Source organism: Phaseolus vulgaris, chromosome 5, assembly GCF_051622355.1.
Source record: "Phaseolus vulgaris cultivar YP4 chromosome 5, ASM5162235v1, whole genome shotgun sequence".
Lineage (NCBI taxonomy): Eukaryota > Viridiplantae > Streptophyta > Magnoliopsida > Fabales > Fabaceae > Phaseolus > Phaseolus vulgaris.
The window spans coordinates 10,841,205-10,913,293 of record NC_143502.1 but is presented as its reverse complement, the minus strand read 5'-3'; the positions used below and the strand labels follow the sequence as shown (position 1 = coordinate 10,913,293).

General features: G+C 33.5%; 2 protein-coding genes across 7 annotated transcripts; both read left to right on the top strand.

Annotated features, from left to right (window-relative positions):
- Positions 1 to 43,846: 43,846 nt before the first annotated feature.
- Positions 43,847 to 53,880, top strand: ROS4 (Acyl-CoA N-acyltransferase with RING/FYVE/PHD-type zinc finger protein). Of its 3 annotated transcripts, none has more exons than XM_068643501.2 (9): positions 43,847 to 44,136; positions 45,850 to 48,475; positions 49,983 to 50,106; positions 50,484 to 50,566; positions 51,701 to 51,942; positions 52,085 to 52,171; positions 52,396 to 52,495; positions 52,649 to 52,841; positions 52,917 to 53,880. In XM_068643501.2, the coding sequence occupies exons 2-9, from the start codon at positions 46,022 to 46,024 to the stop codon at positions 53,549 to 53,551; spliced, it is 3,918 nt and encodes a 1,305-aa protein (XP_068499602.2). In that variant the 5' UTR covers positions 43,847 to 44,136; positions 45,850 to 46,021; the 3' UTR covers positions 53,552 to 53,880. The 3 variants fall into 3 exon arrangements, with proteins under 3 accessions (XP_068499602.2, XP_068499603.2, XP_068499604.2); XM_068643502.2 differs by having other exon boundaries at positions 43,847 to 44,247; XM_068643503.2 differs by having other exon boundaries at positions 43,993 to 44,228.
- Positions 53,881 to 56,069: 2,189 nt separating this feature from the next.
- Positions 56,070 to 65,691, top strand: LOC137835141 (uncharacterized). 4 transcript variants are annotated; one of them, XM_068643500.2, is made up of 10 exons: positions 56,070 to 56,177; positions 56,847 to 57,304; positions 57,483 to 57,599; positions 58,942 to 59,024; positions 60,019 to 60,455; positions 61,932 to 62,107; positions 64,181 to 64,266; positions 64,339 to 64,472; positions 64,862 to 65,161; positions 65,356 to 65,691. In XM_068643500.2, exons 2-10 carry the CDS (start codon positions 56,933 to 56,935, stop codon positions 65,544 to 65,546), a joined length of 1,896 nt encoding a protein of 631 aa, XP_068499601.2. In that variant the 5' UTR covers positions 56,070 to 56,177; positions 56,847 to 56,932; the 3' UTR covers positions 65,547 to 65,691. The 4 variants fall into 4 exon arrangements, 3 of the variants coding, with proteins under 3 accessions (XP_068499601.2, XP_090158747.1, XP_068499600.2); XM_090302621.1 differs by having other exon boundaries at positions 56,096 to 56,177; positions 58,947 to 59,024; XR_016521104.1 differs by having other exon boundaries at positions 56,099 to 56,177; positions 60,019 to 60,460.
- The last annotated feature ends 6,398 nt before the right edge of the window (positions 65,692 to 72,089 follow it).

Genomic DNA, 72,089 nt, shown 5'->3' with positions numbered 1-72,089 from the left:
ATAAAATTAACAAATAAATTCTAAAATGAAGTAAATAAATTGCCATATAGAAGTACATAAATATTATAACACTTCACATTCTAGTATTGTATTGTTTCTATGAAGAATTTGTGTGACCTTCATTCCTACAATAAGAGTATTTATCTGATTTATTTCGAATGGGTTCATCTATTTTATTATGTATACGAGTTGTAGTTGGTCTTCCAGACTTCTTATGTCGCATGTGAGGGTCAATGATAAAATTCGATCTCATATAAGTTTATCAATTATCTTCGTTTCAAACTGGATGAAATTGAACTTCGTAAGCCTTGTAAATATATTGCATATTGTATATAGGGTCAATGAATGTCGTTGGTCGTAAATGACATGTCAAACAAACAACGATAACATGAGCACATAAAAGGCGAAGAGCTTGAAACTCCCAACAATCGCATCATCATTCATTTAGCATCACTATGTATGAAATAGGTCGGCGTCGAAGCCGGGGAGTGGGTTGCTCTTAAATGTCAAACTTTGAATTTTCTCTATTATACATTTGCACATGACACATAGCATATTGTCGTTGATTTGTCTGTAGTAAAGCAATAATATCTTCAGGATATTGATGGTCAACTCGAAAAATGCACTTTGTCTTGGTTTCTCATTCAACAAACCAAGATTTGATTCTTTCAAAAGTTGTCTTGAAAAGAGAACAAATGGGTAAGGATCGTGTTCCCTCGGAAACCACCACATTTTTTTCCGATACTTAGGAAACTATTCTTTTTCTATAATTATATTTAAAGGACAGTTAGGATCGCGTGCAGTCTCAAAGTTTGTAGAAACTTCATGCGGAATGCACCTATTTTCGATGGTGAATCCATACTGTCATTTCGAATTAACCTTAACTACATATGACTGTGAATCGAGTTATCTGGTAATATTTACAATTTATAGGAAGTATAAATTATGTTTGTTTACATGATTTGTCATCTCAAATTTGAAAAATGCAAAATAGTAAAATAAAAGACGTCAAATAAATCAACAAAACTTGGAGTGAGATAGAAGAATTTTTGTATGTTACATGACTTCAAAGAAGGAGACAAGCTTATTTCTGAGGCAGAAGTTAACATACCAAATAATAAAATTTGACTTATTCGCATATTAGGATGAATTCTTTTTTACTTAATTGTTTATTGTTACTTATTTTTCTTCAAATTTGTATAAATTTGTTGATATTTGAACAATTTATTTATTTACGTGTATTATTTATGTTTATTTCTTGTTTATGCTAATTTCACTATGTTTAGGTTTTTTTTTTTTGGTATATACAAATTTTGTATTTATTTCTTATTTACATTTATTTTTATTTATATGTATATATATATATTTAATTATATAAATTTTATTCTACTTCTTTATAATTCATGTTGTACATGGTAATTAAATTTATAAACATTTTCATAGGTACGGTTAATTAATTTAAGTATTTATATATTTTTATAAAGCTTATTAATTAATAATTCATATATAAGTAATATATAAAATTTGTTATTTTAAAAGAAATCAAAACTTAATAAATAAGTAATCGTAGTTCATTTCCCGTGCACGGGTTAAAAAAACTAAAACTAGTATAATTACAAAAAAATATGTTTTAACAGAATAAACATAATTAATGCACATCACCTTTTGAAACAATAAACTTCAATTCTAGAAGTAGTTTACAAGTTATGTTTTAACAAAATATATATAGAGCAAATTTCCATAAGAAAAAAAAACACAACCAAATTGAAATCCCAACATAACTTTAAAAAGAGCATTGGATGTTACAAACCTGATAGAAAAATAAGGCAGATTCCCCCTGCATGAGATTCAAATATAATATAAGCAACGGAAAAAATCAAAATATCCTTAATGAAATGAAAATTAGGGTTTAAGTAAAATGTGCACCCAACTCACATCCAATCCAGCAGCGTTATTGCAAAAACTCTAATGTTTTTGGAACAAATCAAGGTTTCGTAGCTGTCCTTTTCTGGTGGCTTCGTTTGTCTTCATCGCGGTGCCTCAACGCTGCTTTCGAGTTCCGATGATGTCTTAGTCATGAGAAGAATAAGAATGGAGGTTCTTAGGTTACTCTTTGTTTAAGTTTCCAAGCTTCTGCGCGCTGCCTCACATTGACCACATAAGAATAAGGGTGTACTGCTGGGTTGGGTGTGGGTTGGGTGCACATTTTACACCTAAACTCTAATTTTCATTTCATTAATGATATTTTGATCTTTTCCTTTACGTATATTGAGTGCAGTCCAAAATGATATGATATGGTGTAAGGAGAATCTTGTTGAACCAAGTGGTGTTCAAGTTTTTGAAGAATCCAAATCCTTTGAAGGATGTTGAAGCCTTGGATGTGCTTGATGTTGCTGTGCTGGTTTAGTATAGTTCTGGGTAGTTTGAATGTTGTAATCCACCCTTTGATTAAATCTAAAGCATAAGCATCTCAATCTTTGTGAAAGTAAAATGTTTTCAAACTAAGTTAAAACAACCGATTGTTTTATCGAAACAACCGATTGTTTATACTTAGGTGTTTTGAGAAAAAGATTGAAAACTGTTTTTAAAATGGTTGAACTGTTAAGAACCAAAACAACCTATTGATTCGAGAAAACAACCGATTGTTTGTTTTGGGACCATAACAGAAAAACTGTTTTATCTTTGACTGAGCTTTAAATGATTTAACTGCTTACGCTTCAGTCATTAAATGCTTTGACCAATCTTTTAATGCAATTTAAGAGTTTGTTAAGATTTGATAACAAACTACATCTTTGAATATATTCAGAAAAACAGATTTGACAATTAATCTTTGACAAGTTTTTGCTAAGAGTTTTTGAGTTTTTCAAAGAGCTGAGATTGCTAAGAGTTTGTGATTGATCAAAGTTGTGGAATAGGATTCTGCTTGTACTGATTTCAGATTATCTTCTGTAACAAGTGTAATCCTTGTACTCTGTTAAACAAGTTTTGTTTCTGTGTTTGCTGAGATTGGTTGTGTGTTCTTGAGGGGATCAAGATCAGCAATCTTAGTGTTGGTGTGTTGGCCAAGGAGAGTGTGTGTCTTGAGGTGTTCAAGGTCATTCTCTTGGTTTTTGTGTAAGTGATCATTTCGTGATTGCTTAGTGGATTTCCACAGGGTTTCTGAGAAGACTGGATGTAGCTCTGGGTTTGGAGTGAACCAGTATAAACATCTGTGTACAATCTCTCTATCCCTATCTCTTTAAATTCAGTTTTGTTATTTGATAACTGGTATAAACAACCGATTGTTTCGGTAAAACAACAGATTGTTTTTCCACTGTTGTGCACTTGCTTTATGTTTTGAAAAACTGATTTCTTAATCAAGGTTTTCTTGAAGTATTTTCATTCAAGGCTTAAAAGTTTATAAAAAATCCTCTTTAAACAATTCACCCCTCCCCCCCTCTAGTTTAAAGCCATATATTCTAACAATTGGCATCAAGAGCTTGGTTCTTGAAAGTTATTCAAGTTGATCAAAAAAAATCTTTTTTCTATGGCTGGAAAACTATCTTTTGAGGAGGGTGCTTCAATCTACAAACCACCTTTATTCTGTGGATTGAATTATAAGTTTTGGGAAGCAAGAATGAAAATCTTTATTGAATCTATTGATCAAAGAATTTGGGATTCAATTGAGAATGGTCCTTACATTCCAAAGTTCAAAAAGGATAATTCTTTCATTGCAAAACCTTTATCTAAATGGACAAATGATGAATGTAAGATGGCTCAGCTTGATCGGTCTGCTCAAAACATTATAGCTTCTGCACTAGATACTAATGAATTTTTCAGGATAAGAAAGTGCAAAACTGCTAAGGATATGTGGGATACACTCAAGGCTGCTCATGAACCAAAGGAAGCAATGACAAAGAGTCAAGCAAGAAGGAAAAGAAGGCAAAATAAGAAAAGCCTCAATCTTTGCTTCATGGCCAGAAGTGAGGATGACTCAAGTAGTGTAAGTTCATCAAACTCTTCAAACTCTGAAAATTATGGTCAATTGCTTCAAGCCTTTCAAGAAACGCATGAAGAAGCCAACCGATTGGCTCTCTTGAACAATCGGTTAAAAGAAAAGAACAGCTGGCTTGAAAACAGAGTAAAGGCACTGGAAGAGGATTTAGAAAATTCAAAAACAGATTTTGAAAATCTGGAAAGCATTTACAAAAACTCCTCTTGCAAGTGTGATACTCTAGTTTGTGAAAATTGTGAAAATCTTGGAAAGAATGTCCACTATCTTGTTAAAACAGTGGATAAGCTTTCTAAAGGCCAATCCAACTTTGAGAGTGTTCTAGCATCTCAAAACTGTGTTTTTGGAAAAGCTGGATTGGGTTTTAATCCACAAAACAAACAAGATAGATTTTCAAAATCATTTTCAAAAATGCCAGAAAAACAATCGATTGGACCATCGAAACAACCGATTGTTACATGCTTCTATTGCATGAAAAGAGGTCATTCTGTGAGGTTCTGTAAAATCAGAAAACATGTTGTTCCTAAAGGTCTTATGAAGTGGATTCCTAAGGGAAATAAAGCTTTAATTGATGAGTATAAACCAGATGGACCCACATTCATAAGGGGACCAAATCTTTGTACTTGAAAATCTCTTTTGTAGGAAATCTTGGAGGAGAGCAAGCAACTATGGTACTTGGATAGTGGATGCTCCAAGCATATGATAGGGGACAAATCAAAGTTCCTGAGTATCTCCTTCAAGCAAGAGGGACATGTCACCTATGGAGACAACAACAAAGGAAGAATTCTCAGGAGAGGATCCATAGGAGATGAGAACATCTTGGTAATCCATGATGTACTTTTTGTTGAAGGCCTAAAGCATAATCTGCTGAGCATTAGCTAACTTTGTGACAAGGGATATCAAGTGATGTTCAAGTCAAACACATGTGAAATCTGTCTACCCAACACCAAAGAAGTAATGTTGGTAGGTAAAAGAGTTAATAATGTGTATCTTCTAGATATCTCTTCACCATGTTCAATTGGATGTCTTCTATCCAAGCAAGATGAATCTTGGCTTTGGCATAGAAGAATTGTTCATATTCACATGAATCATTTGAACAAGCTAATCTCAAAGGATCTTGTGATTGGGCTGCCAAAACTCAAGTTTGAGAGGGATCACATTTGTGAAGCATGCCAAAAAGGGAAACAAGTGAAAAGTTCTTTCAAAATTAAAAATGTTGTTTCTTCTTTGAGACCTCTTGAACTTCTTCACATGGATCTCTTTGGACCCTCAAGAACTATGAGTCTTGGTGGAAATTATTATGCTCTTGTTATTGTTGATGATTTTTCTAGGTACACTTGGACTCTTTTCTTGGAATCAAAGAGTGATGCCTTTGCTGCATTCAAAAAGCTAGCAAGAAGACTACAAAACACAAAGAGCAGCAACATAGGTTCTATAAGGAGTGATCATGGAGGAGAATTTCAGAATGAGAAGTTTAGCAAATTTTGTGAGAAGTTGGGAATTCTGCACAATTTCTCTGCTCCAAGAACACCACAGCAAAATGGAGTGGTAAAGAGGAAGAACAAGTCTCTTGAAGAGCTAGCAAGGACAATGCTTAGTGAATCATCTCTTCCTAAGTACTTTTGGGCAGATGCAGTGAGCACCTCATGTTATGTGATGAATAGGGTACTTATAAGGCTCATTTTGAAGAAAACTCCATATGAACTCTTCAATGGAAGGAAGCCTAACATCAGTCATCTCAAAGTCTTTGGTTGCAGCTGTTTCGTTCTCAACAATGGAAAAGAAAACTTGGAAAAATTTGATGAGAAAGCGGACCTTGGTATCTTCATTGGTTATTCACTCACAAGTCATGCATATAAAGTATACAACAAGAGGTTGATGACTGTAGAAGAATCAGTTCACGTTGTCTTTGATGAGGTAGATCGCAGAATCAATCAAATCCCAAATACCAGTGTTGAGGAAGATGAACAGAGCATCAGTTTGCATAAGCTGGAAATCTGTGCAGAAAAACAACCGGTTGATTCGCAGAAACAACCGATTGAAATTCTGCAACAGAGTGAGCTGCCCAAGGAATGGAGGATTCCTAGAGATCTGTCAGTGGATAACATCATAGGGCAGATAAAGAAAGGTGTCTCCACACGTAGCTCCATCTCAAACTTCTGCAGGCACACAGCTTTTGTCTCTCAAATTGAACCAAAGTCAATTGAGGAAGCTCTCAAGGATGAGAAGTGGGTTGAAGCTATGCATGAAGAGCTGAATCAATTTGCAAGGAATGAGGTATGGTTTCTTGTCCCTAAAACTAATGAAATGAATATTATTGGTTCGAAATGGGTTTTCAGGAACAAGCTAGATGAGGATGGTGTGATCACAAGAAACAAAGCAAGGCTAGTTGCCAAGGGCTACAATCAAGAGGAAGGCATAGATTATGGTGAGACCTTTGCTCCTGTTGCTAGATTGGAGGCTGTGAGGCTGCTGCTGGCTTTTGCATGTATGAGTGGTTTTAAACTCTTCCAAATGGATGTCAAGATTGCTTTCTTAAATGCCTACATCAATGAGGAAGTCTATGTAGATCAACCACCGAGCTTTGAAGATCATAAGTATCCCAACCATGTCTTCAAGTTGAAGAAAGCTTTGTATGGACTGAAACAAGCTCCAAGGCAGTGGTATGAAAGGCTAAGCAACTTTCTACTATCTCATGGATATGAAAGGGGAATGGTAGACAAGACTCTCTTCATCAAAAATTCAAATGCATAAATAATTCTTGTGCAAATCTATGTTGATGATATCATCTTTGGTGCTACACAAGATAGTTTGTGTGAAGAATTGGTGGTTGCAATGAAAGGTGGGTTTGAAATGTCTATGACGGGAGAACTGTCTTTCTTTCTTGGTTTGCAGGTTAAGCAAACAAAGAATGGGATCTTCTTAAGTCAATCAAAGTATTGCAAGGAAATTCTCAAGAAATTTGAAATGGAGAGTTGCAAAGAAGCAAGCACTCCAATGTCATCAAGTTGTTACATGGATGCTGATGCTGCTGGAAAGAGTGTAGATCAAAAAAAATAGAAAGGATTGATTGGATCTTTGCTATATCTAACAGCTAGTAGGCCGGACATCATGTTTGCGGTGTGTCTATGTGCAAGATATCAAGCAAATCCTAAAGAGTCACACTTCAAAGCTGCAAAAAGAATTCTGAAATATCTCAAAGGAACATCATCTGTAGGATTATGGTATCCTTCTCACTCCCCAATTCATTTAATTGGTTAGACTTTGCAGGTTGCAAGCTAGATAGAAAGAGCACAAGTGGCACTTGCCACCTTCTTGGCTCAAGCCTAATCTCATGGCATAGCAAGAAGCAAGCATGTGTTGCTCTCTCTACTGCTGAGGCTGAATATATAGTTGCTAGTAGGTGCTGTGCACAAATCCTGTGGCTCAAACAACAACTTGCAGACTTTGGATTACAAATCAGCAAGGTTCCTTTGATGTGTGATAACACAAGTGCCATCAATCTTACCAAAAATCAGATTCAGCACTCAAGGATCAAACATATTGAGATAAGACATCATTTCATCAGAGATCATGCACAAAATGGGAATTGTGAAGTGAAGTTTGTGGAGACCAAACTGCAGTTAGCTGACATCTTCACAAAGCCTTTACCAAAAGAGAGGTTTTTCTTCTTAAGAAATGAGTTAGGTATCCTTGATCTTAATAATCTCTCCTAAATCTGTTTTTTGATACATGCTAAAGTCTATTTGTGAAGACAAATAGGGGGATAATTAATTGGTTCTTGTATATCTTTATCTGATACTATATAAAATGTTAAAATCTCTGATATGAAAGTGTTTTCTGCTGTTGCTGATAGAAACAACTGATTGTTTCGTGTAAACAACCGATTGTTTATCATGTTCTGTGCTTTGAATGAGTAATAAACTAACTTGCTGCTGTAAGAAGCTTTGGACAGTATAAATGCTATTTTTTTGCAGGAACTGCTTCAGATTCAATCAGAACGAACACAAGCACCAGGGATTTGTCTTCATCAAATAGGGGGAGATTGTTGAACCAAGTGGTGTTCAAGTTTTTGAAGAATCCAAATCCTTTGAAGGATGTTGAAGTCTTGACTGTGCTTGATGTTGTTGTGCTGGTTTAGTATAGTTCTGGGTAGTTTGAATGTTGTAATCCACCCTTTGATTAAATCTAAAGCATAAGCATCTCAATCTTTGTGAAAGTAAAATGTTTTCAAACTAGGTTAAAACAACCGATTGTTTTATCGAAACAACCGATTGTTTATACTTAGGTGTTTTGAGAAAAAGATTGAAAACTGTTTTTAAAATGGTTGAACTGTTAAGAACCAAAACAACCTATTGATTCGAGAAAACAACCGATTGTTTGTTTTGGGACCATAACAGAAAAACTGTTTTATCTTTGACTGAGCTTTAAATGATTTAACTGCTTACGCTCCAGTCATTAAATGTTTTGACCAATCTTTTAATGCAATTTAAGAGTTTGTTAAGATTTGATAACAAACTACATCTTTGAATATATTCAGAAAAACAGATTTGACAATTAATCTTTGACAAGTTTTTGCTAAGAGTTTTTGAGTTTTTCAAAGAGCTGAGATTGCTAAGAGTTTGTGATTGATCAAAGTTGTGGAATAGGATTCTGCTTGTACTGATTTCAGATTATCTTCTGTAACAAGTGTAATCCTTGTACTCTGTTAAACAAGTTTTGTTTCTGTGTTTGCTGAGATTGGTTGTGTGTTCTTGAGGGGATCAAGATCAGCAATCTTAGTGTTGGTGTGTTGGCCAAGGAGAGTGTGTGTCTTGAGGTGTTCAAGGTCATTCTCTTGGTTTTTGTGTAAGTGATCATTTCGTGATTGCTTAGCGGATTTCCTCAGGGTTTCTGAGAAGACTAGATGTAGCTCTGGGTTTGGAGTGAACCAGTATAAACATCTGTGTACAATCTCTCTATCCCTATCTCTTTAAATTCAGTTTTGTTATTTGATAACTGGTATAAACAACTGATTGTTTCGGTAAAACAACCGATTATTTTTCCACTGTTGTGCACTTGCTTTATGTTTTGAAAAACTGATTTCTTAATCAAGGTTTTCTTGAAGTATTTTCATTCAAGGCTTAAAAGTTTATAAAAAATTCTCTTTAAACAATTCACCCCCTCTAGTTTAAAGCCATATATTCTAACAATGAGATAAATAATGTTATGTGAATAGTTTTAGATTCTTTGTTTCAGTACTTCCATAATTTTTCCTGCAATGGAAGGAAAGTTTAAATTATTTATAAGATCGAGAACAATTCAGTAAATCTATATTTATTTATTTGAAATGAAGAAATTGCATTACACATTGATCAAGGTTTGGTGAAATATAAGCAAATTAAACATATGTAGAGGGAAGTTATAAAAATTTACAAATTTTATGAAAGGGTTGAAAATGTTCGTATACCCATAATAACTTATTTATGCAATCCCTAACTTTCGAAAATTATATTTGTCCTAAGTAAAATCTAAATTAGAATGAGTTTTTTAATATTTCGTCTCTAATTAAAATTTATAAACAAACCATCGGTTTACATTTAAATATTAAAGACAAAAATTATATTTTCATGTGTTATATTTCAAAAGATAATATAAATAGATAATTAAAAAATTCATCTGCTTACATTTAAGTGTTAAAGACAAAATTTCTATTTCATGTTGTTATATTTCAAAAGATAAAAGTATCGTATTATTACCTTTAAAGTATTTATAAGAATTATGAGTTATTTGGAAAAATAAATGATAAGATCTGGTTTTCTTTATTTGTAGGTACAATAATATATTTTTAAAAAAACTTTTAAGCATAATTAATATAAAATAAACTGAAATGTTCTTTTAAAAAATAGTCTTTTTATCAAACAAATATATATTTTTAGAAAAGAAATTATGTTTCTTTCACTCATCTCCTTTCTATTATTTGTTAGAATTTTTAAATTTTTACTTTTGTTCTTTTTTTGAAATCAATTTGCTATATTTTTTCTAACATTTATTTTTAAAATATTCAAACACTATTGATCAGTAGTTCTTTAACTTTCTATAGGTTGAGAATCACTGCCTATCTTAGTTATAATAGTTTACATATAAATATGAATATGAGTAGGACAGGGATAGGAATGTGAATAAACTTGTTTTTCTTTTATTGTCTTTGGTGTTTCTCTGTGATGGAAAAAACGCATGCGAAAGCAATATACATAATCATGAATCAATTGCAGAAAAATAAACGACACAAGATTTAACTTGTTTCGGTCGCCAACTGCAACCTACATCCACACATGCAACTATTAGGTTTTCATTTTGTCCTGTTGCATACCAATTACAAGTACAGTGATCTCTTTAAATAGAGATTATAAAAGGGACACAATGATTAAGCTCACTCACTAAACATGGTATCTAGTCAGCCCAACCCAATTGGTCCTGACTTCATATCCAACAATCTCTCACTTGAAGCCACGGAACAATGTTCACCTGCACTTCAACTGTGTACAATGATTAAGCACACTCATTAAACTTGGTGTTTAGTCAGCCTAACCCAATTGGTCTTGACTTCATACCCAACAATCTCCCACTTGAAGTCACGAAACAATGTTCACCTACGCTTCAACTGTGTACATGTACTTCTGTAATTTGTCGACAAAACTCAATGTTTCACCTCTAGTTGCCACCAGCCTTCTTAATCATTTTGAAGACTTCGTTAGAACTCCCCTGAGTTTCAACACGTCAGTCACTGACCCGTTCTTTGTTCCTACCGGCTCTCACTTACAGGAACTGTCGGATCCTGGAACAATCTGAGAACAAACACTCTCCATATTCAACAATAAATTTTCTGAAGAAGTTTTTGTTGGGTCTATTAGTGTCTAAGTTCAAGAGGGGAGGGGTGAATTAAACATATAAAATTTTCGCAAATACAAACAGTTTTCAGTATATCAGAGGAAAAAGAACAGATTGTTTTTAAACGAAACAGATTGATTCTTAAGAACAGTCTAACACAATTTGAACTTGTTCAGATTAAAATTGCAATCAACAGAGAGGTATAACAGAATCAGATTGGTTAAATTTTACCAGTTTGAAGAATACAGATTATGCCAAGAAAACAATCAAGTTCATTCAACACAAGGTTTCAAAGGAAATGAATCTTTGTCAGGATTTAATGAATAAGACTATTTGTCCTTAAATCAGTGAAAACCCCATATACAAATATTGTGTTAGTGATTAGAGAACTTTAACAAATCAGGAAGAACAGTTTTTATTAAACCCAGAATTAACAGATTTGATTTCAAATGAACAGATTTCGTTCTTGACAGAATTAAGCAAAAACCATAAACGAGTGCAGGGATAAGAAGAAAAGTACAGGCAAGCTTTTATACTGGTTCACTCATAAAGAGCTACATCCAGTTTCACCTTACTCCAAGGTGGAATACACTAAAAACAGTATCAATCACTTACAAACACAACAGTTCTTGAACACTACAGGAACAGTACAACCAATGCTGAAAAACCCTATTTCAGCACACCTTGCACTCCAAGAAACCCTATCAAGGAGTGACTAACACTTACACCTTTACAAACCAAAATAAAGGAAAGATAACACCTGAAAAGAAGATGCAAGAACTCAAAACCAGTAGTTCAATTTGCTGCAGAACTGCACCAGCACCTTCACCAAGATCAAAGTTTTCCTAGAACAAGCACACTTGAAAATCCCTTTGGAAAACCTTTCAAACACTCTTTTCAATCCTTCTTCTCACATAGAAAGTGTTTAATCTCTGTCAAAAACGTGATTGCTCAGCATCCTTTCATGTGAGAGAAGCTTTTCTTTATATAGAAAACAGTTTCTAACTTCTTTTCAAAAAACAGTTGAAAAGTTGTTATGAAAACAACAGATTCAGTTTTAAACTAAACAGATTTATTTTAGGAAAACTACCAACTCAGCTAACTGTAATAACTGATTGAGTTGTACCTTTGGTGCCCTAACCAACTTTTCGAAAATCCTTTCAGCACACCAAAAATAAACCTATTCTTTTACAGAGAAACAAATTTATTTTTTGTGCAGTATCCTGATTTTTGGAGAGAACTCTAAAAAACTTTTGGAAAAACTTTTAACCACTTCAAGTGCTTGATCTATGCTTGGCTAGGCATCTAGGATAGGTCATGTAGCAAAAGGCAACCTTGAATACACACAACCCTAGAGTACAAGATCATCTAAGACACATTGCAACCTACAAAGCAAACTAGCTAACATCTACATCAAACACACTAAGGCTAGTTAGAGATGAGCTTCATCCATCTTCAACAATCTCCCCCTGTTTGATGGAGACAAAACCCCTTTGCTTTGCATACTTTGATGATCAAAACCTGCACTGTACTAACTGCCAAAACCTGCACAGCAACCTTTAGAAATAAAAACAGAATATAGCATTGTGTGAGTTTTGTGCTACCTCCCTGCAGCTTGAACCAGAACATCAACTTTTGTGAGTTGTTCTTCTGTTCTTCTCCCCCTTTGGATTCATCAAACAGAATAAAGCATGGGATAAAGACATACCATAGACATTCATAACAGTTCAAACTAAAAGCCAGTATAGAGTTCTATTACAAACCAAAATAAAACTGACTAAAACTAGTGCAGAATAAAGACAAACAGACTAAAACCAAATTGTTCAACAAGATATAAAAGATAAAGACTATGAAATAGGATCACTTGTTGTGGTAGTAAAGCTCCGCTAGCTGCTCCTGAACTCCTTCAATTTGGTCATCCAAGTGTTGAAACCTGGCTTGAGCCATTTCATAATGTGCCTTTTGGTCATATGTGAGTGTGTCCAGCCTGCTTTGAACTTGTCTTTCGAACATGGATAGAGGTTCACCTCTATACACAGGTTCCTCATATCCAACCAGTGCATTTTGGCTTGTAGCAGCAACATCCTCCTTTGCAGAAGAGTGGGTTGGTGACTCATCCATGTGCTGCACACCATCAGCATTTTCTTCTTCTTCATCTGCTAGATCAACCGCTTCATTCTCAGCTCTATTTGCAGCATTCCTTCTAAATACCCAGCTGTCATCCTCCTTTTGGAACCCCATCTTCAAGAGAGTGGAGTTGTCTATTTCACTTGCTGCCTTAATGGTGTCATTTCTCTCATTTGCAGTATCAACTTCAAAATAATCAATTAGCTCAGACACAAAAATTGCATATGGAAAACGATAATCGGGAAGTCTTGTGGATTTGAGCATATGCTCTACCATTGTACTCACCCAATTTACCTTGAGTTGGTTCATTATACAGTATAGCAGAATCAAATCCTCTTCATGAAGAGTAGCATGATTACTTCCTCTTGGAGTAAGCTGCCAAGCAATTATGTAGGCTAGGAGTCTTGGAATTATTGTCAGATTTCCAGCATGAAATCTAGCTACTGGTTCAGCAGGATTTCTAACACAGCTCCTATAAAACTGCATTTTGTTGAACCCTTGAATTCCAGCCGTATTCCCTTTGCTAACCTTCATTCCTGAATACTTGATTCCTCCCACATTGCTTCATATTTCCCTTGTAATTTTCAGGTTCACACCTTTCACATGGGAGACCAGATTTTTGCCATCTTGAACCAGATTGTTGTAGAACACTTTCACCAAATCTGGATAGACATTTCCAGTCATTTCTAAGAAGTTTTTCAGCTTTTGATGCTTGAGCAGAGTTTTTGCTTCAGTCAGATTTTCTTCCCTTAACCATGAGAATTCCAGCACCTTGGGCACATTGACTTTCTTTCTGCTTGTCTTATGGATGAACCTTGTCATAGCTTCAGAATCTCCAGCAAACCAGTTTTCCAAAATGCCTTGGCTGCTGTTAGATTGCTCTTTGGATTTCTTCTTTCTGTGTGAAGAGGATGTCATGCTTGATCTGTTGTTACCTGCACTTAGTCACCTAAAGATAAACCAGCTAGAAGAAGGGTTAGTAACAGTTCACATGATCATTTCAAGATAGAAACTAAACACAGTAATTTGTTTGAACCTAGACAGCTCGTAGCAGAGATGAAAAGGTGTGAAAAACAATTGATTAGTGCCAAGTTTATATAGAGCTTTAAATCAGATTTCAAAAATCACAAATTTTAAAGGAAATCAATTTAATCAGATTTCAAGACTTATGGGTTAAAAAAAATCAAATCAATTAGATATGCTCCAGAGTTTATTCTTGTGGTACAGTAGGTTCAGGTGTTGATTTACGTAAGAATATATTGGAACCAGATTTCAGTTTGATAAATCAAATCTGTTGCACCTACACAATATCCAATCAGTTAGGATACCCACATGCTAATTGTCATAGACCTGCTGGTTAATAACCGTAAAAACAGTCAAAGATAAAGAGAGAGAAAGAGAAAAACAAATCTTTCTCTTTCCTAGTCACAGTTGTGATTCTGAAACAGAGAACAAAACATGTTAAAATATAAAGTAACAGATTGAAATTTTTACTGCAGAGGACAACTTAAGCTAATGATACCCAATTCATTTAGAAGAAAATAAAACTTATCTTTAGCAAGAGGTTTAGTAGATCAGCCAATTGAAATTCAGTGCCAATGAATTTGATATCACAAGTTCCATTAGCTATATGTTCTCTTAGAAAGTGATGTCTAATTTCAATATGTTTAGTTCTTGAATGCATGACAGGATTCTTAGACAGATTTATAGCACTAGTATTATCACAATTTATAGGTATCTTGTTTAATAGAATTCCAAAGTCACTTAGCTGCTGCCTTAGCCATAAGGTTTGAGCACAACAACTTCCAGCAGCTATATATTCTGCCTCTGCTGTAGAGAGAGCAACACAAGCCTGTTTCTTGCAATGCCATGAGATTAGACTTGATCCAAGCATGTGACAAGTCCCACTTGTGCTTTTCCTATCAACCTTGCAACCTACAAAGTCAGAGTCTGAAAAACCAGTTAAGTTTAAAGATACATTGTTAGGATACCATAATCCAATATCCTTAGATCCTTGCAAGTATTTCAGAATTCTCTTTGTTGCATTGTAGTGTGATTCCTTTGGATCAGATTGATATCTAGCACATAAGTACACAGCAAACATAATGTCAGGCCTGCTAGCAATTAATTATAACCTTTGCTGATCAAAAAAAAAAAGCAATTAATTATAACAAAGAACCAATTAAACCCTTGTACTTGGATTGATCCACCGATTTTCTTGCACAATCTTGTTTCAACTGGCAGCTTGTTGAAATATGAGTGTTGATTGCCTTGCATTGATCCATATCAAACCTCTTAAGCAGCTCCTTGCAGTACTTTTCTTGACTTATGAAAATTCCATCCTTGAGTTGTTTCACTTGTAGTCCAAGGAAGAAATCCATTTCTCCTAACATTGACATCTCAAACTCACTCTTCATTGTTTTCACAAAGTCTTCACACATCTCTTCATTTGTGGATCCAAAGATAATATCATCCACATAGACTTGCACAAGTATAATGTCTTCTCTTTTCTTCTTTATGAATGAAGTTTTATCAGAATTGCCACGGTTATATCCTTGAGAGAGCAAAAACTCACTTAGTCTCTCATACCATTGCCTAGGTGCCTGCTTCAATCCATATAATGCCTTCTTAAGCATGTACACATGCTCTAGATTTTTATGATCTTCAAACCCTGGAGGCTGAGATACAAACACCTCTTCATTAATGTAACCATTTAAGAATGCACTCTTGACATCCATTTGAAATAGCTTGAAACCTTGTATGCTGGAAAATGCTAGGAGTAATCTGACAGCTTCAAGACGTGCTATTGGTGCATAGGTTTCACCAAAATCAATTCCCTCTTCTTGGTTATAACCTTTAGCAACCAGCCTTGCTTTATTTCTAGTGATAGCCCCATGTTCATCCATCTTGTTCTTGTACACCCACTTGGTTCCTATGATATTCATCCCATGCTTTCTTGGAACCAAAGTCCACACTTCATTGTATTCAAAATGGTTCAGTTCTTCCTGCATTGTTGTTATCCAATTGCTGTCTTGTAGTGCTTCTTCCAGACTTTTAGGCTCAATCTGTGAAACAAAGGCCACTGTTCTGCAGAAATTATTAAGTGAATTCCTTGTTGAGACTCCTTTCTCAATTTTACCAATTACATTGTCTAGTGTAAGATCCCTGGGTGTCTTCCATTCCTTAGGCAATCCAGCATTCACAGTAGATTCTTTGACAGAATTTTGATTAGTTGCATCAAGCTCACTAGATTGATTCTTTTGCAAAATGGTTCTTAAATCATCCATACCAGGTTCATCCAGAACAGATTTAGGCACAGAAAAATTTGTTTCATCAAATACAACATGTATAGATTCTTCTACTGCAAGCAATCTTTTGGTATACACTCTATAAGCATGACCATTTATAGCATATCCAATATGTATTCCCTCATCTGATTTAGGATCAAATTTCCCCAGATTGTCTTTACCATTATTTAGAACAAAACATTTGCAGCCAAAAACCCTAAGATGACTAATGCTAGGCTTCCTACCTTTATATAATTCATAGGGAGTTTTCTTAAGAATTGGTCTAATCAAGGTTCTGTTAAGCACATAAGAAGCAGTGTATACTGCATCAGCCCAAAAATATTTAGGTAAATCAGATTCATTTAGCATGGTCTTAGCTAACTCTTCTAATGACCTATTCTTTCTTTCAACAACACCATTTTGTTGGGGTGTCCTAGGAGCAGAATAGCTATGTGTGATCCCATGTTTTTCACAATATCTATCAAATTTTGCATTTTGAAATTCTCCCCCATGATCACTACGAATCTGTTTTATTCTATTTTCATTTTCATTAAGCAAAACCTTAGCAAGTTTCTTAAAGGCTTTATATGCATCATTTTTAGAAGCAAGAAACAAGGTCCATGTATATCTTGAAAAGTCATCAACAATCACCAAGGCATAGTAATTTCCAACTAAGCTAGCAGTCCTAGATGGTCCAAACAAGTCCATATGTAAAACATCCAAGGCTTTATTTGTAGAAACCACATCTTTAGATTTAAATGAAGTTCTTATCTGTTTTCTTTTTACACAAGCATCACACAATCTGTTATTCTGAAATTTTATGTTTGGTAAACCAAAAACTAGTTCCTTAGACTTTAGCTTATTCAAGTGATTTGTGTGAATATGAGCTAGCCTCCTATGCCACAGCCAGGACTCATCACTTTTAGATAACAAACACGCATTTTCAGAACAGCTCTTCATAATATCTAAGAGATAGATGTTGTTTACCCTTTTTCCTGTGAAAAGCACCTTACCAGAAATTTCATTTGAAATTGTACAAATGTTGGCTTCGAAATTGACCTTGTATCCCTTGTCACACAGCTGACTAATGCTTAGAAGACTATGCTTTAGCCCTTCAACATACAGTACATTCTCAATAGTGGTTGAGTCTGCAGTACCAACATCTCCTCTTCCAAGAATTCTTCCTCTATTATTATCTCCATATGTGGCGTGCCCTTCAGCTTTAAGTTTCATATTTGTGAATTGGGTGACATCACCAGTCATGTGCTTTGAGCACCCGCTATCCAAGTACCACTGATTTTTCCTGCTGTTTTTCTGCAAAACAAAACAGATTTAACACATATGGTACCCCTTCCAAGTTTAGGGTCCAACATGATTAATACCTTTCCTTAGGAAGCCATTTGGCCAATCCTTTTGGAACAAGGTACCTTTTAGCTTTACATGCTCTAGATATATGTCCAGACTTCATACAATAAAAACAGGTTGCAGAATGCATTGTATTAGAACAACTAAAAGAGGAAAAACCTATTTTGGAAGGAACAAAAAAACTACACAGCTTTTTCACATTACTTTTCATTCCAGGATTGTATCCTAGACCATTTTTATTAAAAACAACATTTTGTGAACCTAATAAAGTTTCAAGATTTTCTCTTCCTTTGGTGAAATTTGAAAGTGTTTTTAACAAATACTCAACCTGTTTTTCCAGCTTTTTACAATTATCACAGGTTTTTATTGATGCATGCAAACATGTTAATTCAAGGCAAACCAATTCAGTTTTAGCTTTGTGCAGTTCTTCTTCAAGAGCTTTGACCTTTGGTTCAAGTACCCTATTTACTCTATTCAATTTATTGCAAATTACAGCTAATCTGTTTGCTTCATCATGTGTTTCCTTAAATGCAATTAACAGCTGATCATAATTTTCAGAATCAGTAGAAAAATCACTTACTGAATCAGAGTTAGATTCTTCATCATTCACCATAAACCACAGATTTGCTTCCTCACTTTCGGTTGAGGAATCACTAGATGAGGATACATCATTTTCTTCCCATGAGATGTATGCTCTTTTGCCTTTGCTTCTTTCACTCTTCTTGCTTGCTGATTTTTCTTTGTTTTGATTGTTTGGACAATCAGCCTTTATATGCTGGTTTACCACATCCAAAACAAGTGTAATTTGAAGAATTTGAATCATTGGATTTAGAATACCTCTTCCTTTGTTGAGTTCTGTCACGGTTTTTCTTTCTAAGAAATCTGCTGAATTTTCTGGTGAGCAAACTCAATGTCTCATCATGTTCAGGATTCTCTTCTTCCTCACTTGTATCATGTTCCATGGTAGTTTTCAAGGCAATTCCTTTGGCTTTCTTCTCCACAGTTTCTTGTTCTTTCAATCTTTTCAGCTCTATTTCATGCTCCATCAGCTTTCCAAAAAGTGCAGCAGTGGACATCTTGGATAAATCTCTGGATTCTGAGATTGTTGTTACCTTAGGCTGTCAGCTCCTATCAAGGCATTTCAAAAACTTTATGTTGAGCTCTTCCTTGTCAAAGACTTTACCAAGGCCAGTGAGGTGATTTACAATATGTGTAAATCGTTTCTGCACATCTGCAATACTTTCTTCTGATTGCATTCTGAACAGTTCGTATTCCTGAATGAGTGAGTGCTTCCTTGCTTGTTTCACATCATCAGTCCCTTCATGAGTTACCTCTAGTACCTCCCACATCTCCTTAGCTGAGTTGCATTGAGAGACTCTAAAGAACTCATCCATATTCAGTGCAGAGGTGATGATGTTCTTGGCTAAGGAGTCATATCGGGCCTTCTTCTTCTCGGTTTCACTCCATTCAGACCAAGGCTTCTTTATTGTTTCTTCTTTTACAACCTGCATAGGTATAAAAGGTCCACTGACCACTGCATCCCAGATCCCCATGTCAATAGACTCCATAAAGATTTTCATCCTGATTTTCCAGAAAGCATAGTTAACACCACCAAACATAGGAGGTCTATTAATAGACGCACCTTCAGCAAAAAGCATTTTAAACTCGGACATCATGCATAAACTTGAGCAAAATACAAGCCCTAGCTCTTGATACCAATTGTTGGGTCTATTAGTGTCTAAGTTCAAGAGGGGAGGGGTGAATTGAACATATAAAATTTTCGCAAATACAAACAATTTTCAGTATATCAGAGGAAAAAGAACAGATTGTTTTTAAACGAAACAGATTGATTCTTCAGAACAGTCTAACACAATTTGAACTTGTTCAGATTAAAATTGCAATCAACAGAGAGGTATAACAGAATCAGATTGGTTAAATTTTACCAGTTTGAAGAATACAGATTATGCCAAGAAAACAATCAAGTTCATTCAACACAAGGTTTCAAAGGAAATGAATCTTTGTCAGGATTTAATGAATAAGACTATTTGTCCTTAAATCAGTGAAAACCTCATATACAAATATTGTGTTAGTGATTAGAGAACTTTAACAAATCAGGAAGAACAGTTTTTATTAAACCCAGAATTAACAGATTTGATTTCAAATGAACAGATTTCGTTCTTGACAGAATTAAGCAAAAACCATAAACGAGTGCAGGGATAAGAAGAAAAGTACAGGCAAGCTTTTATACTGGTTCACTCATAAAGAGCTACATCCAGTTTCACCTTACTCCAAGGTGGAATCCACTAAAAACAGTATCAATCACTTACAAACACAACAGTTCTTGAACACTACAAGAACAGTACAACCAATGCTGAAAAACCCTATTTCAGCACACCTTGCACTCCAAGAAACCCTATCAAAGAGTGACTAACACTTACACCTTTACAAACCAAAATAAAGGAAAGATAACACCTGAAGAGAAGATGCAAGAACTCAAAACCAGAGTTCAATTTGCTGCAGAACTACACCAGCACCTTCACCAAGATTAAAGTTTTCCTAGAACAAGCACACTTGAAAATCCCTTTGAAAAACCTTTCAAACACTCTTTTCAATCCTTCTTCTCACATAGAAAGTGTTTAATCTCTGTCAAAAACGTGATTGCTCAGCATCCTTTCAGGTGAGAGAAGCGTTTCTTTATATAGAAAACAGTTTCTAACTTCTTTTCAAAAAACAGTTGAAAAGTTGTTATGAAAACAACAGATTCAGTTTTAAACTAAGCAAATTTATTTTAGGAAAACTGCCAACTCAGCTAACTGTAATAACTGACTGAATTGTACCTTTGGTGCCCTAACCAACTTTTCGAAAAACTACAGAGAAATAGATTTATTTTTTGTGCAGTATCCTGATTTTTGGAGAGAACTCTAAAAAGCTTTAGGAAAAACTTTTAACCACTTCAAGTGCTTGATCTATGCTTGGTTAGGCATCTAGGATAGGTCATGTAGCAAAAGGCAACCTTGAATACACACAACCCTAGAGTACAAGATCATCTAAGACACATTGCAACCTACAAAGCAAACTAGCTAACATCTACATCAAACACATTAAGGCTAGGTAGAGATGAGCTTCATCCATCTTCAACAGTTTCAACTGCTGGAATACTGGTTTTCCTAACCCACTATCGTCTAGGAACCTCAGGTGAAGCACAACTCGTGCTCCCACTGCCACAAGTACCTCTGACTGGTCTACTTGAACCTTTCCATGCTCGTTCATCCTGAATTTGACCTGTGGCTCTGGGTTTCTCTCTTGTAAAGACAACCCTCTTCTGCCCACGAGATTATGTGAACCGGACTTTGTTTACCTTCTGAACTGGGATGGTCACTCACTCAAACGGTAATTCGACCATATACAGCGAACCTCTCTTTCTTCCGCGGGCCATGACAAGATTTCCCTTAACGACCTTCCACTGTTGATTTCCGAACTTCACTTCATGTCCCTGTTCGTCCAACTGCCTAACAAAAATCAAACTTTTCGTCAAGCTTGGAACAACTCTGACATTCTTCAAAGTCTAGAAACCAACTGGTGCCTTCAACACTATGTCACCTATGTCCGTAACCTTAAGAGTTCTATTGTCCGCTAGTCTTACCTTTCCAAAGTCCCAATAACTATATTCTGCAATGCTTCAGAATCCATGACCCAGGAATCCACACTACTATCCACGCAACAGACTAAAAGGTCATCGTCCGCGAAGTCTTCTGCAATGTTAACTTGTTTATCATTTGGGCATTGATTCCTGAAATGCCCCACATCCTTAGAGTTCCAACATGTTACACTTGAGCAATCCCGAGTCTTTGACTGACTCCTTCCTTTGTTCTTGCTCCCACTATCTCTAATATTTTTCTTACCTCTGATGACATATAGCAATTCACTAGATGATTCCCCAAAACTCCTTCTTCAAATGTCCTCGCCAAGAATGAGATCACGAATCTTCTCAAAACTGAATTCATCGAATCCCGCGTAACCGTTCTGGAACAACTGTCAGGCAAAGATGATAACAGTAGTAAAACTTGAACTTCATCATCGAACTAAATGCCCACTAACATAAGTCTGGTTAAGATCAAATTTGTTTTATTGATGTGCTCATTAATTGAACTGTCATAACTCTGTGCCGCAGCGAAAAACAACCACACCCTGCGCTTAGCACCGCATCGTCACTATTGTACTAGTAGAAAAATGCACGCTCCACCCTGCGTCTTCCGTCACTGCCATCGCACTGCACCTCCGTGTCGTTTCGCTCACCACAAGCACCTGCACCTGTTCGCTGCGAAACGCAATCCGCCGCCGCACTGCCTGGACGCGACCCTACTACGAGCAAGCCACATGCACAACGTCGCTAGCCACCACCACTCCTGTCGCGACCCACACCACTGTACGTCGCATCGCCTACTGCGCGCCTGTCGCGAGTCGCAGGTCTGGGCTGTCACGAATCCTGGGCTATTGTGAAACCCTAGCTTTGGGACGTTGTTGCAACCCCTGTGAAACCCTAGCTTTGGGACATTGTTGCCGCCTCTGCAAAACCCTAGCTTTGGGACGCTACTACAGCCCATGTGAAACCCTAGCTTTGGAACGCTGGTGCTGCCTCTACGAAACCCTAGATTTGGGACGTTGTTGTCGATCCTGCGAAACCCTAGCTTTGGGACGCTGCAGCAGCCGCAATTTTCACGTCTCGTCGATTAATTTTTGTTGATCGGATCTCTAGTCTAGTGTGTAAACAAACCAAGTTCTAATGCCACTTGATGGGAAAAACGCACGATTTAACGTGTTTCAGTCGCCAACTGCAACACACATCCATACGGGCAACTATTAGGTTTTCATTCTGTCCTGTTGCACACCAATTACAAGTACAATGATCTCTTTAAATATAGATTATAAAAGGGACACAATGATTAAGTCCACTCACTAAACCTGGTGTCTAGTCAGCCCAACCCAATTGGTCCTGGCTTCATACCCAACACTCTGATCTTTATATCTAACACAAACACATTTATAAATAAAAGTTATTAAATAAAAATATTTTTTAAAAATAAAAAATAATTAGTTACTATATTAACTACAATAAAAATTATTTTTTAAAAATAAAAAATAATTTATTAATATGTTAACTAAATTAAATATTATTTTAAAAATTAAAACAATTATTGATATTTAAAGTAATTTTTATTATTAATAAAAATTTATAAATTGTTCCTGTCGGTTGACTCAATTGTCTTCGTATGTCTACAACGATCACATGTTCAATTCTCTTTGTCTTCGTTAGTGCCTTTCTTCGATCAAACACTTGAACCTGCAAAGACAAAGGGGCACCCTAGAGGTCATTTGCACTCCGACGCTCAAGTCAATATTGGGGCTAGGAAACACCAAAACTCTTAGCGCGTAAGACTCCCTTACTGGAGTGCAACCTCTGACAAGATGACCACCTGGGTACCAACTTGTGCACCTAATCTCTAGGGCCATCCGTCCTGGGAGTGCCCTAGTTGTTCACGTGCCATGCATGCAGTCTACCCCTGGAACGTAACCCTTACGAGCCTTAGCTCTTCCAGTGGCTCTTTACTTGTGTTGCGCCTGAATGTGCTATTCACACCACACGCATGGGCCCTTCGTGATCTAGGCTTCTCCCTAATGATAATTGGTGTGTTGTCTAGGATCTCATATATGTAAAACACCTATAAAGGAAACCAGTGATAATGGGAGCAATGAAGGAGTATCTACAATGGCTTATGAGTTCTAGAGGAGCTATGCAGTATTGAAGAGAAAAACAACAGATCCCTTTTATTATTTTTGCTAACTGCATTCTCATCATGGCACAAGAAATATGGAAAAAGTTTATTTTGATACTAGTATTTTCTCTCATTTTCACTTTACAACTTCTTTTAATAATAAAATATTATTTTTTTAATAAAATTAATATAAACAAAATTTTAAAATAAAATAATAATATATTTGATTGTCAAAAATATGAAATTAGATATTATCTAAGAGTGTTGTTAACCTCAATAAATATTTATTACACTCTTTCTAATGAAATAAAAGGAAGAAAAACTAAGTACATTATTTCATGTGTGAGGAGGAGAATTTTAAGTTTTCATTTTTTTGTTAAGCATACTTTTGTTCTAACTATAAACATATTTTTATTTTTCAAGTTTTTTTTATATGAGGATTAGTTTGGGAGAGATAAAAATGATGGATTTAAGAGAAAAAAAAGTAGTCAAAGGTAAAGTTATTTTGATTAAGGGAAAGAGAGTGAAAATAAGGAAAAATTTATAAAATAAAATTGAGTGATGTGATAGATGTGATTATAATTTTTTTTTAATTGGTGAAATTGTAAGATAACAATTTTATCCTTGTGATTAAAATTAATTTGAAATGAAATATTATTAGATATTTGTATATGCAATTCACTTGTGAGTAAAATATTTTTTCACTACAGTCACTTAATTGTAAAAAATACGAATTACCTGATGTAACACTCCAAAAATACATCTAACTATTATAATACAAGTTTTACATATTTCTATACAAACTTAGAGTTTTCAAAACATTCCTAATACATGATTAGGACTTATAAAAATACAAATATTTACAAATTCATAGCTCAAAACAAAACTCTAAAGCCTTTTGGGCTCACCTATATGATCATTTGCTCGAGTACATAGTATAGTCATCGCAGTTCATACACAAACAAACACAAGCAAGGGTAAGCTATCGAAATAAAGTTCTGACACACGAAAATATAAGTAAAATAACTAATTTGATTAGTAATTCATAATTAATTTAGTTTCATTTTTACTCAAACACAGTTATACAAAATCCCAATATCAATCACAATAATTCGATTTCCTTTCAATCCACGGTACTTTGATTTCATTTTAATCATACTGACTTGGCATAGATTTATTTGCCTCACAATACCTTGATTTCCTTTAAACCCTCGACACCTTTGATTTCAGGCCAATCATAATGATTGCATATTAATCTAGTATTCTGAAAGACCATTTGATTTTAATCATTAATCAAATTGTGGCCACATAAATCCATTAGTTTCACGGTACCTTGATTTCCTTTCAATCCCCACAATCCTTTTGATTTCATTTCAATCAGTGATAACATATGCATTTAATCTCTTCCGAAAGACTCATTAAGTATGCCCCTACCAGAGATTAACATCTAATCCACTCCAATCGGATCAGGGTAAGTCCAAACATCCATACTGTGTGACTACAATCGGTCACAGTGTGTATGAACTCCCTCTTCAGCTTCTCACCAACTGATACCTTAATCTATGTGACTTAGATCATCAATGAAGTTAGAGGATCTCTATTCATAGGCTTTTCATACTTAATGTACCAAAACACAACATGTCATACACTACCCCGAATGTATGACATCAAGTTCATGCAACTTTCATCAATCACATACAACACATATCACTCACATACAACACGTATCATTCACATACAATGCATATCAATCCCTCATACATACATCATTTAAGATTTCTCAAATCAATTACATGTATATTTCAAATTCATATTCATATAAAATCATAACCAAATTCATTTTAACTAACTTTATAACCTAAGATGCATACATTTACTAGATTAACTTGTTATTTAAATGAATTATCTAAGGTTCTATTAAAAAAAACATAAATGACTTCCCTTACCTGTAATTTCTTATCCCGAGAAAATTTCTTTTCAGGTAGGGGAACCACTCTAAACTAGGGACCTAAAACAAGTTATCCAAACATTACCAAATTTTAGTATGTGGTAAAACAAGTTGAGAGGAACACTTTTCTCAACAATCATTGGATTTCCATAGTACTTTGATTTCGTTTCAATCACATTGACTACACATGAATTCATCGTCTTCTGGAAGACTCATTAAGTATGCCCCTACCAAAGACTAACATCTAATCCATACATCAAGGATCAAGATAAGTTCAAACATCCAATACCGAGTGTTTGTAGTGGGACCCGGTGTGTATGAACTCCCTCGTCAGCTTTTCACCACATGATATTTTAATTTATATGACTTAGATCATTAGTGAAGCTAAAGGATCTCTGTTAAGCATAGGTTTTTCATACTTAATGTACTATCAAACAACAACTCATACATTATCTCAAATGTATGACATCAATTTCATACAATTTTCACCATTCATATATGATACATACCATTCAATCACATAACATTTAAAAATTTATAACATTTAAGAACCTTTCCAACATCAAAACAATATTTAACTTCCAAACTATCAAAATCTAATATTTGTACATGTTCACACAACATAAATCAAACAATTTTATCAAATAACGTCCCTGCAAGAGAAATTGAAATTTGGGATCACGTCCCCTCCACATTCAGATCTTCTAGCATAGGGTACTATTAAAAGTTAAAATTAGCTTCCCTTACCTTAATTGCTTGTTTTCCAAGCAACCTCTGGAATTTTATCCCCACAGTCTATAAAAGCTTCAAGTATAAGGGCCTAATGCAAGTTATCCAAATAGAACAAAATTCAGTTTGTAGTAGAATAAGTTGAGAGGATTACTCTTTTCAACTGACCCCACTAAGATTGATGACTAAATCCTAAAGAAAAACAAAGAATAAAGGATCCTTAGAGCAAAAATGAACTTACTTTGTTTGTAAATCTGATCGGGTAGAAATCTACCCTGACTCCTCAGCTACAACATGACATGATTAAATTTTATAATAGATGAGGTATGAGAGAGAAAATGAAAAGAGAAGGGAGAGAGAATAAAGAGAGAGAAAGCATATTGAGAAAAAAAGAAGAAAATGAATGTGCAGGGCGCTTTTTCTAGATCTTACATGCACAGTTAAAAGTAAGAGGACATTTTTGTATTTTCTTAAATCCATGTGACTTTCTCCTTGTTTCACCTCGTGTGAGCGAGGATGAAAAACAATTCATCCCCTCAAATTTGCACTTGTAATTTGTCGCAAACAAATTAATCAAAATATGTGATGGAGATCCCACATCGACTAGAGATGAGGACAATTCATTGTATATAAGTTAGAGCCTTTCATTGTATATAAGTGGGTGCAAACCTTAACCTTATGAGCCGGTTTTATGGGGTTGAGTTAGACTTAAAGTCTACTTCGTAACAATATAAGTGGTTTTCCGATTGAATAGTCACTCAAATCCAAAGAGTGAATTTGATTGAAAAAAAAAATCAATAAATAAATAAAAAATAATATTAGTATGATAGTAAAGAGAGGGATAAAATAATTTTTAAATACTAGTGAGATGTACAGTATTATTTCTTATTTATATTCATATTTGACTTTATTTTTTCCTTATATTTTTATTCAATTAAACAACTTTATTTTCTCTATATTAATACTCTGCCAATTTATTTCAATCTTACATTTAAAGGAAAAAGAAATTATTAGCATCTTCCTTCTTATCCCATTCCGCTTATACATTTGAATTTATGTTTAAATGGAATAGTAAATTATCAACATTGGTAAAAAAAACTCAATTAATATCAATTAAAAAATTATGTATGTTAATATTAACCAAAAATTTGTGTTTAATATAAGTCAAATCACAGTTGATTGAGGTTGATGAAAACGATCTTAAATAATGTTAGTTAAAAAATAATACTAGTCTTTATTGAAAAAATAAATAAAAAAATTGGTAATAACAACTTAAAAATCTCAGCGTCAGAAAAATATCTACTTACATTAACATTACTAAAAAAAAGAAGTTGGCCCGTCTCAATTTTAACCAAACTAACCACATCCTAACCCAAATGGAATGAGAGAGAAAACTCAAAGAATACAAACATTGATTTAATTAAAAAATATCAAAATTCAAATTCTTCCTATTTAGATATAATTTAAAATTTTCTAAATTTAAATTATCAAACTACTCTTTTAAATTCTAAAATTCCATATTTTCAATTTTTTTTATTTAAATGGTATATTTTATTATAAAGCATTTTAATTTTTATGAAATTAATTGTCCTCCACAAAAAAAAAATTCCGACCCATTATAACATGTTTCTTCCATTTATCAATAGTTTTACGTGAGATTGTGGGTTTTTTTGTTCTAAACTAGTGCTATTTTAAACGAATTTCCTAAAATAGGAAAAATAACATTTTTTTGGGAAATGGATAAATAGTATATACTATTTATTTTACTTAAACTCGCCAACCTAAGTTTCGATTTAAATAAAAACAAAATTCATATATTTCATATACAATTTCAAATTTTAAAATTTTTTCTTACGTCGAATTAAAAAAAATTAAAATTTAAAATTCGTATATGAAATATATGTTTTTATTTTTTTTTATATATAATCATGTATAAAATTAGAAAAAATAAAAAATTTGGACTTCGTATATTTCATATATGATTTCTATTTAAATTCATATGAAATATATGTTTTTAATTTTTAATATATAATAATGTATAAAATAAAAAAATAAAAAAATAGGAAACCAGATAAGTTTAGTTTATTATTTATAACTTTTTTTATATATATAATTAAAGAAAACTAGTTTTTTGTAAAATATTTTTTATTATATATAATTAAACAATGGCTAAATTTTAAAAAAAAATATTATTATATATAATGAAAAAATTAAATACAACTTTTTGGTTTTTAATACATTAAAAATATTTTGAATTCTTAATAAACCAGAAATAAATAGAAAACTCTAACCGAAAAATTAAAATAGAGAACGTTAATAAAAAAGAACATGCTTGAAAAGAACATGGAAATCTGGCATTAAGTGAAAGCACACAAACATGACAACCTAATTTAAAAATTATGCAATTTAACAACCTAAAGATGAACAAACTATCTATAAGATTCTGTCCCACATAACCTTCTTCGTTGTCTCGGTGGTCGTCTCAACGGAGGTGAGCTATCATCATTATTGTTTTCTTCGTTGTTGTCGTCAAATGGAATATCGAACCCCATTGAAGGCATTGTGGGGCGATAACAATGCATGGTAAGAACTAGATGAAAGGCGGAAGGTGGTGCCATTGTTGAAGTACCAAACATTTGCGATGGACCTGAAGAAAAAATATTTCCCTGCGATGGAAAATTGGTGTAAGTTCATGGCACTTGCTGGTAGGGAAGTTGGGCAGACATGTTGTGGTGGTGCTCCATAAAACTGAATATTTGTGGTGATTGATTAGGGGCGGATTAAAGTTGGACTTGTTGTCCAAATTGTGCAACATTTGAAGAAGACCCAACATATTGAAACCCAACATGAAGACGGTGGCCTTTGGAATGGTGTGGTTGACTATCGAGTGACATGTTTTACTGTTGTTTAAAAAAATAATTAATGTAGGAATTTAAAAAATGACAATATGAAATGGGGTACAAATTGAACATACATCGTCTTCAGACGTGGCCTTTATAGGTGAGACGCAACAAATGGTATGAGTGATGTACCATTGCATGAAAGTTGATTCATCAAGCAAATGACTGTTTCTGAAATGGTACTCCCTATTAAACGATTTTGTCGGTCATTCCACATTGTTATCCACCACTGTGATACTGTAGCCAATACCTATAAGTTCCCCCACACATGTCCTCTTTGTGCACTTCATCGAGGTTGCATGGGTCATGTGGAATGTGTTGTCAATATCCGAATTGTCACATCATCCGGTTTGCTTGATGAAATTCGACAGTTGCAAAACAGATTAAAGGTATAATTGCCCAACTTACAACTGACCCATGTTTATCAATTGTCTCTTCACCTCGTCATTCTTGAACTTCTTATTGAAGTTAGATGCAATGTACTCATAGGAGACCATGTCCTTCCTAAGCAACTTCTGGAGATTTTAATACTAATAAAATGGCCTTTCCTCTATCAGTTATCATGAAATTTTTTTGTTGCGATATGACATGTGATCACAATAGGCGAAAGAACCAAATCAATGCTTCTTTTGTTTCACCTTCAACTATTGCAAAAGCTAAAAGGGAATATGTTTTGGTTGCCATCTTGACCAATTACAGTTAGCAAACTCCCATGGTATTTTCTAGTCAAGATTTTTTTGTCAACTTGGATTATTGGCTTGTAGTAATTGAAGCCATCAATGCAAGGTTTGAAAGCCAAAAATACACGTTTCAAGATGTAACACGAGTTGTCTTGAACATCGTCTATAATAAAATGTCGAGTTACATATTCGACAATTGTCTTAGGGACACTTTCTTGAACCGCCTGCAACCATCTTGGAAGATGATTATAGGATTCGACTTAGTCTTCGAATTCCATGGCAAACACCTTTTGGTTTGCCATCCATGCTTTTTTATACAATATAGAATAACCATAAAAGCTTTTAATTTCTGTAATTAAACTTTTCACATAGATGGATGAGTTTGCTTTAACGAAATTGACCACTATAGTTGCAATTTGGTTAGAGTCCAAATTTACATGATCATAAGAAATAATGGTCGATAAACATGTATAGGGTGCTTCAATTTTTTTGATCTCCCATATATCACGAATTTTACTGAAGGATGCTCTAAGTCGCCATTGACATCCGTTATTGTAGTTAATGCATCGAGCTACATATCGATCCGTCTTTGACTCCACAACAATAAATTTGTAGTCTTCAACTATGTGATATTGTTTGATGGCAACCAAAGTAGCCTCTTTATTAGGAAAACTCATCCGCTCAGAAAGGTCATATTGAACTATTTCTCCGGATCGGTTATTGGAATCACTTTGCTAGAGTGATGATGTTGCAAACTCACCATCTTTTGGTAAATCATCAACATCGTCGTCTTCATTAAATTCATTAATAATATCTCTTATTATGGGTTCCTCCTGGGTGCCAATAGAATTGTCTCCAATGTAAAAGGGATTCATCCACCACATGCAACATGAAATTAATATTGTTATTATAAAGTGCATGCAATGAGCGTGAATACTTAGAAAACAAATTTAGTACAAACTTTAAAGTATTACCTTGTGAAGATGAATATATAAGACAATTTATGCTCCAATCGAAAACTTCCCACGAAGATTTTTTTCCTAAATTGTGAAATAACTTCGATGATTTTGAAATGGTTGCTTTCATTGATTGGTTGCAGCAAATATCTATCTATCTATATATATATAATATATAATATATAATATATATATATATATAACATAGTTACTTTTCTTGTGACATTAAATCTTCTCCATGTAGAGTAGTGTGGTCATTCGGTCTTGACTAAAGCACAACCTATAAAAATCTATTATCCATGCTTTGTTACACTGAAGTGTGCTTTCACTAAATTGTGCGTGCATTTGTGTCTTTGTGCCTTCATTTGTGCTTTCACTCAATGCCATCAACTTGAACTCGTTAATGTCCTAAATGAGTTCACCTAGAACTCGTCAATGCCAAGCACGAGTTCTCCTTGAACTCGCGAATGCCATGCACGAGTTCTCCTTGACAAAAATTGTGGTTCAAGGAAACACAATCAATATATCTTGGTTGAATAGTTCTTTTCAGGACTTGCCACATAATGCAATTGATATTATTACTGCACAACATGCACGAGCGCACGTACTGACATTAATTGGAAGTTTATTAATGCCCGACACATTAGGCAATCGAGTTTGTTTGATGTATCTAATATTACTGGTTGACTTGAATAATGTATCAAACTTTAGTTGGGGGTAAACTTTGTTAGCGTGTTTGTATCGTGCACTGGATAACGATATTAATTATAATCAAGACAATATCGAAGGGTGTATGTTGCTATTAGAGTGTTGGGCGTGAAACCGAATGACATGTTTTTCACGACCATTAACCCATTGAGTGTTGAGGATATCGTTGTCGGGGTTGGATTTTCGCTTGCAAGGAGATTATTATTTATTTTCTTCCGCTCAATGTTGTATATTAAAATACTTTGTATTAATGATGACATGACAAACGTTGATTGCAGGTGGTCTCAAAATTTTCATCCATCAAACACGAGTGCAATAAACGTGGGTGAAATTCGGAAAACGCTAGATCAGCTGTAATCAAAACAGGTTATCATTTCATCCTTTAATAATTAAATTCTTTATGAGTAATCCAACAAATTAATAATGTCATTTCATGTTATTGACAATTTTTGTGGACTTCATATCGACGACCTCAAATTAGTGGTCTAATTACAATTGATGTGCCAATTGTAAGTTGGACGGTTGTACTTTTAATCTGTTTTTCAATTTCGAATTTCATCATGTAAATCGGGTGATGTGATAATTTGGGTATCGACAACATAATCCACACCATCCATGCAACCTCGATAAAGTCCACAGAGAATACATCTGTGGGATAACAAATAGGTACTAGCCACAGTATCACAAGAGGTGGATAACAATGTGGAATGACCGACAAAATCGTTTAATTCAGGGAGTATCATTCCTCAAAAATGGCAATTTGCATGATGAATCAACTTACATGCAATGGTACATCACTCATACCATTCTCTACGTCTCACCTATAGAGACCACGTCTAAAGACAATTTATGTTCAATTTGTACCCCATTTCATATTGTCATTTTTTTAAAAATTCCTGCATTAATTATTTTTTTAAACAACAGTATGACATGTCATTCGATAGTCAACCACACCATTATGAAGGTCACCCCCATCATGTTGGGTCTTCTTCAAATGTTACACAATTTGGACAACAAATCCAACTTCAATCCACCCACAAATATTCAGCTTTGTGGAGCACCACCACAACATGTATGCCCAACTTCCCTACCAGCAAATGCCATTAACTTACACCAATTTTCCATCATAAGGAAATATTTTTTCTCCAAGTCCATCGCAGATGTTTGGTACTTCAACAATGACACCACCATTCACATTTCATCAAGTTCCTACCATGCATTGTTATCGACCCACAATGCCTTCAATGGGATCCGATATTCCATCTGACGACAATGAAGAAGAAAATAATGATGATGATAGCTCACCTCCGCTTAGACGTCCACCGAGACAACGAAGAAGACCCCCAAGTGCGACAAGATCTCATAGATAGTTCGTTCATCTTTACATTAAATTACGTAATTTTAAAATTAGGTTGTCATGTTTGTATGTTTTCACTTAATGTCATTCGTTCATCTTTACATTAAATTACGTAATTTTTAAATTAGATTGTCATGTTTGTATGTTTTCACTTAATGTCAAACTTTCATGTTCTTTTTAAACATGATTTTTTTCGGTTAACATTATCTGATTTAGCTTTACGGCTTCTAGTTTATTTTTATCATTTTGAATTTAGACTTTTATCAACTTAATTTTTTATCATATAGATTAAATTTACTTTAATCATTATTTTAAAATAATTAACTTGTATTATTTTATATTATTAAAGTATTACATCAGTAATTTATTAAGAATTTAAAATAATTTTAATGTATTAAAAATAAAAAATTATATTTAACTTTTTAATTATATATAATAAAAAAATATTTTTTTTAAATTCAGTCATTCTTTAATTATATAATAAAAAATTATTTTAGAAAAACTTATTCAGTTAAAAAAACATTTTAAAAAACCTATTTTTCTTTAATTATATATATATAATTTATAAATAATAAATTAAACTTATCTGATTTTCTATTATTATTATTATTTTTACATATTATTATTTTTTAAAATTAAAATCGTATATTTCATATACAATTTTGATTTTTTCTTATTATTTTTTTTTGTTTTACAGATTATTATTTCTTAAAATTAAAATCGTATATTTTAAATAGAAATAGTATATGAAATATACGAATTCCATTTTTTTAATTTTCTTTTAATTTCACAAAATATATTATTTTAAAACTGAAAACGTATATTTCATATACATTTTATATTAAAATCGTATATGTAATATATAATTATTTTTTTATTTTTAAATCATAAATTGCATTGACAGTTTTAGTTTGAATAAATTATATATATAGTATACGATTTATTTATTTTTTGGAAAAAAAAATTCATTTTAAAATTGCAATATGATAAAAAAAACCTTTTTCTTCTTATTTATGCTCTTCCAATCATATCATTTTACTTCTTTTCTTTCTTACATTTTAGCGCAAATGATCATAAACAAACAACAGCGAACTACACTCTTTCATAGTCATAAACAGTACACGACTTTTGATTCTTTTTTCGATCAAATTCTAACATGCATTTTGTCAATTTTTTATATTCCAGATTTTTTCTTCATTTCATTTCAGAATTTGGTAATCCAAAATTAGAAAATATATTCTGAAAAATAAGATTTAGAATAATTTGTTGGCATTCTAAAAATAAAATTCTGAAATAGAATTAAAAAATTAAAATTTCATTCTTAAAAAAATAAGTTAAAAATCTAATAATAGATTCTAAAAAATAAAATTTGCAAAAAAATTCTGAAAAACGTATTCCATAATCAGTATCTGAAAATCCAAATCCAGAATTATATTCTGAATTTATGAATACATTCCAACCAACACCCACTTTTATTTAAAATAATATTTTTATTATTTTACATCAATAATAAAATGATGTTAAATTTATTGGGTAAAAAGAAAGCAACAATACACATATGAAAGCAACATCGTGTTATACTAATTTGTTATTAACACAAATCAATAATTTATTTATTTTATTAAACGTTGCACCATTTTATTTATTATTTATTTTGTATTAATTTTTTAATCTCTCTCCGCACTTATTTCTCTGGATTAAAGCACTCCTGTTTGTTTCTATTATTATTATTATTATTATTATTATTATTATTATTATTAGAAACATGGATGCTTGTGTATGTGTATTTATATTTTTTTATTTTACTGAACTTCTATAAAAATATAAATTTAATATATATATATAAATAATTTTAGATGAATCGAAATTAAAAAATAAAAAATAATATGTAAAAGAAAAATTATAAAATGATTAATCAATCTTTCTTTTTTTCATCTGGTTTGAGTGTCTCTTTTTCTTTAAGCTTTTTCTCTTCTTTCGTTGATGTTTTTGGGATCGTAGAGTGTAATGATGTTCAGGTAAGGTTAAAATCCACTTAATGGTAGATGCAAAATAATGATGACTCTACCAAAAAATAGAGTTATTTGAAATGGAGTGGAGAGGATGATTGGAAATAGAAATTATTTTTTTTGATATGTGAGATTTAATGTGAGAACTGAATGAATATTTATTTATGTTGTTACCTTAAAGAATTAAAGGAAGAGTGAGGTGTTAGTCTACATATGAAAACTGTCCCTTAACATTAATTTAAAAAATTAAAAATAATTTTATTTTTTAAGTAATTTATATAAAATATTAATCATATTAATAAAATGAGATATATTAAATAAAGGAAAAATTAGAAAAAAATTATGTATAGGAAAAATCCTTTATATATTATATATTATAAGGATATATTATAAGGAGGAATCTTTATATATAAATATAAATTATTATTATTGTTATTATTATTTATTATTATTATTATCTCATATTCTCTTCCACTTACTGTAGCGCAAGGGATTGCAGAATAATCATTGTATTAGTTTTAACATCTCGTAAGTGCAATAATGCAAATAAAACTATACATAATTACATTAATTTATGCTATATTATTTTACTTCATACCCATTTATCCAGTAGAGTCAATACTTAATAAGTTAATATTGTTTAAGCACGTGCAAGTGTTGTTTTGTCTTATAACTATTACGAAATATTCTAAATATTTATTTTAAAATATCTTTTTAAATATGTGACTTCTTTTAGGCTTTGTTTGAATTAGGAGTAGAAATGAGGGAGTGGATTTAAGATGATTTGAAGAGAAAGTGTAAAGAAAGTTAGGATGTTTGGATTAAGGTAAATAGAGTAGAAAGTGTAGGGAAAGTTTATAAAAGTTTGTGAGTGATGTGATGGGTGTGATTGAAATTGTATTTTTTTTAATTGATAAAAATGTAACTTTACACATTTGCCCTTACATTTAAAAATTGATACAAAATTAATTTGATTGATTATTTGTGAGTTATAATTGTTTTTAAATTAAAATTATTTATTCGGAAATTGAAACATTATTTTCGATACCGTGTTCGAGCTAACTTCGAAAAAATATAAATTATATAAAAAATTTGGATCATATTTATGATTCATAAACTTTATTGAGAACAAAGTTGTAATTGTGAATTATTTATTTTTCAATTATAGTTGTATGCAATTAAAAGATTATTTCCGGTATGGAACAAATTATTTCTGATAATGTGTTGGAGTTATAATTCGATAAAGGATTTTTTTTATGAAATAAATATTAATGTGTATTAATGCAGTATTTTAGTTTATTAAGCAAAATTCATTGATAAATTTTGTGCATAATAATAATAATAATGTTTCAGAAAATTATATGAATGATACATTGAAATATGTATCATTCAAAATAGTCATGGAAGTCCTTAATTTGTTTAGAGATTCGTGTCATAAATAAGATTACAGATTCGAAAAGAAAAACACATATGCATAATAAAATACAACCAAATTTTTACGTAGTTTAGGGATTTGTAGTCATTATCTTGACTAGCTTTCTCATTCTTCGCTCGAGAGGCAGGCCAAAGAGTTGTTTTACCGCATTAGGATGACCACACAATAAGTTGTAACAGTTATCCAACAAATCTTCATCCTGTATGTTCATCTCCACTAACATTTCCCAGATATTAGATTCAGAGTACTGGAAAGTCGATGTACGACAGAGTGTGCGCGTGTGTTCACGAAATATGGAGTTTCGTTCTTCTTCTGCAACAACATGGCGTCTGTTATATTGCAAATTTTCTTCTGTAGCATTAGCCACTCGCTGTGATGACAAAGCGACAATCTCAGATGAAATGGCTTGTCGCTCAGCAATATGACATAACCTATCTGACTGATCACTACCCCTCCCAAGGATATCAGTTAATCCTTCAAACCTTGTGTTAAGTCTTTCTAGTTGCAGATCAATGACGTCCACCATGGGGGCTTTTCTTTTTGAGCCTCTTGAAGAAGAAGTACCACCTGATGGCTGGGATGGCTGTGATGGCACCAATGGGGGTGTCATATTAGGGCCAGGGCTGTATGAATCAACATTAGGATCAACTGAGCGAGGAGTTTCACATTGAGTAGCATTCAATCCTGGCTCCTCTAGGATGTCCTCCATATTGTGATCATTAAGATCTACATTAAAATGATGAGACTGAGTTCGACTTGATGACTGCAATGTTGTTCTCCCACCTTGGTCGGTAGCACGATCAAGCCCCCATAAGTCTTCCATCAACTTGTAGTGCCTGATGGGATTAACACGCCACTTTGCGGCCGAGGGCTTTGCCTGTTCATTAATGAAAAGAAATACACTCATAATCATAATTAGTGGTTAATGTATGCGATAAGTGAACATCAAGTTGAATACATTACCTTTATCAACATATCCCACACTTCATCCTCGCCCTCGAAAATTTTCGTGGTTGGATTCCAAGCGAAACCACTCAGTCCACTAAATAGATCATGGATCTCACGCCATTTGTCCTTAAGGCTTTTCTGCCTGTTCTTCACATTATTTTTTGTAATCCCTACCAATCCACTCTAATGTAAGGATTTAACGATGTTTGTGTAACCCTGCGTCGTCCAACTACCATCAATGCGGTTACCCATAGATGCCTCATCGATCATGGCATTCAACAGTCGAAAATCCATGTCGGTAGTCCATTTCTTGTGTTCACGGACAGCCGCAAATGACTCTGAAGCAATACCCTTCCCGTGATCCATGATAAAACCTAATAGAAAAGGTTAAACTTTTGCAATAACATAAATAGTTTCATACGTAAATATTAATAAAGGTGGAATGTCAACATTAAACCATGAAATTGTTCTTACAACAATATAAATATAAGTTCACGGATGTTACATAAAATTAATTATTACAATAACCTGTCCACATTTCATTCGCTATAGTATCCCTAATTTGTGACCCGAGCCTGTAGTCATCCTCACGAGTTTGTGAGTGTGACGCATCTATATCTCCTTGCATCAACTCACGGTCAACTTCTTCCAACAAAGAGTCATCATTATCCACCTCGCGAAGAAAGTTATGAAGAATACAACATGCTAAAACAATATCGGTCATAGTGTCCACAGAATAATGAGGCTCTGTTCCGCTAGCGATAATTGGAAATCGCTTTTTGAGGACACCAAATGTTCTTTCGATAACATTTCTTAGTGAGGAATGACGATGATTAAACAACTCACGGGCATTTTGTGGACCTCTTCGGGAATACTCTTTTAGATGGCATCGAACTCCGCGATATGGAGTTATAACTTGGGCTTTGAGCATAAAACCCGCATCTCCAAGGTAGTATTTGCCTACAACCATCCATTAATAATTGTTAATTATAAGTCATATGACCAAATGAATTTTTATTGCACTTGAAAACACACTCAACTAACCTTCCGAAATGACCAATGGATCCTCTCGTACAAACGCATCCTTCAATATCCTGGAATCAGAGGCCGTTCTTTCCCACTCGGCAAGAACATATGTGAATTTCATGTCAAAATCACAAGCAGCAAATACGTTTTGTGTTGGCCAGTCTTTTCTTCCACAAAAACGAGGAGCATCAGCTCGGGGGACTTTAACACGAACATGAGTGTCATCTATGGCACCCAAACAATCCTAATACACAACAACTTCACATTTATAAATAACTTGAATTGCATACAACATTAATTAAATATTTAACTATTGTTTCTCATATTCATACCTTAAAGTATGAAAAAAATCGATTGTTGTTTAAGATATGAGGTTCAACCTCAGTCCCAGCTGGTTGAATTAAGAACTCTCCATGCAACATCAATATTGCCTTCAAAACATTATGAAGTGACGAGACACTGTTTCCCTGGACCGATGAAAGAAGAACGTAACACTTTGATTCTTGACGTTATGACCAATGATGTGTAAAAAAGTAGCCACTTGTTCTTCAACTGTAGATCGAAATGCATCTTTAACCATCCCCGTTCCTCTTATTCGTTGACATAAATTAATAAATGCTTCCGGAATCATGCGAATAATGTCACGACATCTTTCAGTATGGACCAAGTACGACATCAATTCTTGCCGACGATGCTCTTTTTGTGGAATAAACTCCGGTCACTAGTGCAAAAAGAAGAAAATGATACGCTTTATTTAGTGCGGCTTTTGCGCTACCCGCTTTCGAAAAAAACGCGGTGGCATTTTTGAAATTATTTTGATTTACGAATGCAGTTATTTGAATAACCGCACTTGTAAATCAAAGCGCTTGATTTACGAATGCGGTTATTTGAATAACCGCATTCGTAAATCAAAATTCTTTGATTTACGAATGCGGTTTTACCTTTAACCGCATTCGTAAATCCTTTTTTACCTTAAATTTTGAAGCGCGCCACACACAATTTCAAACTTTATTTCTCGTCTTTGCCTTCGTTTCGCGTTTGCACTCTGAGTTCGTCTCCTTCTACTGCATCTGCATTCCATTTTTGCAAGGTAAGTTTCTTGAACTCTCTTTTTTCCTCTTCATCTTCACAAATATATGCATAAATGTTTTTCTTATATGTTTTTTTCCTTGCATTAGTGGTCTCGAAGCACTCTTTCATTGTCTTCGTGGTTTCTTGTGGATTTTTTGGTTTGCTCCGTTGCTGCTTCCTGTCCGTCGTCGCTTCTGCTGCCGCCACCGTTGTTCGCTCCCGTGACTCTTCATCAATCTTGGCTTCACACAAGATTGACGATGTTTTAAAATTTTTAATTTTTTTTAATGATTCGGCATATACAAGTGCGGTTAAAGCAAATAACCGCACTTGTAAATGGTATTTATAAATGCGGCTATATAGCCGCATTTATATTTTTTGATTTACAAGTGCGTGTTGATCAAATGCGGTTATAAAACCGCATTTATAAATTCAAAACAACCGCATTTGTTTTATGTTTCTGCACTGGTGGGTATAGCATTATTTGTCTCGGTTAACACATGCAACACATTCAATCCATATCCAATCATGCAAAGAATTGTCATTGCTGCTACTTGTGCCCGCAAATTGATTTGCTCTTGTATTTGTGAAATTAGTGTGAAATCAACACCAACTACATCGGGATTCATGTCATTCGTGCTAGACATCTCGACATTTTCGAAATACATAGACCAATGGTTATCGTTATCCATAGTCACAAATCCTTGACAATCATATAAATTTAACTATTAAGTCTAAAGAACCATACTTTACAGAAATAATAGTACTTAATTTTTTTTACTTTTATAAATAAAATAAAATATTATATAAACTCTGTAACTGGTATAGTCATAATTGTATTACAAATTCAAAATAATATTTATAAGGTTTTTTTTACTTGATTTTAAAAAAAATAAATATTAAAAAATAAATATTATACGTAGACTGTCGTAGTATTTTAAAATATTTAGATATTTTGTATAGTTATAATTATTTTATAAATTAAAAATAATGTTTATAAAATTCTTTTACTTGATTTTAGAAAAAATAAAATATTATATGTAGACTACGTATTTTAAAATATTTAAATATTCTGTAAACTTATAATTATTTTATAAATTCAGAATAATATTTATAAAATTCTTTTACTTGATTTTAGAAAAAATAAAATCTTATATGTAGGCTATCTATAAAGTAATATTTTAAAATATATAAATATTTGTAATTATTTTATAAATTCAAAATAAAATTTATAAAGTCTTTTAGTTGATTTAGGAAAAAAATAAATATTATACGTAAACTATCTATAATTATTTTAAACCCTGTTCAAAATAATATTTATAAATTTTTTACTTGATTTTAGAAAAAAATAAATATTTAAATATTTTGTATACTTATAATTATTTTATAAATTTAAACTAATATTTATAAAAAAATTACTTTATTTTTTAAAAAAAAATAAAATTTTATACATAAACTCTATGTATTTTCAAATACAAGAAAAAAATTAAATATTAATAAAAAAATTTAACTAGCAGAAAACTCATTCAAAATTTCATTAATGCTCATTAATATACTCATCAATGTGATTAAACTTGAAAAATCAAAAGGCAGCAACATACATCTATTAACATAAATAAAATAAATAACTAAACATTACAAATTTCTTCTTCTCAACATTTCATTCTCAGATTTTATTCTCTAAATTCTAAATCTATCTAAAATTTACCTCCAGAGACTCCAGAAACGTAGACAACAAAGATGCATAACCACCAACGACCACCGTGAATCAGCCGTCCACCGAGCACCACCAGCGGAACCACCACCCACCACCAGCAGCGAAACCGTCCAACGACCACCAACAACCGTGCATATCCACCATGCACCTCCGACGAGCACCTCCGACCGCTGCTAAGTACTCCCTCAACTCAAAACAAATAACTTATCTCTACTTCTCTTCCATATTTATCATCCCTCTCATTTATTCATCACTCACACACTTGAATTTATCCACCAAACAATATATGAATCCCTATTTGTGCTGTGTTTGTGCAGGAAATCTCATGCGTGAGAATCTCGTGGAGGGAATATTGGAGCTACATGGCACGGGCATAGGCAGCTATGGCACATAGGTTAGGTGAACGGATGGGTAATATGATAAAATGAAAAAGTTTCTCTCCAAATCTTCTCATCTCATCAGTCAGGGAAGCTTTTTCCCATTTCTTTCCTTTTCTTCTCCCCTTAATCCCTGCTAACTCCCAAATACAAACATCAGATTTATTTCCTTTTCAATCCGGGTGAACAATAATCACCAAGATACAAACACAACATTAAAGTAATTAATCCATTACACAATTCAAATGTAATTAAATTGCCTTGAGTTATTAAATAAAATAATAACTCCACGTGATTTAAATTAATCTAATTAAATTTAAAATTAAATTAAACTCACCCAATTTAAACCACTTACCCCGTGATATATATAACTTTAATTTTAAAATTAATTTTTGTGAAGGATGGAGTAACTTATTCATCTATTTTTGTTGATCAATTTATTGAGTAGGTTTTCCACTGAATAAATGATATTGCTATTAGGTTTTAAAACATTCCTTGAAGGTCAATTTCGCAATTATGGTACATGAAATTGCCAATTTTGGAAAACTACTTCACTACTTGTCTGGTCCCCAAAAACATCATTACATTGATAAAGCAATAAATGCAGTGGCAGAATGGTGTGTAAAGTATTTTTATAATTAAGGCGTATTTATCTTTAGCACAGTTAATAAATTTATATTTTTAATAGTGACTTCAAGATAAACATTTAGTTATTATCGTTTAAATTGCATTAATATGGTAGGAATGGATATTTTAAGAAATGAAAAATGTTAAAATCTATAATATAATGGTCTCATCACAGTCTCTTCAACCAAATCCAGAATAATATCAACTCCTGCTTCCATTTCAACAAGTAAAATCATTAACCCCACTTTTTGTTTGTACCACTCTCTGCTTTTCTTCACAACAAATCATGCATAAATACCAATTTCATGCATAAAAGTTTCTTTTTATTACTTTACTTTTCACATTTTTAAATCTCCCTTCCTTTAGGCACAAGTTTCATTGTTTACAATATTAGGTCATATAATTAATTATGGAATGTTTTTAAAATTTTATTTATTTTAATAATTAATTTATACTATTATCTATTTTGTGGATCGGTAACACTTGACTTGTATTTTGTAGCATTTTTAAGTAGAAATACATTTTATATGATTTGTTTTCACCTTTTATTGTATCTGTTTCCTTGGTTGTATCCTCCTCTTTGTTGAAAATCAAACAAATTTGGCATAGTGTGAGAAGCTTTATGCTGAAATGAACCAAACACTGAAGAAGTTAAAGATGAATGTTCCATGTTGAGACATGAAAGATAAAACCCTAGCATGTATCACTTGACAAGAACAAGACACGTAATCCAAAATAAGGATCTCAGGTGAAAGTTTCCACACATGATGTTATAACCAATAACTGAGGGTGAAAAAACTAGAAAACTTTAGTTTCTCATTTATAATACGTGTCTCTCAAAGAAGGTGATGAGAAGTGACACACGTGCATGGTTGTTTGTGATGGAGCCACGGAATGAAAGACAGTAGGTGAAATAAAAGGAAAAGAAAAACATGGCTTGAATCAGTCTTATCATATATAGTATTATTTGGTGCACAAAAATCTTCTAGGTCCTCCCTAGCCGATTTGGTGAGAGTAACTCTGTGTCCCTTCCTCAGGACAAGTACCTTCAACACATTCTGCATAAAACAAAATATGCTCATAAATAGGGAAATGCCAAAGAGAAAGAGGAATGAACAGAGCCATAATAGCTACCTTGTGTCATATAGTTGATTCCAAACATCATACATGACTTGAGATAATGACAATTTATTGTATATAAGTGAATGTAAATTTTATTTTATGAGCCGATTTTATATAGTTGAATTAAACTTAAAGTCCACTTCGTAATATAGTATCAAAGTCATTTCAAGTCTATCTTAGTGAGTGTTTGTTGGGCTTATCAGGTCACCCGTTATCAGACCATTTATAATATGTTATCTCACGTACGAACTGTCACTTTCGACGTGAAAGGTGTATATTGGAGATCACACATCGACTAGAAATAAAGAACAATTCATTGTATATAAGTGCAAACCTAACTAAAGATAAGAAACAATTCATTGTATAGAAGTGTAAACCTTACTTTATGAATCGATTTTATGAAATTGAGTTACGTTCACTTTACGTGATAATGACATGTTATCATGTCTAGTGGAACATGTTAATCTTACATACTCTGTTAAATGAACTCAAAATTTAATCTTGTGAAAAGGGTGTTATTCACATTTAATGAATCTAAATTTCAACATTTTAATGATTCCAATATCTTTATGTTTCGGCATGTTCCATACTTCCACACATTATTATTATCATTTATTTCAACATATTTAAGATGAAAACATCATTTTTGATAATAATATTCCTGACAATATGAAGTGGAAAAAGAAAAGAAAAGGAAAAATTGAAATATATGATGTTTATTGTGAATTATAATTGTTGGTGGAAAGGGTATATGTTGAATAGAATAGAATTGTGTTTAGGAAAATAGAAAGAAAATCCCTTAATGGGCCCATTTTGGCATTTGCTTAGAGAGGAAGTGAATCAGAATGGGAGCGTAGGTGCTTCATTCAAAAGGGGTTTAAAAAAAGGGAGAAATGGACAAGGCCTAGTGGCAATGAAAGAGGGTACAACTGTACATGTAAGTAGTCCATGACATAGATACAACTCTCACATGCTGTGGTAGATGCTCCTAGAGAGAGAAACTGCCTTCTAGAGAGAGAAACTGCTGTTCCTTTGTGTTTCCCATCTTTTACACTCTGCTACCATTGTTGGGTTTTTTCTCTAAGCTCTTTCTATTTCTGGTGGTGTTCAAGGTGAGGAATGAAGCCAAGGAAGATGTCAATTTGTGTTTTTTTCCTCAGAAATGTTCAATTGCTTCTGCGATTTTAACGAACCCTAATTATGGGTGAGATTGTGCCGTTCTGGTGGGTGCCTCTGGGCATTGTTACGCTTATAGGAGTTTCTGGGTCGTGTTTTTTTGTTGAAAAGTTTGTCTTCTGTGTGGTTTCTTATGATGGACTGTGAATTTCTTTCTTGAGAATCTGAGATGGGTAGGTAGGGTAGGTTCTGATCTGTGTTCAAAATGAGGGTTTTTTGCTCTGGATTTTCGGTTTTATCTTCCATTTCTGGACCTGGTGTTTGTTCTGTGTTCCAATGCTGCTTCTGAATTCATGCATGTCGATTTTATGCTTCACTTTTGTTTCGGAATTCTGGGTTCCCCGTCTCTTTCAAGTGATTTGCTGCTTTAATTGAAGGGAATGTTAAGTATTTAATGAAAATGAGAATATTTATTAGATTGAAAGCATATAAGGGGTGCGTGCATTAAATGTTATTTTGTTTAACATTTGGCATCTTAAAATTTTAGCTTTTCAAGTTTGATAACTTTTGGTTTCCTTAACCGTTCTCTTTTGAAAAATAAGCTGTGTTCTTGCTAGCCATAAACGATGGAGGATTGCATGTGCATTTTAATTCAACCCAACCTTTACATTTGCATTTGGTCATGTGTTTCGTGAATGTGATGCTTATTTGGAAATATTTACAGAAGTTTCTAATATTTTTAAGCTAATAGCAGAAAGCCGAAAACATTGTTTAGTCATTTTTTGTCGTTAAAGACCGTTCTCTATCACTTCTATGTGGAGCTTGAGTTTTTTAACATGGGAAACCATGATGAATATTTTGATTGAGTTTGTAATAAGGCTTTTTTAGTCAATAATTTGGAGGGGTACACACTAAAGCACTAATACTAGATCTGCAAACGGCACTGGAAGACATGAGACTCCCTCTGTCGAAAATCATTGTTGCATGAAAAGTGTATTACTTCTGAATTCTGATTCCTTATCCCTTAGTTTGATATGCTGTTTTTGTCCGAGGAGAATATTTGTCTAGTAGAAAGTGTTGCATGAAAGACAATATGTTATTCTGATCCCCTATGCCATGGATCAACAATGAATAACACATGTAATTGTGGGCAAACAATATATTGTTGCTTTGCTTGGTCTTCTTTGGCAGCTAGGCAATGCATGCTGATGCAACCAAAAGAGTACTATAGTTCCATATCTAGAAGATAAGATGGAAGTTAACTTATTCCAAAACTAAACTTCCTTATTTAAGTGTTTAAATGCTTTAATTACTTTTGTGGCTTCTTGTTTGTTTATAAATACAGTTTACCCACACCTTTTTTTACTCTACGTTTTTTTATTAATGGTATGGGATATTCAGATTTTAGTGAAGAGAGATAAAGAATCTTTTAATGCATCCTTGTAAGGATGCTCATAATTGATTCTGTGGCTTTTGTCTGATAATCTTTCACCTTATTTACATTTCAGTTTTGTATTTAATGTAACTATGACTATGTGAGGGAAAATGATACCAATAAATGAAAATGACACTTACATATTTTTTTTATTGTTGTTGTTGTTGCTTGAGATCTTCCATGCAAATTTTCTTTCAGAAAATTAATTAAGTTAAAGCTTGTTGAATCTTTTAATTTCGAAGACAATTTAATAACTTCTCAATTTCTTCTGCAGATTCGAAATCCTTTACCAGGAGATTTATTTTTTTCTATTAACTGGGGTCAATAGTGACGAAGTATGTCAACCAGTAATTTATGGCTGAAGAAAGGCTTTCTTCATATGTAATGGTGCCAACATGTAGACCAGCAACAGAAACTGCATAGTGAAATCTCATCATTCAGCAGAGATGTTGATCAGCAACGAGGTAGAAGATTTGTTTGATGATAACTTTGAAGGATCTAACGAAGAAAGACAGATTTTTTCAGAGGTCTTTTCTGGTGATGACATTTTTCAGTCTACTCAGAAGTGTCTTGTTCCTGGAGTTATCAGCTTTGAACATGAATCTGCTAAAAACACATTTAAATCATTCTGCTCTAGTAACGAAAACTCAGTTGCATTGGATCCCTCGTCATCTAGACTTACACACCCTGAAGAGGAGAACTTTAATGTAATTCAGCATTCCAAAGAGGCTGCTCTGGGATGTGTGCCAGAGAGTTTGATTTGTGAAGACCAGAATGACGAGGATGTGAATGTCAAACGAATGAAATTTTCTCTGCATGAACTTGCTTGTAGTAGATCTGATTCAGAAAAAAATTTGAGTTCATCACGACTTTCAAAAGTAGCAGTTTCTAACCTGTCTTCTGTTGCTACAGGCTGTAATAGTGAACCAATTGCATTTCGTTTGGTTGAATCATCCAAAGATGGTGTGATATCCAGTTGTTATCTATTGAACCATAACAATTTAAATAAACAAGCTGTTAAGGATGATGTAGATGTTACAAATTTTAACACAGCAACAGCAGACAGACATATTGCAAAAGAAGTGTCTGTAAGTAAAGCAGCTGCTTCTCCTGTTTCCCAGGAAAGCTTTGCGAGCAGGCTTGTAATTACAAGTCCGTCAATCACTGTTGTGAAGAAGGCTGGGTCTCCTTTAAATCCTGAGGAAATGCCGGAATCTACTAATGGGGACATCTCAAATTCACCCTCAATGCTACAGGAAGAGGACCCTCGTACTATTCTGCAGTTTCAGATTGTTCAGTTGCTTACGATGGCAGGGTGGACTATTGAGAAGCGTCAACGGCCTAGCAGACGTTATCCAGAGTCAGTTTACAGGACACCAGAGGGAAAGCCTATTCGGGAATTTACAAAGGCTTGGAGAATATGTGGTGAGCTATTGTCTGTTGACAAATGCAATTTAATGTGCAGAGATTATAAGGAATGGACTGATATTAGTCAATTCTGGTCTGATCTATCCAGTGCACTGATAAATGTTGAAAAAACAAAGATGCAGTCAGAAGACCCTGATGCTATGTTGGCTTATCGATGGTGGCTTTTGGATCCGTTTGTAGTTGTTATATTTGTTGATAGAAAGATTGGTGCCCTGAAAAAGGGAGAGGTAGTGAAAGCAACTTGGACTTTAGTTTCTAGTAAGTATAAGGTGGCATGTGCTCCCATTGATTCGAGCTCTGGAAATTCGAATCAGGTACCTGGAGGGTCTAATGTAAATGCTGTTCACCAAGCCAAAATTAGAAGTTCTAGAAGTCTTGATAAGCAGAGTTCAGATGGGCATGTGCCAATGGACACGTCAGAAGAAAATAACGCTTCTGGTGTGAGCTATGGCCTGGTTAATTCTCATGGCTCAAGGACTGTGCAACAGTCTGAATGTAGTGAGGAAGAGGGTGGGAAAATCTTAGTAGATTCTGCATTTGGGAAAGATAGCACATATTCTGTTTCTAATGTTATTCTTAGAAAGAAAATGCGAAGGAAGTGCAAAAGGGTATCTGAAATTAAAATGAGTATGTTCTGCCATGGTGACATGCTGGGCTCAACTGTCACTGATCAGGTGCAGTCACTAGATGGTGAAGCATGTGGTTTGGAAGAGGTCCAGAATTATCTAGTTGACAATGCTGGAAAGAAAAGAAGCTGCAGAAAGTTATCATCTTTCAGTGCAATTCAGAGAAATACCAGGAAAACAAACGGCTCCATAACTGGAACGGATAGGTCTAACAGATGCCATATTAAAGATGATGATTTATTGGTGTCTGCAATATTCAGGAATAAGGACTTCGGCCCAAAGGCAATCCGGGGAAGTTCTAGAGCTAAATCCTGCAAATCAAGGGGCCAGAGAAAGCTTAAAAGCCAAAAGGGTCGTTGCAGGTTGCTGCCAAGGAACCCCTGTAGTGCAGGGAAGTACAATAAGGACTGTAATAGGTCTTATTTGGGTTCAAGGACAATATTGTCCTGGTTAATTGATAATGGGGTCATATCTTTAAATGATGTGATTCAATACCGAAATACTAAGGATAATGTTGTTATTAAGGATGGCAGGATCACCAAAGATGGTATTATATGTATATGTTGTGGTAAGGTGCTTACATTATCTGAGTTCAAGTTGCATGCTGGGTTTACATTGAATCGCCCCTGCGTAAATATTTTTATGGAATCTGGCGAGCCCTTTACATTGTGCCTCCTTCAAGCTTGGTCAGCTGAATACAAAGCCAGGAAAAGTCTGAATCTAGTTGTGCAGACTGATGATAATGACAAAAATGATGATTCATGCGGGTTGTGTGGTGAAGGGGGTGAGCTGATATGTTGTGATAATTGTCCATCTACTTTCCACGTAGCTTGTTTGTCCACTCAGGTATGTCTGCTCTTGGGTCTATGCAAGTTTCTTTCTTTTAATTTGTTTTGGAAATCCAAACATGAGTGATTGATATAACCAGGCTCCTATGCCATTCCTCTGTGTGTGTGTGTATATATATGTCTTTGCGTTAGCATAATATGGCGTTATGCTCCTCCATTAAACTATACTTGTAGTATAATCTTTCTGGTCTGTTGTTAGGAATGTTTATTCTGACTCAGCTGATTACTTGAAAATGTAAGTATTCGAACTTTTTATAGTGTACGAGTGAGTTCACTTCTGTGAATATGAATACATGATCTAGGGCGTCCACTGTAATTTAATTGCTTTTATAGCCAGTTGCCAAGAATTAACGAACTTTGTGCTTAGTTTAGCTGTGGTTTGATGAGGAGGTTTAGTGAGTATATCCCCTCTTATTTTATACACAACCAGATATACACCTGTGCATTGCACTAGTGCCAAATAGTAGAAGTTATCTTATCTTTTACTGTGTAGAAAACATTTAGTAGTATTTTATTTAATTATAAAACAACCTTGAGCAAATTGGATGAGATTCAATTGTTAAAAATATGTGCTTTTGGTTGACTCATGAGATAAGATTGTTTTGAAAATTATTAGACTTATGTAAAAGATGACACTTAAGCAAAAATGTTGACATTACAAAGCAATGTCAACTAAATCGTTGCTATGGTAGCATATCAAAATATATTTACTATAAATTATAGATTGAAAATAAATGTGTAAATGCTATAAAAAAATTTGAAACGATTTCAAATACGTTATGTGGATTGTGTTGTACTTGTTATCTCCTTAATAGTTGTGGAGACTCATGGACACTACTTAACAACGAGCTAAAAAGTACTATTCCCTTATAGTCTCTAAATCCATTACTAACAAACAGTATGTCGAGGATCCTTTGTAACTCTTGGAAGAATTTGGAGAAACATGGTAGCAATCACGAAGGGTTTGTAAGGTAGCATATTAGGTTGCTCTTGAAACACATAACATCAATAGCGAGAGCTTGGTAGAAACATCTCAGGGGATTACAAAAATAAAATAAAATTATTCATTGATCATTTCAAGAGAAATTCATTTATTAGATAATTATTTATTATTAAAATGTATTAGTACGTTCCACTCACATTTAAAATGATTCCATTTTGTAGTTAGAGACATGAGAACATATAAAAAACTAATGTGACTTAAAGGAAATTTACATGCTAACATGTCAACTCCACGACTCGTGGTTCAGATTTTATATATTATAGTAGATAGATTGATGGTATGGATGTTTGTGTAAGTGTGTTACTAGCGTTTAGATTTGTTTATTTATGTTGTTCCTGTATTATTGTTTCTTTTCATGTGATGCATTTGACAATAAATAAGGTCCTTTTGTACTTTGTATTTTTGAGGATGTGTTTATTTATTGTTGTTGATGTGATTATTATTAAGGTTTTTTACCCTACCTTAGAAGAATAATACAATCTTTTTTGCCTATGTGAATCAGGATATCCCAGATGGTGACTGGTACTGTGCAAACTGCACTTGTAGGATATGTGGAAATTTGGTTATTGATAAAGACACTTCAGATCTGCATGATTTGTTACAATGTTCACAGTGTGAACATAAATGTAAGTATCCCTGTATGATCATACTGCTTTATGACATTACCAGTGTTATGGTTGTAGAGCCTGTAGAGTGTAGATAGACAACAAGTTGAGTTGTGCCATATATAGTTTGTTATTGTTTGAATAATTGAAATACTCGACATTGTTTAATGGCTAAACAATTTGTTGGTTTGATTATTGTCATGACTATTCCTGAGTCTCCTTAAATGCCACAATAGTGGGAGCTTCATGATCTCATGCATGCCCTTATATATTATTATAATAAGCAATTGCTTGATGATCATGAATGAAGATTTCTTTGATCTGAAGCCTATGCATTGTTTTCCCTTTGCAATGCTTCAATGATTCCATCTGACAATTGCGATCCTTGCACTAAATAGATCACGAGACATGCCTTAAAGATAGAGAAACACCAGAAGGAGCAGTCTCGGACATTTGGTTTTGTGGTCAGAGTTGTCAGGAGGTACTATACTACAATTTCTCAAATTTCTGGACTTCCATTTGAAATGGCTAATTATTTGTTATATTACACAGATGATGTAGTGGCTTGTAATGTGAGTTGGTCATTTTATTATCTATAATTTGAAGATGTTCAAAACCTTTTGAAACTTTGGTTTATATTCCAAACCGTGTGCCAACTTTTATATGTTCCAAACCATGAAATAATGATTATCGCATTAAAATTTATATCAGTGGTAAATATAGCTTTTTTCAAGTTGTTTTTTTCAGACAAATAAGCTTAAGATTAATAAATTTATAATTTAGTCCGAGTTAAAGAAAAATACGAGGTAATTAATAAGGTGATTGTGATTTGCATCAAATTCTTGAATCCAAATATAATTTTAGAGCTTATAATAATTGAGAGCAGTATAACACAGAGGCTTCCATGACTGTAGTGTTTGCCAAAAGCAGAGCAAATTGGACATCTTTTCAAAGCCATATAGAATGTGGAAGAGTCTAGTCTGGTGACTTACCAAGTAACGTAATGTAGACTTGTTGGCATAGTTGTATCCACCAATAGAATGTCATCACTTGGGCATATAAATCTGGGAAGCCTTGATTCCCTGTGACTTTTCAAAGCGTTAACAATATTCTTTTTGGGTTGCTTTTCTCTTTCTGTACTAAAGGAGGAGAATTGTAAAAGTAGTCTAGCTGTGTGACATACCCAGTAAATCATCCTGGCCAATTGGCTCTCCTAATTCAAAGTCTAACTTAATTTACAAATCTGATAGGTGATGTTGGCTACATGGATCACATGCCACCATTGAGCTTAGTTAAAAACCCATTTCTTGGTTAAAAGATCTGTTACTGTTAAAAAATGTTTGTTGTGGTAAGCTTTGGCTTGACTGCTTGAAGGGGAGTGTTGGAAATAGTAATAGTTTATAAAATTAGGAAATAGCATGTTTATGTATCACATGATAAAATGCATTTAGTTTTTTCATGGGAATTAGTGATATAATAATGTGTTGTGGTATTTGGACCTAGTAATCCTATTTATGTTAATAATCAGGTCAAGTACTCACTACTCAAATAACCTAATGAATGACACTAATATCCCAAGACTTTATTCAAGGACTCGAGACTCTGGTTTGTGCAGGTGTACTCTGGACTTCAATCTCAGGTGGGGTTAGTTAATCAAGTTGCTGATGGCATCTCATGGACGCTTCTTAGATGCATTCATGATGACCAAAAAGTTCATTCTACACAGTGGTTTGCCCTAAAGGCAGTATGCAATACGAAATTAGCAGTTGCTCTTACTATCATGGAGGAGTGTTTTGTGTCAATGCTTGATCCAAGGACAGGCATCCACATGATACCTCAAGTTTTATACAACTGGGGGTTAGTGCCTCCTCCCTTCATTTTCCGTGCTTCCTTTTTCATAGTTTTATACCTATCTAAATAATGTCCTGCCCCTTGTACTTTTTAAAGCCTTAATTCTTTCCCTTTTGATTTGAGAGGCTTTATTTTATGTGATTTTCAGGTCTGAGTTTGCTCGTCTGAATTTTCAAGGGTTTTACACCATGGTATTGGAAAAACAGGATGTGTTAGTATCTGTAGCATCTATTAGGTAAAATTTCAAAGAAAGATATTTTTCTTATGAAATTTATAGTAGAATTTGATGTTTTTAAATCTTTATGATCCATATGTGGAATGGTAGTATTTTAATTACTAGTTAACCTATAGAGGCAATTATTTAAGTGTCTTTCACCTTACCCTTCAAGATGATTCATAATTACATTTGTTTGATTTATACACGAGGCAATTATTTAAGTGTCATTTACATTTTTACAGGGTGCATGGAACTGCAGTAGCAGAGATGCCTCTAATTGCTACTTGCAGTCGGTATCGTCGCCAGGGAATGTGCCGATTGCTTGTGACTGCTATCGAAGAGGTAATATTTGGCTAGTTTCACTTGTACTTGCCCAAAATAATTGTAGTGATTTTGCACTTGACTTCTTTTTCCTGTAACTGTTGAGTTTGAAAATTTCCCACACTTCTTCATTTTTTGGCCTTTTGTGTTTCTAAATTTATTTGTCATTGGCAGATGTTAACATCTTTCAAGGTGGAAAGGCTTGTGATATCAGCCATTCCTGATTTGGTTGAGACATGGACTAAGGGCTTTGGATTCAAACCCGTTGATGATGTTGAAAGGAAAAAATTGAATAAGTTTAACTTGATGATCTTTCCTGGGACAGTGTTTCTTGAGAAACCGTTACACGGAGAGATGAAAAATGAAGGTAATTTTGTTTGGTGTATTTTGTTAGTGTACTATTTATTGTGAAATACTTTACTAAAATTAATTATCTTTTCAGATGAAACAGGACTGTGTGATGAATCAACTCAAGCAACTGATGAATCAGTCAAAGTAGGTATCGGTTCTGAAGGAATGGCCATTGCTGACTCATTGCTACAAGATGTTGTAAACATAACTACTGCCAATCAAATTGAACCAAAGTCAGAACATGAACCTTTGGATGGTAAAAATCAGTCTGACCATAAAGCTGGCAGTGATACCCTCAGAAAAGACAATACACAACCTGTTGACACTGCATTACAAGCCAAAGAATCAACAGAAATAAGTAGTACCTGTTTTACAGAAGAGATCATCCAGTTGACAGTGTCAGCTGGGTCAGAGAAATCTATTGAAGAGAACAGTGTGAAGGAACTCGGAACATGCAACAAAGTGGAAATGGAAAGTGATACAGTGCGGCAATCTAGTGAGAATTTTTGTGCTATAAAAGATGGTGCTGAACCAAGTATAAGGGTTGTTGAGGACAAGAATATCAAAATAGGTGAGGGTCAGGAAAATGCTTTGCAGGGCCCTTTTTCAAATCTTTCCTGCAAAACATTTCTAGGCAGCAATTTTGACACGGATTCCAGTATTGAATGCTCAGTGATGTATGATGAAACAGCTTTTTTTGGAACATTTGCAAAGTCTGCAAGCTGAATCAGAAGTTGAAAGAAAGTAGTTGTTTAGAGAGATGTTGTGATGTTCATAACCAACTTGTAGGGTATCTCACCGCAACTAACTGCAAAATATGGAAACATAAAATGGGTTCAAGACCAGCTAGATTAAGATAAAGTTGTGGCCCATTGTGTGTAGCTAGGGACTTACTGTGAAGCATAAGATGGATGCAAATAAAAATGTTTTTGGTCTTGTCTTGGTTGGTGGTAAGGAAGATAAGATGTCAATGAAGGTTGTGCTACTCTAAAACAGATCTCGTTAGTTTGCTCAAATCACTTTATTAATGCACCTTCAATTCTTCTCATAATCAATCATTCAGCTTCGTCAAGAAAGTTAACATTTCATAAGATGGTCCAATACTTGTTAAAGCTAGTCTCAACAACTAAGCATTATTGCAGCTTGGTGCAATATGAATTATCTGCTGTCATTGTATAAATTAGAAATATTAAGAAAGAATTCTACTCTTTAGAACTGTGATAAATTGCATGTAGTGATCTAAAGCAACTTAAGATTAGGAGATGATAAAAGGATATTTATTAATCTTGGCAGTTGATGAAGAGGATGAGTTCCAAAGAAAAATAATTTATAAACCAAGTTCAAACTCAAACTCATATTACAAAGGTCTTAATTGTAAGTGACTTTTAGTAATTATTATTTACATGTAGTTAGACCTGGGTTGATCCTGGCTACATGGTTTGGGTTGGACATATTTTATGGACAAAGATTTTCTCAAGGTTACACATTTTAAGGCAACTTCTTTTGTTGTATTGTAGTGTTTTATATAATTTAAAATTAAAATGTAATATATTATTGTACAATTCAAAAATCTGATCTATGAATAATTTAAACTTCTTTTAACACCTCTGAAGCTGCATAGGTGGAGGAGAAAAGAGTGATAAGCTTTGATCTATGTTTATAATTTATTTTGTTAGTTGGATAAAAGGAAGCAGCATGTGATCATCCAATGTGATGTCAAGTGAGAAAAAGTGCACAACACATAAATTTGATGGAAAATACACAAAGAAGCTTTAAAAAACAATGAATCTAGAGAACTAAGGGACATAGGAAAACTTTTTACACGTGTTACTATAAGAGTAATTGGATATTTACCAAAAATGTACACAACAACACTTGCCAACCATGTACACCAAGCACAACTTCTACTTTTCTCTTTCTCAAAACGTAAATCATTTAACACATGAAAAATATTGAGGCTGATTCTCCCACACCATATCAATTCAAATCTTCCGCACCTATGCCTGTTTTTTTTAATGATTTAAATTTTTTTGTCTTTACAATATTTCGAATATTTATGTCCTTTAGAATTAATGTCATTTTGGATAAATTTTTCATAAAGAAGATTTTGGATGTTAAGATCCATAAACAAACATAAATCTTCTAGATCTCAATTTTCAGTACCATTATATAAAAATCTGAAACGGATAACTCACTTCTAGGTATGACCATAAAAAACTTTAAATGAAGTACGCAAATAACTTTTGGATATCAAAATCTAAAGTATATAACAATCACTTTCAGATTTTTACATCGATAAACGAAAATGAAACCAAGTACAATGTTGAGTTTTAAATTTTATGTTGAATTTAAATGATATGATGTAGGAGAAATTGTCAAATATTAATGTTAATTTGATATTGCAGGAGTTGGCATCTGATTTTGTAAAAGAGATTCGTAATTATAATAAAAAACAAAAATATTAAATCAGCGGGATTATGGAATGTTGTGTTCATCCCTGATTATTTTATCTTTTAAATCAATCTTAAATAAATATCTTGAAATAGATATTGTGAATATCTTCTTTATTCTTTAGTGTTGTCATTATGGTTCTTAATGTATTGCAAATATTTATCCATTTTTTTTATAAATAAAATGATTTAAATAAATAAAATTAGAATTTAAAGAATAAAAAATATGGATGTGTGAAAATAGGGTTTAAAAGAGTATACTTGATAATAAAAATGTATTAAAAGTAAATGGAGTGTGCTAAGTAAATTTGGAGATATAAATAGAAGAAGTCGTAGTTGAGTTCCTACACCCATTCCACCTTCATACTAAATTTAGGGTTTATGATCATTGTTAAGCATGAGGCTGCAAATAAAAGTTATGCAGGTGCAAAAACACACTATAAAAGATGGGAGAAAATTGAAATCCCCTAAGGCTTTCTTTGGATTGTGGTGAGAGTGGGAAGGAAAATAAGTTAGGGGAAAGATCATAAAAATTGAGGTTCTTTAATTGAAGAAAAGTGAATAAAAGTAAGTTGAAAAATGGTAGAAGATTTATTCGATATAATATTATAGTTTTTTTTATATTAATATAATCAAAATGTAATTTCTAAATTATTTTTTAAAAATAATTTAATATAAACATTAACTTTTATATAATGTTTTTAAAATTAAATTTCATTTTATATATTTTGTAGATTATAGAAAATAATTTACATATAATTGCAAATAAATTATAAAAGTTATATTTAATTTATATAAGTATTCTTTATATCGTATGATTGAAACGACAACCTATTCCCATGTTTATCATATCTTACCTCCACACCAAAGATACAAGTGCTTCATTGTTTCTCAAATTTAAGGCTCTGTTTGGATTGAGGAGGAGATTTGTGAGGAGGGGAGTGAGTGGATTTGTGAGGATTAGAGAAGATGAGTGAGGATATGTGAGGTTGTTTGGATTGAGGGATGATAAAGTGGATTTGTGAGGATGGTTTATTGTAAGTTTACAAATTTGTCCTTGTTATTAAAATGATGAATTATGATTCTTTTTGTGTGTAGGTTTGAATTAATTAAATTTTTTAATATATAATATTCATAATTACTTATATTTTATAATAAAAAATAAAAAATATAATAGAAAATATTTTTGTGTTAAATTGAAATAAAATTATTAAATATATTAAAATTTATGAAAATAATATTTATTATTATATTTATTTATTATTTTATATAATTATATATATTTTGGTAATATTATAATTTTTGTATATTTTTATTTTTATTATTTATAATTGTAAGTTGTTATTAATAATATAATTAAATATTTTTAAACTTATAAATAAATCTATGTAATATTTTATTTTGATATTTTAATAAAATGCATGTCTAAGAGTATTTTGGTAAAATACAACTATCCTATTTAATCCCCACAAATCTAAAGAATAAAAAAAAACCTCCACCTCTTCCCCTCAAAATTATAGAAACAAACACAAAAAAAACACTCCTTCCTCCTCCCCCTCCCTCCTCCTAAGGCATCAGTTGTGAATCATATATTGAAAAGCCGTAGACTTGACATTTGTGTTTCTTCAATTCTTCAAGCAAAGCTTGTGTTGGGACAATGCAAAGTGTCTCTAGTTTGGCATCAATGGAAGTTGATCTGTCAGACACAGAACCGGAGACCATTAATGGCGGTTCCAAGGCGAAGAAATCAAAGCAGCGTAAGAGGAAGAGTTTCATGGTGGACGAGGAAGGGCAAATGGGGTCGCGAGAGAAGCTGGCAAAAAAAATCTTGTTGTCTCTTACGAGGCCTTCCTATGTCATGGGATTGGGTCCCAAACCTCTGAGGAAGGAACATCGTACAAGGTTGCGCTACCTGCTCCGGAGGCTCGTCAACCAGCATCACTGGGTCGCAGCCAGTGGTGTTCTAAGTGCCTACATGAAGGGCACAGTTAATGACACCTCTCCCTTCAGAAATCGTCTGAAGTTTTGGGTACCCTCCTCCCCCTTTTTCTCTTATTATTTCTTAAATTGGAATGTCGTGTTTTTACTTCTTTGATTATTGCTGCCTATTTGATTAATATGATTTTATATTTTATTGTTATAATTTCTTCTATTCTTGATATCCTAGTTAGTTTTTGAACACTGGCATTATGCTGATATGCGTGTAGGTTTTAATGGAGCTTCTTAAGCATGTGAGAAACAATTCTATTAATCCCACAAGAATCAAGAACCTCTATGATATTTGGTCGAAGAAAATTGGATCAATGAAGACTTGGCCTTTACAGGTCTGTTTCAGACTCCCCAACTAAATGCTTTATAGTGGTTACCTTTAATGTTAAATGTTTATAAATTTGCTTTGTAAGGTAGTAACTGTTTCTGACTGACAACTTGTTCTGAAGTACCTAAAGGTTATTTACAAAATGTATACTATTTAAGCCTGATAAAATCTGTTATGTAACAAAGTTGATGTTGGTAACTCACAAGAGAGAGAGGTAGGCTATCTGGTTCAATAATCAATTGCAAGTCCTGCAAGTGTTATATTCTGAATACTCCAATTGAAAGAGGGGGGAGGGATCTAGCTGTTGAAATGTAATGTTATTTTTTATTATTTTTCTTGTGCGTGTATCCAACTTTAGGGTTAGGGTTTTAGGAAAGTGCCTTGCCTCTTCTTTGTATCCTATATATACATCAATAAAAGTCCAAAAGTGTAGGTTGAATACACTATTTTTTTTGGTCTTCTTATCTGTTAAAGTCTAGCTAAGAGAAAAAACAGTGATCCTGATGGCAGTGACTTGTGTGAGTCTCTGTAGCTAGCCATCAAGTACTCAACAAATAATACTTTTCTTTTCCTCCTTGGTGGAATTGGAACTAATTTGAAGAAATCAAGGCATACCTGATTTGTAAATGTTGCAATTGTACTACAATTCAATACTTACTAGGTGCTGAGTTTATTGTTCACTGTTCATCACCATACCAATTTTATAGCATAATATGTTTAGCTTTTTCTAAACTTTGTTTCTCCTAAAGCTTTGCCCCAATTCTCAATTATTCAATTTCAGTTTTTCTGCAGAATTCTCTTTGTTCAGTGTTGAAGCTACATTTTCGAAGTTATCTAGAGGCATGCTTGGTTTGAGAAAAAGTTTGATGTTTCCATTTCCTATTTTCATTAATATTTGCAAAAATGTCAATTTGTTTTCAATTTGTTTCTTGTTTTGAAATATTAGTATATGAAACAGGAAACAGAATGAAAAATAAGGTGACAGTTTATTCATTATTAATGATTAAAACAGAAATGTTTTCTCAAACCAAATAGGCTTCTAAGTTTCTAGATTTCACTTTCTTAGTAATTTTAAAATTATTTACTTGTTACCTTTTTGCATGTGCAAGCTGTATGAGATCAACCAGGTTGTGATAATATGCATGCTCCCATGTTATGTTTAAACTTTCTGGTGGGAAACTCTACCATTGCCATTGCAAATAATCTTATCAATCTATCCGCTGACTTTAATTCTACTAGATAAATTAATTATATTTTTCAATTCAATTGAGGCATCAATTATGAATTTAAATTGTCAGCTTGATTGTTTAGTCTTCAGTTCTTAATGTAGAATTTTGTTTATGGAGCAGAGCAGATATGTAGTCCATTTGGAGTTCATTTTTTTCTGTCTTATGCAAGGCAATGCAGGGGAGGCATACCAGCTTGCTTTATGGTATGTAATTTAATTTTTTATGTGTTCTTTGCAGAATGATATGTGCTGCACCATGATGCGATGATTTCATAATTTCTGATTACTATATATAATGTGGGTTGTCTGTCATTGTTATTATATTTTTGCCTGGGTTGTATATTTTTCAATAAAACCTAAATTCCTCAGAATGGTTGATAAGGTTTGAATGGTAATTATCGTTGGTGTTCAATTTCTCCAGGGAGTTTGGAATACTATCTTAATTCTATTACTTTAGAGACCTTGGTACTTGACTGCCCATTACAAAAGGCAAGCTAAGTATGAATTATGCTACTTATTGTATTGTTTACTAGCATTTAGAGTAGACAAGTTTTGTCATTATAGAAAAACAAACATAATTGCATAAAGTCGATATTCCAAATGATTGACACTGCCCCAGTGATGAGGATGAATTTGGGATTGGTAACACAGTGGAAATTTGTGGATGGATTAGTCCTTTGGTGAATTTGAAAGATACCGCAAATTGTCTTATTTCCTAGATAGATACATAGCTGTAAGTGTTATCACCATTCAAGAAGTGACACAAGAGATGCATCGACGGAATATAACAGTTCCAATACTCTGACAGTTACAATCGTAGTTTATTTAATTTATTTTCTACCAACACATTCCATATACGTAGGTTAGGTTGCTTAGGAAGTACCCTACTGGTATAGTTAAGTACTAGATACATGCTCAAATAAATGCAAATTGACTCAAATAAGACCAAATTATCACTGTATGCTTTTGGCACCAAAGTGTATTATATTATGAAATGGCTTTAAATATGAACTTTCTATTCACAAATCATTTTCCTTCATTAATGATGGTTTTCACTTCAAAAATACTAAAATACATGTCAGTGTTTGAGAAATAGTGTTATAGGGGGACCACCTGGTTCTATTTTTTTTTTTTATATTTTCCCTTGCTTTTTCTATCCTTTTTCATTTATTTTTTGTCCTTTTGGTTTCTCCTTTAGCATTGAGAAAGACGAAGCTGATATTGATCCTGTGTCAAAGATGATGATGGGTTTGACATTCTATGAGCTGTGGTTTTCTTCTATCCCCAAAGAATTCCAGTGGAGAAACTCAGACCAGTTTTACTTGCAAGAGAACTCACATATGGAGACCTCAGTTACCAATAAAACTGGACAGTCAGAACGGTATAATTCAGTTGAATCCCACATGGTTGACTCCCATTCACAACATGATTCAGATGCCTCTATCATGAATGATAAGCATATATCTAGGGATGTTGTATTCAGTAAAGACATGGAGGTTGGTACTAATAAAAGAGAAAAACCACATCAGAACTTTCAGCCAGAAGGTTTTTACTTAAATTCTGAAGAGCAAAAAGGATTTGGAGATCCTTTTTCTAACAGTGGAGGTCTTACAGAGGATATCTTATATGGTCTTGGTAAGGTATTTATTCACTGAACAGGCGAAATATCTCTTTTAGGTATACACCTTTGAATGAGAATGTGTATTTGCATATATGTTTGTATATGGATTTTCCTACTTAATTTTTTTCCGGACTGAAAATATTGATTTTGTCTTTACTCCAATAATGCTAGATTGTAATTTTTCTCTTGCCAATGATAACCTGTTTGCACCAACCTAAGATTAGTTTTGTTAGAGCACCTCACCCTATTACTGTGGTTTATGTTGGAGATAAAGAAAATGAGGGTGTAGAGTTCCCATTTGACTTGAAACTTCAGACAATGCTACTGATTGGTCACTGATAAGCTATATGTTTTTTCTTCTATCCTTTTCTGTTTTGAGTGTGGGATAATATAACTGGCATGCTTTCACTGGTTCAAAGCTCTAAATTGCCGTGGATGACAATTTTCTTTCCCTTTGAATATTCGATGTGTGACTAATCTGTTTATGATTTTCAGAAGTTGTGTTAAATGCTTAGATATTTTCATTTCAGATGGGCTCCCCTTTAGGAATATCTATCTCTATAGGCCTCCATTAGATGAAACATTTTACGAGATAGAGGGCTTACCCTTTCTGTGGTTATGATGTGGCAGAGATGTTTCCCAGAGAAATCCAAGAAGCTCAATGCAGAGTGATTTGAGGAAATATTAAACAAAATGTAGGAGGCAACTAGGAACCCAAGAAGGGATATCTTCATTTGCATCCAAGAAATGGATCTCTTGCAGTTTTTTAGTATATTGTAAGGGAAACTTGCTTTCATGGGTAACGGAAAAATACCTTTAGCCAAGGCAAAGTCAAGATCCATATGCGCCACATCTGCAGAAAAATTGGTTTAATATGATATCAAAAGTTTAGTTGATTCCCCAGGCTCTAGAGCAAAACCCTCCCATGTTACTAATTTCACACTTGAGGTCCTCGGAAATTTCACACACTGGTGATATCATCAAACTAGTGTATTAAAGTATGGTGGGGTAAAGCCTTGCCCCATGAGCTAATTTTTTGGAGTTGAGTTAGGATAAAATCCAAATTCTAAGAGTTTCAGAGGAGAAATAAGAGAAATAGTCAATGGTATCTTATGTAACTAACTAAATTATAATTAGTAAGTCACTTTGTTAGTTAGAGTTAATTTTTCGTGAGGAAAAATTGTAATGAGGGTATATAAAGGATAAGGGTATACAGTTGGGGATTTTTGTGCATTGGTTGGGAGGAACCGGGCTCCTCAAAATTTCTGTTGTTTTTTATAATTCTTTCATTATTCAGTGAGTAATATAAACATCTCTTGTCTTCCCTGTTCTATTACTCTCTTTTTTCTTTCTTTTGTTTGTTATATTCTGGTACCAGTTTTTTTCAAATTGGTTTCAGAGCTTATTGCTCATCATTTCTTTGGTTTTTATAGTCATTAGTCTGTGGTTCATTAGTAACTTCAATATTGTCTTTTGGTGAATTTACTTAGGGGGACTTGATTTGTGGTTGTTGCCCTTGCATTTTTCTGATGAGAGCAATTTCGAGGAGTTCATGTATATGCAAAGAAATCAGCCTAATGACTATTACAAAAATTCAGTGAAATATTTACAACTCGCACTGAACTCTGAACCTTCTGCTTCAGCAGCATTACTTCCATTGGTACAGGTATGGATCATACATTTGAAGTTTTATGGAACCACTAAACATCATTTTGTATTTCGTTCATGTTGTTTGTTAAACTGAAAATTAGGTTCAGAACCGTTGAAGCAATAATTTATTACATTAACTCCCGTACTTGCTCAAAAGTACTTTGTCTTAATCTTTGCTTTTGGTGTTCCATGCGCCATAGTACTCTTCCTCATAACTTAACGGAGGGTGCCTTCTTTAATCGGAGATGGAAGTTGCAAGTATTAAATACTCATAAATGAAATCTTTCAAAATTTATACTTATAGAATGGGTCTGGGCCCTGATGGTGAACAATGTCACCTTGGCCCGTAGTTAAATGGGGATAAACCATATTTATACCTTAATCATTTGATTATATGGTTAAGTGTATTTTATTACTTGTTACCTATTGGCTAAGCATTATGGAATGGATGGTTGTTGGCCAAGGCCTGGTAACTCTAGGTCTTGGGGTGTATACCTCCTAAACAGTTTAATTTTGACCTGCTGTTGATATGAATTTTTTGTACAATTATTTGTTACTTTAACCAATAGCTAATAAATTAAAAACTTCTGTTTAAATAAAGATAAATTCGAAGTCATTTCAAATAAATAATTTTGTATTACTTTTAGTTTTGAACTAATTTAGCATCAATTATGGTCTGGTGAACCATTTTCAAAATTTTAAATAATTTTGAAAGGGGAAGGGTGAGAATTAAGGAAATTTTGGTTCAAACTAAAACTTATTTAATGAAAAACCACCGCGTACAGAATTTTGTTAAACATAAAATTGGACTAGATTAAAGAACTAATTCTTTCTGTGTGTGTACCTAATCTTTTGATTTTTGTAAAAGTTCCGTATGGGTTGCCCAAAAATTGCAAGCCTCAGTTCAATGCATTTATTATCATTGCATAATTCCTGAAAATTATAGAACTGGCACTGTAATAAACCATGCATGATGTTGTCAACAACCAGTCCCTGCTGCCTTTTCATATTTTTGCTTATTTCTCTGCAATTTGTTGGTGATAATTTTCCTTTCTAATGGCTTTGCTACCATACCTGCACCATCATAAATATTTTTAGTATGCTCTATTGTTATTCAAGTAATTTGTTTTTGTTAAACTAGTGAAATTTGAAACCATTACCCCGCTTCAAGGTATTGATGAAATGAAAGGGAAAGTAATGCTTTTACTTGTATGCTTTAGGAATACTAATATATGGAGTGCACCCAGGTTTCCATTCATTCTAAATATTAACACTGCATCCCTTGATTCTGTTGTATTAGGAAAATGATGTGTTAGTGTTTTCCTTTCAAAGGATGTTCTTATGATGTATGTAAATACTATGTTTCGTCTTTTTACCTAAATGCTAACTCTTCTTAAATGCACCTATAGCATATTATTATTGTTATATTACAGAAGCAGATGGAACAACCTTCTATTTATAATTTCTTTGACTTGGGGTAGAACGCCAAAACCATCTTCAATACTGAGAGGAGCTCTTTGCTTTTCGTACTAGTTGTGTAGTTTGTTGTTCCTGTGGCAATTGACATATCATTCTTCTTTCTTTGGCTTTTGTTATTTCCCTTTTTGGCAGAAATACTATTTTTTGCGAGACAATAATGTTGACATTGTTAAATGAGATTTTGATCATAAATATGGTAATGTTAGATATATGGAACTGTTTCTAGGCATCTCCGTCCATCTAATATTGGAAGCTTTTGCGATGTCATTAACATTGTGCTAGACCCTCTATTTATCAAATGATTAGAGGTTTAATCCATGCATCTGATCTTTTGAATGTCCTTTGTGCAACTGCATCCTATTACTAATTGGTTCTCACTCCTTCCATATGCTTATTTTGTTACACACTTTGTAGAAACATCAGTCGCTTGGATTAAATGAAATCAATCATCCATCTGAAATTGCACAAAGCAACTAGCATGTTCCCTTTTTCTGGATGCGCATGCACGTCCCTATTTTGCATTTGTTAGAGAAATTATTTGGCAATTGTTTTCTGCATAGGATCATGTTTGAGATATAAAAAATGGCTTCACTTTATTTTTTATTGTCAGCTTTTGCTAATTGGAGGACAAGTTGATGAGGCTCTAAATATGCTTGAGAAGCAGTGCTGTAATACAGCCTCTGTACTCCCACTAAGGTACATCCCTTATTTTTGATAAGATGCTTTTTGTTATGATTATTTAAGTTACTGATGTGTACACCCTTGTAGAGTGAGGGCAGCTCTCTTGGAGCGTTTTGATCGAAACAACTCTGTCATGCTTCTTAGCTGTTTTGAGAATATATTGAAGAAGGATCCAACATGCAGTGATGTCTTAGCTAAACTTATCAAGATGCACCAAAATGGTACCTTCATCCTGAATCATGTCTTTTGTGTGAGTAGAATAATTTATATCGCCAGTTCTCTCAAGTTGAGTCCAAATGTCAACTTGAAAAGGGATGTAGAAAGAGGTTAATGAAAGAAAAAGAGGTGAACTGGTGCAGGAAATGAAATACAAGTGATCAGGAAATTGAAGAACTCCTAGCCTCCAGTTTTTCCTAAGTTCATATCTTTTGTATTAATCTCTTCAAATTTGAATCAGTTGTCTCTGATTGGATGTCACGCCCTTCTAATTACAGATTTAGAAATATTTGCTGTGATAATTATTTTCTTCTGATACAGACTAAGAAATATCTTTTATGCTAAATAATACATTATGTCTATGTTGTTGATTGGTTTCTTTGGTACTTTGCAGGAGAGTACAATCTTGAGTCTCTGCTGGAAATGATTGCTTTACATTTAGATGTTACAGATTCAGAACACAATACGTGGAAGGTCTTCTCTTCATGTTTCTTAAGACTGTTTTCCTACGAAGAAGACTGCATGTCTTCATGCCCCATTCAAACTGAATATGGACACAAACAACATCGTTCCTTTAACAAACCCCCTAAAATATTTACGGATGGCACATCAGGAAAATCTTGGTATCTTCGTTGTAGGTGGTGGATAACAAGACATTTCAGCAATAGCAAGCTAGAATCAGAGATTGAATCAGGTATAATCATATCATTGGAATGGTTGAACTATGGTAACACGAGGTCAAACTTTTCTAATGTTGTCAATGTCAAGTGACAGTGAAGTTACGATATTAGTGTATATATAAACTTCACTGGAAATATTGTTGCTTGTTCATTCACTATTATTGTTTTATTTTTAGTCATGTTAATGAGTTTTCCTAAATTGTATCAGGTGATTTGCAGTTACTGACATGCAAAGCAGCATGTGCATCGTATATGTATGGACGCGAGTTCAGCTATGTTGAGAAGGCTTTTTCTCATTTAGAGAAAGAAAATGATAAGGAGTTGTTGTTGTTCTTGGATGAGCACAGGGGAAATTCTTTAGGAATTTATAAAAAATTTCGTAAGAAATTACACATATAATATAAAAATTTAATAATATTTAACATACATTTATATCCATAGTTTATTTTTAGAAATACTATGAGGGAGCACACCTTTACAACATTTCTAGTGGAATGAGTACTTGTATTACTATTTGCTTCAATGTCATAATATAATTATTGCATTCGAATACATTCATAAACAAAATAGTAAGCTAATAGAATTTAACATAACATGTAATCTCAAAAGAACTCATTGAGTATTATACAAAAATATCATTTAAATATTTATTCTTTTCTAAAAGTCTCAAAGACACGTTACATTGATTTCATCTCATTCTATAACATCCATTAACAACATAACCTAGATGAAACAAGGCATCAAAATTAACACACTAATAAGAACCTTTTAACATGTCAAACTAAGAGCAAAATACTTTCATTCAAAAGTTATGTATACAAAATCACAATTTTAAGAAATATTGCATTGAGGTACCAAGTTCACACAATTTTAGGCTTAAAAATGTTAATTATATGAAAGTTTGAAATTAATATATCCTTTGATAAAGTCTAAAAGATATTGAAATCAAACTACATTTGATTATTATTATCCATACATTTATAACATTTCTCATATCATTCTCAATATTTCAAACATCATATGCTAACCAAAGCAAAAATTACTCAAGAAATAACATCGAGCTTGACTCATAAATTTAAATTTAAACCTTCTCAAAATCTATGCTTCCAAAAAAAACTTAGTTTGGTCCATAGGTTAATCACAAACAAAAGTACCATTCAAGTTCAAAATTAAGGTATTTCTTAAAAACTAAATTAGAATCTAAGCTATGACTAACTTCTTGTTCCATAAGGTATTGAGGGTTTGAAGAAGAAAAATAAGCAAAAGTGCACAAGTAATTTGTGATTACTTAAACACTAAAATCCTAACCATCAAAACATCTTAAAAACCAATATCTAAACTATATAAAAAAAACCAAAAAAAATTTAAGTCATGCATATAGCCTTTAGAGTAATATAGAAAAAAATTTATTAAAGACAAGGTTTTTAGATAAGTGTTTTATATTTCCCTTAACTTAATCTCAGGAAGGAAATCTCGAATGGAGGAAGAAATAGGTAATTTTTCAGAATTAGAAGAAAAAATTGTGTTTCTTGTAGGATGGATAAATCCATCAACTTAATAAGGTGTTCAAGAATTTTTCTCCATAATTATCATGGAAGCTTGTGACATAATGGACAAAACAACAAAAAACAAGAAAAAGTTGCAAATGAAAGTAGAAAATGGATTAAGACTATAAAAGAGTTAGAATGCACCACCTTTAGATTGAAATCCAAGGATAAGTGTAGGGATATCGTGTATGGAAGCGTGATAACTTCAACCAAAGATTATGAGAAATTAAAGTAACAAAGAAAATGAGAATGATACCATAAATTTTTAGGTGGAAAACCCCTTTGAATAGAGGTAAAAAACCACCGACGAGAGAGCCAAAACTTCCACTATAATGGTATTGAGAGTACAATGAATTCCTCTCAAGCTAATAGATAAATAACACCAAAACAAATTCTCTCTATATGAGTTAAACACTTACACCCAAGAGAAGAAATAGAGTGTATGTTGTTGTTTGTTGTGTGTGTTACATTGCTAGAAGGAAGCCACTATATATAGTGGTTCTAGAAGACAACAACAATAAAAAACAATTAATGGTAAATAACCTCCCTTTAATAACAATTAGTTGTGAGCGGTAAGTAACTTCCTAATAATTTCAATTAATTGTCAACGGTAAGTAGCCTCCTCATTATTGCAAGAAAACTGAAAAGGTGAGTCATAACCGACAAATCTCCACCTTGACTTGTTTTTGACTGGAACACTCTCTCGCCATGAAGCCTTGATTAAGTATGGATAATACCAGCTAAGTTCAGGCAATGATCAAACTTAGCCGGTGGAAGTGGCTTGGTCAACATGTCTGCAGGATTTTCGGCCATATGAATTTTTTCAACAATTATATCTCCCGTATCAACAATGTCTCGGATAAAATGGTGCTTAATTTCAATGTGCTTGGTCCTTGAGTGATACTTGTTGTTCCTGGTTAAATGGACAACACTCTGACTATCACAAAACATAACAAGAACATCTTGTTGAAAACCAAGTTCACTTACCAAGCCTCGAAGCCATATAGCCTCTTTCATACCTTCTGTAGCAGTGATATATTCTGCTTCAGTGGTGGACAAAGCCGCAATGGCTTGAAGTGAAGAATACCAGCTGATAGCAAACCCACGTAGGGTAAAAATGTAGGCTGAAAGTGACCTTCTCCGATCTAAATCACCACCATAGACAGCATCAACATAGCCAACTATTCCTTCGGGATCGGCTCTATGTTGATCAAATACCAAACGAAGATCTGAAGAACCTTTCAGATAACGAAGTATCCATTTAACGGCTTCCCAGTGTGCCTTGCCTGGATTATGCATGAACCTGCTAACAATGCTAACAGCATAAGCTAAATCAGGAATCAGGCCTAGTACATACCATAACATACATGAGACTTCCAATTGCATTTGAATACGGGACATGTGACATGCGCCTTTTGTCCTTGTCTGATTTTGGACACTGATCTGATGACAACTTGAAGTGGACGACAATTGGAGTATTAACAACTTTGCAATCTCGCATTCCAAATTTGTCAAGCATCTTTAGAACATACTTCTTTTGTGTTAGAAAAAGTTTTCTAGCTTGACGATCTTTATTGATCTCCATTCCTAAAATTTTCTTGGTAGGACCTAAGTCCATATCAAATTCACTACTAAGCTGGGCTTTTAACTTGTTAACTAAAAATTTATCTCTTGCGGCAATCAACATGTCATCAACATATAACAACAAGTATATAAATGACCCATGAGATTTCTTTTGAAAATAGACACAATTATCATAGCTACTTCTGGAGTAGCCATGTCCAACCATGAAAGAATCAAACCTCTTATACCATTGTCTTGGTGATTGCTTCAAGTCGTAGAGAGATTTCTTCAAACGACATACATGGTTCTCCTTTCCAGGAACAACGAACTCCTCAGGCTGCTGGATGTAAATCTCTTCCTCAAGATTACCATGAAGAAAAGCAGTTTTCACATCTAACTGTTCCAGCTCCAAATCATACAAGGCAACTAAAGCAAGTAATATACGTATTGAAGTATGACGAACAACAAGAGAAAATACTTCATTAAAGTCAATACCTTTCTCTTGATCAAAACCTCTTACAACAAATCTTGCTTTATTCCTTGTACTCTCAACACCAGGGATCCCTTCTTTTCTCTTAAAGATCCACTTGCAACTAATGACTCGTTTTCCTTCTGGTAACTTCACCAATTCCCATGTTTCGTTTTTGAGAAGACTCTCAACTTTTTCTTGCATAGCAGCAATCCACTTTGTTGAGTCATCACTAGAGATAGCTTCAGAGTAATTCTTGGGTTCACCTTCTTCACCCATCTCTTGTGCAATAGTTAAAGCATAAGCAATGTTGGCAGATTCTGCAATTAATCTTTGAGTTGGTTTTCTTGGTCTTTGTTGTGGAAGTTCTTGAGCCATAGACCACAATTGTGGTAACCCTCGTCGTTTAGGTGGACATTGCTCATGTGGACTCAAATGTTCATTTGTACCATCAATAACCGTGACCTGATCATCTTGAGTACTAGAGGAATTGGGAACGTTTTCCTCATGAGCGGGTGTTTTAATCTCAAACTCCACCTTCTCTTGAGCATCTTCCTGGTCACCTGTATCAATTGAGGAAATGACAGTATCTTTTACAGAAGAGAGCATAACATTTTCATTAAAGGTCACATTCCGGCTGTGAATTACTTTGTGAGATTCCGGGTCATATAAACTATAACCTTTAACCCCTAAGCCATAACCCAAGAAAATGCACTTCTTAGAACGAGGTTCTAATTTTCCCTCGTTTACATGAGAATAAGCGGGGCAACCAAATATTTTAAGATTAGAATAATCAACAGGGTTACCTAACCAAACTTCTTCTGGAATGTTGCAATCAATTGATCTGTTAGGAGAGCGATTTATCAGATAACATGTCGTTGAAGCCGCTTCAGCCCAAAAAGATTTGCTTAAACCAGAATGGGAGAGCATGCAACGAACTCTCTCCAGGATAGTGTTGAACAAGATGCTTTGATGTCTCCAAATCCAAGAGGAAAGCTTGAAGACCTTGCAGCTGGGTGTGTGTGTGTTGTCTAGTTGTTTGAAACTTGTTAATTCACTCCTTAAGATGATCCAAGTTCATTTGAATCTTTAACCTTTTGAAAAGATGTGTTTTCGAAAAAGCTGTCAAAATTTCAACAGGTTGTTTTACCTTAGCAGTTTTTGAAAAGGTTTTGAAAAACTTGGTTGACTTTGCTGTCAAACCAAAACAATCGATTGTTTTCGACAAAACAACCGATTGTTTTCCTGAAAACCTTAACAAAATTATGTTAAGTGGTTTTAATATGTTTTAAATGATCCTAACTAACTTGTCTCCTTTATTAAATGCTTTTGACCACTTGGATGGTCTATATAAAGGTGGTTTTACGCTCCTAATCTTGGAGTAAGAGAAAGAGTTTATCAAAACAGTTTTTCCAAGATTTGAAAGAGCTTTGGATCATTCTTAAGTGTGTGGAATAGGATTGGGTTGTAATTTTGAACTTTAAGCTTTGTAATACCCAGGTGTATTCTATACCCTTCTTCCTTGATTACTGTATTTCTGTAATTGGTGTTGCCAAGGAGTGTTGTGTGTTCTTGAGGTGTTCAAGATCAACATTCTTGGTGTGGTTTGCCAAAGGTAGTGTGTTTCTTGAGGGGTTCAAGGTCACTACTTTGGTGTGTGGTGTGTGTAATCTGATTTTGATTGCATAGTGGATTACCCAGTGGTTTATGGGGACTGGATGTAGCTCATGGTGTAAGAGTGAACCAGTATAAATCTGTTTGTGTGATTCTCTCTTTCCCTGATCTCACATATATATGTTTTAAGTTGTTTTTTATAAAATGTTGATAAAAATAACCGATTGTTTCGACAAAATAACCGATTGTTTCGACAAAACAACCGATTGTTTCGACAAAACAACCGATTGTTTTTCTGATATCATGTTAAAACAGTTTTGGGTATTTGTTTCCTTGATTCTTTTCTCTGTAGTTCAGCATTGATTTTCATTATACCTTCAAAGTTTGCGAAAATCCCTCTTAAACAATTCACCCCCCTCTCGTTTAAGGCCATATATTCTAACAATTGGCATCAAGAGCTTGGTTCTTGAAAGATATTCAAGTTTTGATCCTAAATCTTTTTTAAATGGCTGAAAAGTTTTCTTTTGGGGAAGGTTCCTGTTTAAGCAAACCACCTTTGTTCTGTGGTATGAAATATGAATTGTGGTGCATAAGAATGAGATTCTTTGTTGAATCTATAGATAGAAAAATCTGGAATGTTATTACAAATAACTATCTCATGCCTATATATGAAAATGTTTCTTCTGAAAGAGAACATCTTGATTGTGTAGCTATGAATATCATTGTATCTGCACTTGATTCTAATGAATTGCTCAAGGTTTCAGAATGTATTTCTGCCAAAGAAATGTGGAATACCCTTGAAGAGTATCACAAGAATCCAAGGAGTGCCTTGATGGACAAAGAAGAATCTTCTGCTGAATCTTTCTCTCCAAAATCCAGAAATGAGGTTTGTCTTATGACAAAAGAAGAATCTAGATCAAGTCAAGTAAGAAGGAAAAGAAAGCAAAATAAAAAAGAAGCCAATATGTGTTTGATGGCCAAAGAAGAAGATGATGCAAGTAGTGTAAGTTCTTGTCCTTCTTTAAATGCTGAAAATTATAGTCAACTTCTTCAAGCTTTTAAAGAAACTCATAAGGAAGCTAATAGGTTGGCCCTTTTAAATAAACGGTTGAAAGGTTTAAACAACTCGTTGGAAAATAGAGTCAAGACTTTGGAAGAAGAGTTGAACCATTCAAAAACAGATTTTGAATGTTTGGAAATGATTTACAAAAACTCTTCTTGCAAGTGTGATTCTAGCTTTTGTGAAAATTGTGAATCACTTGAAAAGAAAGTCCACTACCTTTTAAAAACCATGGACAAGTTTTCCAAAGGCCAATTCAATTTTGAAACTGTTCTTGTTTCTTAAAAATGTGTTTTTGGCAAGGCTGGGTTGGGGTTTAATCCAAACAACAAGAACAAATCTGTTTCAAAACCCTTTTCAAGTTTCTTTGAAAAACAACCTGTTGTTTTATCGAAACAACTAGTTGAATTTTGTCATTACTGCATGAGAAGGGGCCACACTATTAGATTCTGCAGAGTAAGAAGGTTTTCTGTTGCTGATAAAAAAAAGAGGAAGGTTTTCTGTTCCCAAAGGTATTTTGAAATGGGTTCCTAAGGTTTCTAAGGTTCCTAAGGCTCCTACTAACATCATTGGACCCAAATTTATAAGGGGACCAAATCTTGCTTCTTAATCTTTTCTTGTAGGGATCTTTGGAAGCCAAGAATTATCTTTGGACTTGAAGAATAACTGCTAAAGGGAAAAGATTCTTT

Coding starts and splice junctions, on each gene's coding strand:
- ROS4 (XM_068643501.2), top strand. CDS start 46,022: ATGTTGATCAGCAACGAGGTAGAAGATTTGTTTGATGATAACTTTGAA. Junction 48,476..49,982: donor TAGCTTGTTTGTCCACTCAG/GTATGTCTGCTC, acceptor TATGTGAATCAG/GATATCCCAGATGGTGACTG. Junction 52,172..52,395: donor GTATCTGTAGCATCTATTAG/GTAAAATTTCAA, acceptor ACATTTTTACAG/GGTGCATGGAACTGCAGTAG.
- LOC137835141 (XM_068643500.2), top strand. CDS start 56,933: ATGCAAAGTGTCTCTAGTTTGGCATCAATGGAAGTTGATCTGTCAGAC. Junction 59,025..60,018: donor GCATACCAGCTTGCTTTATG/GTATGTAATTTA, acceptor TTTCTCCTTTAG/CATTGAGAAAGACGAAGCTG. Junction 60,456..61,931: donor GGATATCTTATATGGTCTTG/GTAAGGTATTTA, acceptor GAATTTACTTAG/GGGGACTTGATTTGTGGTTG.